This window comes from Eutrigla gurnardus (genome assembly GCF_963514095.1).
Source record: "Eutrigla gurnardus genome assembly, chromosome: 15".
Classification (NCBI taxonomy): Eukaryota; Metazoa; Chordata; class Actinopteri; order Perciformes; family Triglidae; genus Eutrigla; species Eutrigla gurnardus.
Genome location: NC_139938.1, coordinates 12774514 through 12835461, shown reverse-complemented (window position 1 = coordinate 12835461; position 60948 = coordinate 12774514). Strand labels below are relative to the sequence as shown.

General features: G+C 42.4%; 4 protein-coding genes and 1 long non-coding RNA gene across 7 annotated transcripts; 2 read left to right on the top strand and 3 right to left on the bottom strand.

Annotated features, from left to right (window-relative positions):
• Window positions 1–6104: 6104 nt before the first annotated feature.
• Window positions 6105–9581, bottom strand: LOC311026097. Of its 2 annotated transcripts, XR_014598445.1 has the most exons (10): window positions 9338–9581; window positions 8940–9045; window positions 8730–8769; window positions 8438–8528; window positions 8150–8240; window positions 7874–7952; window positions 7582–7672; window positions 7298–7382; window positions 6849–6902; window positions 6105–6225 (listed from the first exon to the last, which is right to left on the bottom strand). It is a non-coding gene; the product is annotated as an uncharacterized lncRNA (long non-coding RNA). The 2 variants fall into 2 exon arrangements; XR_014598444.1 differs by having other exon boundaries at window positions 8730–9045.
• A 932-nt stretch (window positions 9582–10513) lies between these two features.
• Window positions 10514–15113, top strand: rab34b (RAB34, member RAS oncogene family b). The gene is made up of 11 exons (XM_084028923.1): window positions 10514–10648; window positions 10950–11088; window positions 11465–11556; window positions 12013–12078; window positions 12325–12426; window positions 12551–12615; window positions 12699–12750; window positions 12825–12906; window positions 12994–13084; window positions 13209–13316; window positions 13718–15113. The coding sequence occupies exons 2-11, from the start codon at window positions 11041–11043 to the stop codon at window positions 13777–13779; spliced, it is 768 nt and encodes a 255-aa protein (XP_083885049.1). The 5' UTR covers window positions 10514–10648; window positions 10950–11040; the 3' UTR covers window positions 13780–15113.
• Window positions 15114–15251: 138 nt separating this feature from the next.
• On the bottom strand, window positions 15252–30205 carry supt6h (SPT6 homolog, histone chaperone and transcription elongation factor). The gene is made up of 37 exons (XM_084028922.1): window positions 30044–30205; window positions 28658–28768; window positions 28409–28573; window positions 27875–27948; window positions 27569–27749; window positions 27338–27419; window positions 26964–27219; window positions 26676–26777; window positions 26392–26505; window positions 26140–26229; window positions 25815–25957; window positions 25492–25637; window positions 25243–25353; window positions 24842–25122; window positions 24591–24745; window positions 23982–24177; window positions 23301–23440; window positions 22995–23112; window positions 22822–22898; window positions 22573–22708; window positions 22305–22442; window positions 21642–21809; window positions 21410–21537; window positions 21058–21265; window positions 20666–20813; window positions 20386–20528; window positions 20152–20292; window positions 19776–19971; window positions 19435–19580; window positions 19265–19357; window positions 19040–19153; window positions 18820–18944; window positions 18365–18477; window positions 18194–18271; window positions 17930–18108; window positions 16866–17158; window positions 15252–16509 (listed from the first exon to the last, which is right to left on the bottom strand). Exons 2-37 carry the CDS (start codon window positions 28755–28757, stop codon window positions 16317–16319), a joined length of 5271 nt encoding a protein of 1756 aa, XP_083885048.1. The 5' UTR covers window positions 28758–28768; window positions 30044–30205; the 3' UTR covers window positions 15252–16316.
• A 264-nt stretch (window positions 30206–30469) lies between these two features.
• Window positions 30470–33900, top strand: sdf2 (stromal cell-derived factor 2). Its single transcript, XM_084028548.1, has 3 exons — window positions 30470–30694; window positions 31579–31775; window positions 32706–33900. The coding sequence occupies exons 1-3, from the start codon at window positions 30511–30513 to the stop codon at window positions 33003–33005; spliced, it is 681 nt and encodes a 226-aa protein (XP_083884674.1). The 5' UTR covers window positions 30470–30510; the 3' UTR covers window positions 33006–33900.
• A 3272-nt stretch (window positions 33901–37172) lies between these two features.
• caln2 (calneuron 2) lies at window positions 37173–59175 on the bottom strand. Of its 2 annotated transcripts, none has more exons than XM_084028741.1 (6): window positions 57768–57900; window positions 54106–54230; window positions 49479–49622; window positions 47499–47611; window positions 40065–40218; window positions 37173–38273 (listed from the first exon to the last, which is right to left on the bottom strand). In XM_084028741.1, the coding sequence occupies exons 1-6, from the start codon at window positions 57836–57838 to the stop codon at window positions 38146–38148; spliced, it is 735 nt and encodes a 244-aa protein (XP_083884867.1). In that variant the 5' UTR covers window positions 57839–57900; the 3' UTR covers window positions 37173–38145. The 2 variants fall into 2 exon arrangements, with proteins under 2 accessions (XP_083884867.1, XP_083884868.1); XM_084028742.1 differs by lacking the exon at window positions 57768–57900 and adding an exon at window positions 58905–59175 and having other exon boundaries at window positions 37174–38273.
• Window positions 59176–60948: the final 1773 nt, after the last annotated feature.

Genomic DNA, 60948 nt, shown 5'->3' with positions numbered 1-60948 from the left:
CTCTATTGTGCTCATCTTTTTTGATGGCATACATGCACCCAGTTTCTGTAGAGGGAACGTCTATCCTTGCAATTCTATGCTGCAGTGGGACATTGCACATGTCTTCTATTCTTGGCCAGTAGAAACTCTTGGCAGGGCCATGTGGGTGCATGAACTGAACCAGTACATCTTCATCTGAAACATCTCTGATACTTCCTATCCACCATTTCTGATCATACACACAACTCACATATTGTCTCATAGTGAGCACAGAGACAAACTGTTGTCAATATCAAACTTTGGAGACTTTTCTACTGTAATGTAAAATCGTTATGCTCAAATTAAGATTATTATTTGATTTGGTTGTGTAATTTATATACTTAAAGTATGACAAAATGTACAGTCTTCAATTCATTTGTTCATGGTTTAAGACATTAAAAGCTGCTTTCAGCATGTTCAACTCACATCCAAGGACTTATTGCCTCTATAACTACAACTGTGCTACAATTTAATGTTTTCATAAGGCAAAATTTATCAGTAGTATTTAGTCACATATAAGTCTTTGGTAAATGGTAAAAAAAAACACAATTGAAATGCCCTGCTGTGATGTTTACTTGTAGGATATTAAGACATGCAGTACCAAAAACGGCCACAAAAACCCCACCAATATCAGGATTTTAAAAAATCACTGCGACAAATTGAGGCAAAACACCCTCCTGATTTTTTAATATGATTTTAACAAGAATATGATCTTTAAAAAAAAGTACGTTTGGACCTGATACGTGTTGTCAGTTTTTTGGAATATGACTCTGAAGTTGGGCAAAGATGTGTTAACTTCCATTTTTGAGCCTTAATATCTGTGAAACTAATCATCTGAGAGAAACCATATTTTGTAGAATGTTTAAGCTAACACCAGAGATAGAGGCAGAAGTGATAGAAGTCTTTTATCTGCAAAAATGGGAGCTCAGTCACTCTTCAAATGTACTACTTTATTTCAACAAGCCACATTTTAAGTACCTACCATACTAGGTTATCATTGAGCTACACCCCTGATATTCGATGTCTGGAGGCTATCAGTAACAGATATACACTGTAGAAATTTTGAAGGCCACAGGTGAGATAGTTTTCCAGATATTGCTGTTTAAAAATGGCTTTTCAGAGCATGATGCCAAAAACCGTCTAAACTACCCTTCATTCAATGATGTTTCATGAGAAAACTATTGAGAGTAGAGACTTAATATTTTGGATTTTTCCTAGTAACAAGTGTATCTTTGTACTCAAATTTTTTCAGGACATTGTGAGATGGTCAGGTGGGAAGATTTTCAGAAATTTGATGAAATGACACGGAATGACCCTCCTTCGAGCCAGGACCTCCAGCATGTCCTGGGGCGGTTTGCAGCCGAGTGTGAAGCAGCCGGGATGAGGATTAGCACCTCCAAATCTGAGGCCATGGTTCTCGACCGGAAAAAGGTGGCTTGCTCCCTCCAGGTTGGGGGGGAGTTCCTGCCTCATGTGGAGGAGTTTAAGTATCTTGGGGTCTTGTTCACGAGTGCAGCGGCTGCAGTAATGCGGTCGTTGTATCGGTCCGTCGTGGTGAAGAGAGAGCTGAGCCGAAAGGCGAAGCTCTCAATTTACCGGTCAATCTACGTTCCTACCCTCACCTATGGTCATGAACTTTGGGTCATGACCGAAAGAATAAGATCCCGGATACAAGCGGCTGAAATGAGCTTCCTCCGCAGGGTGGCGGGGCGCTCCCTTAGAGATAGGGTGAGGAGCTCCGTCACACGGGAGGAGCTCGGAGTAGAGGCGCTGCTCCTCCACAGAGGAGCCAGTTGAGGTGGCTCGGGCATCTGTATCGGATGCCCCCTGGACCAGGGTGCGAGTTACGGGGGAGCAGGGGGAGCCATGGCTCCCCTGGTGGCCACCTGAGCTCCCCTGGAAACATGATTTGTGAAATTTGGGGGGAGCTCTAAAATATTGATATGATTGCCAAATTAATTATATTTTGGCCATGGTTTTCCCTCAAAGGTGTAAAATAAGAGAAATAAAATTGTATTTTTAGTTCGTGATTCATGAAAAAAGTGTTGCCTGCTTGCACGTCGAAGGCGCTTGAAGCGTGGGGGCGCTGCCTGCAGCTGATGTGATGATGATCGATCGGGGTGTTTCATGTAAATATTGTACATAGACCTATGGTGTGCGTGCAACGGATTTTCTCTTTATAATAGGCATATGCTGTTGCTATTAATGACAGGATCAGCATTTAAACTTTGCCCCCCTCCAAAAAAAAAAAAAAAAAAAATGATCGCCCAGCCCCGGCTCCCCCGGACACCGTGGTATAACTCGCACACTGCCCTGGACGCCTCCCTCGGGAGGTGTTCCAGGCATGCCCCACCGGGAGGAGACCCCGAGGAAGACCCAGGACACGCTGGAGTGACTATGTCACCCGGCTGGCCTGGGAACGCCTTGGGGTCCTCCCGGAGGAGCTGGGGGAAGTGTCCGGGGAGAGGGAAGTCTGGGCGTCCCTGCTCAGGCAGCTGCCCCCGCGACCCGGTACTGGATAAGCGGAAGAAAATGGATGGATGGATGGATGGATGGACAAATTTGAAGTACTTGTATTTGAGTATTTTCCATTCAGCGTGAGCTATTGTACATTTTGTCCCTCGACGTTTGTCTCCTGTCAGCCTGTTGAACTGCAGTCTATTGGCCCTGTAGAATTTAAATCATCCACATCAATAGTTTTTTCTTGCATAGCTGAGCTTTGTTTGTTTTTTTCCATGTAAGGGAAAAAAGGATTCGCTGTCATGTCGTTTTCCCTCAAACTTCTGAATGACCTTTGATGTTAAAACATAGATCAGTGTCTTTGTGCATGACATGCCTCTGCACATCTTATGGAATCTCTCAAATTATCCTGAAACCAAAATAGGCAGAAAAAAAGGCTTGTTGAAAGCGCTGAGCTATGTAAAAAGCCTTTTGCAGGTAGGTCTTCTGCTGTGAGTTAAAGGTGTTGTAAAACCAAAACAGCACAAAGCGTGTTCATGTCATGCACAACAAGATCTCAATGTTCGTGTGACAGATTCATTATCTCTAAAAGAAACAAAGTGTGCTATGTCAGCAAAATCGGATGTATGAAAATCTCAAGATTTTCCTTTTTGTTTGTTGTTTTTCCACCTCGGGTCCCAGGTTTACATTTGCCTTGAGGAAATATCGTGTCCAGACAAGATCCAGTCCTGTATGTATGTGAACGACACCAGCTTCCAGGAGAGTGGCTCATTATTTGCAACATGTCAGCTCTGCTCGACAAACATGCCTTTAGGATATTTCCGTTTGGGTTCCATTGTTAAATAATTGAACTACCACAAACTAGTTCTCACAGTAAACCTGGGGCTTTTTGGAGGTCCACTTTGGGAATATAATTATTATTCCATAACCTTTACCTGCATGCCTATTCTCCAAACTCCACAACCTTATAATCTGCATCCATTGCAATTCTGTTTTAGACATTTTTAAATAATTTTGTTTTTAGCCGCAATGAAAACAGAAGCTTGATTCAAAATGTTTTGGCAAAAGTAAATATCACTTGACCGATGTTCTCGATGTGCTTTCTTATTATTATGGATGTACAATCATGTCAGTTTCAGTGTATATAAATTATCACATACTTTCTTTGGCAGTGAAGCCCAGAGCCTCTAATTCCAGCCGTGGAGGAAACCGACATCTTTATTACATGGTGGCAACTTGTCATGAATTATTCATTATCCAAGAGACAGGAAGCAATTAGTAGACATTTCTATCTCTGAGTTTAGTGCCTGACAAGCAAACATTAGTTCAGCTGGAAGTGAATCATCACAGCTCTGTTTGGAGCTCCAGCACCAAGTTCAATATGCTGAATTTTCTGTTTCTCTCCTAAACACACTGGTGGAGCCTCGATGTCTAACAAGCTGCAGTTGTTGGTGTGTTACAATTGTTTAAATTGAACGACAAAGTGAACTCTGTCCACCGTGAACTTGTGAAAACTGTCCAGTAGTGTGACGCAACAGGCTGTCCATCAGGGCATAATGAGATAGGTGATGCTGATTCAGTGATTTCTGATTCCATCAGCTTCAGGACGTGTTCCTGTACTCGGTCTTAAAGGCCAAGAGCACAGAAAATCTCACTTCACAGAGCTACATACGTGGTGATACACGCTTTCTGCAGCAGGAGTCAGAAGACTCTGATACAGCTCCTGTGTCATGTGTGAGCAACAACTGATGGACAACAACATACACCCAAATCTCAAACAATTAGGTGCCATTATCAAAATTGATTTGTCATTGTCAAAAGGATCTACTGGGTTATCCGGGTTAACGGTCCTATTAAAGACTTGAATCTTTTCTTGACGGGTGGAAGACAACGTACATGTGCTCTCAGCCACTCGGCCTGCTGCAGCTGCTCAGCTGTGAGATCCTTAAGTTTTGGCAGTCAAGGTTTGCTGGGAAAGTTTAATCCTCAAATGTGCTCTCCCCGTTGAGTTTCCTTGAGCTGCTTATCGTCTCGGCCTTGAAATTTCACAAGGTTAGAAAGGCTTCAGAAACACAACAACTGGTCAACGGCTTTGAGGCTAAACAGAATTTTGAAAATGATTCGAAGTAACATGGAAACGCAGCATTTACCTGTAAGGTTAGATTCTGGCGGTTGAAGTATAAACACAGCGTGACTAAAGAAAGAATAATCAGATCAACATGCATTCATCAAGTATTTAGTGGCATAACGCAAATTAAGTCAGCACCCATGACCAGGCACAGCAACAGGAATTAAAGGCATCACAAAATTAGACTGGTGACAAAACTGAGCATGTAGATAAACACGGCTTCATCCTCTTGTTTAAAGGCAAAATGACACACACAACATGACATTGCATTAGGTGAGGGGGTGTTGGACCAAATTCTTCAAAAAGCGATTCCAAACAAGACACAAAGATTGAGGGAGTGAGGTTATAATGTAATTCTGTAACAGATCACAGACATTTACAGGATCTATTGGAGAAAGTAAAAGTAAGTGCATTTTGGTTGGAGTCTGAGCATCTTTGGTGCCAAAACTCAACTTTGTGAGATCAAAAACTGAACAGTGGGCTGTTAATTCTTATAACATGTTAACTTATGTCATCAAACCTGTTTTATTCACTGGACACAGATGGGATAGCAGTGTAAGTTCTGCTGCACACACACACACTTGGTCTACTCACAACATGCTAAATTGAGGACTTTGTGATGGTTAATCTGATTAACCGAGACATGGCCAAACCAGAGTACCAGTTTCATGAGCCCATATGAAATTGATTCAGCCACAAATCTGAATTTGTTTGACTGGCATCTTTTTGAAATGGTTCAATGAAAAGCACCTTACTAGAAAAATGGTGTCACACCAAAGAACAAGCGAGTGAAGAACATAACAGGAAGTCAAACCAACATGACTTTAGGTTTGCATAAAGCAAACGTTTGTTCTAAAGCGTGGAGGTGACTGGGAGCACAACACGCTTGGAGAGGCTCATCCGCGCAAAGTCCTTGAGGGTTTAGAGCTCTCGCCAACAATCGCAAGCTCATTAGGCACACTTTCTGCAAGTCTGCACTTTTCCTGAGGGAATTACCCACAACTCCTAGAGTTGTAATTTGGAAGTTACCCAGAGGCAGGGTTTTTTTTTTTTTTTAAGTAGGGGATGGCATGTAGCTTTTCAGACTGGCATATTAAATTACAAAACATTGATCCAAGGATGAGCACCAAACTCAATCAAGTTGCATTACACACATGGTTTGTCGGCCCGTTTTTAGTTTTGCTTATAAGCCATTTTGACTCAAATAAGTAAATTGCCAATTGCCTCTGGTAAGGCAATCTGACAAGTTCAGATAACAAAGTTGCAGAACATGTCAACTGCTGTCCCATTTACACCATTTCAGCCTCTCACCATTAACCAGCTGACTGACGTCCCTGAGGGTTCAGGGTTTAAAGCGTCAGGGGGCGACATTGGGCCGTTATGAAGGATGGGATCTTACAATGAGAGATTGGTTGTATTATTACTTAAACATGTCACTTGGATTTGCTTTGAAAATGGGCTTCCTTGTGTGTCATAGTGGGGGCTCAAAAAAGGACCATTTATTTCTGTTCTCAGGCTGTTTCACACTTTATTGACATTTAATCAGTCTGCTTTTTACAGTGCGTGACGTTTTTCCCCCAAACATGCGTCTTCAGGGAGGTATCATCAAATCTTGCCATCTGAGGAAGAAAGGGAATCATATTAGTCTTTGAATAATAAAATGTTTAGAAAACCAAGTCACCACTGACCACAATGCTGGTGTATCTAATCTAAATGTTACTAGCATCATTTCAAATCACTTTCACAAACTTGACCACATGAATCATCAATTCTATTTACTTGACAATTTTTCCATCCTTCTATAAATGCATTTTTCTCCAAATTAAACTTTCCTCTCAACCACACCAGAGGACACGAGTGGATTGGAGTCTAAATTCAATCCTTGGGAATATATGGAGGAATAATAATAGTCTTCACATTTATGAACTCATGGGGAAACCAATGCAACCCTTTTAGAAAAGGTGGATCCTATTAAATGTATTGCTGCAAAGAGCCAGTTTCCCCATGTGGGAGTCATCAACAGTTAAAGATTTGAGACTTTCTGAATGACATTTCAGCAGCACAGATATTTGAAAGAAGTTGAAGTCTACAAATTATGCCCCAGCATTGAAGTGATGTTGCCATTTATTGTTCAGAAAACCGAGAGTCACCACTGAACAATCTGCCGGTAATTCCAGCTATTTCAGTTTAGGGTTCATCACTACAACAAACGGCTATTTGTGTACCAAAGACTCGTATCTACCTGTCAAATGGACTGGACTGCAGACTTCAGGGGACAGCAGACAAGCACAGCTGCCTGTAAATGGAAAAAAGTGGAAAAATGAGAATATAAATTTTTTTTGAACCCCGATCTTGATTAGGTGCAGCTTTAAAAGACTCAGAAAAGTGGATCAGAGACAATCGTCAGTTGTCGCATCGGACGGCACTTCCTATTCCAGGTTTTCATCACCGACAAAGCTGCAGGACAGCTCATTTAGCTCTTTATAGGCTTTTCAAATAACTCACCTTTGTACAACAGGAGTCAAATTACTTGCATTTATGATTCAACAGTTTTGGTTAAATTCTAATAAACCATGACCCCAAAGTGTATGCAGGCCAGATGTTCCAATCAACTGTATTGACTGTTTCCATTGTACAAAGGTGAGCATAAAAGCGTAATCTTAAAGATGTGGTAAAGTAAAATCAACTTACAATATCCTTTTCCAAATGTGCTGCAGATGAACCCTGTGAGATCAGTCACTTTGAGAGAAACCATAGCCCACCAAGTCTTGAGAATCTGGAACAAATAAAAACAAAAAAAGGTGAGTACCAGCATAGATAAAGTCTATCCGAGAGGAAATGTTTTAGCCATTTTGTGTTCAGAAAACCGAGAGTCACCACTAACAATCTGCCGGTAATTCCAGCTATTTCAGTTTAGAGTTCATCACTACAGAAGCAGCTCGTTGACATTTTTCCATCCTGCAATGCATATTCACCTGCATGAAATGGCTCTTCTGTCAACCGTTTCGCTCGGCACAAACATGGTGTGGCAGCTGCACATATTTGGCAGCTCACAAGTCTTTTCATCTGCAGAGAGAACCAAGGTTTTATTTTGTTAGTGACATTAATTCAATTAATTCCAACAGTTTACAGAACTGCATCTTCCAATGTTCAGAAAACCGAGCGTCACCACTAACAATCTGCCGGTAATTCCAGCTATTTCAGTTTAGAGTTCATCACTACAGAAGCAGCTCGTTAACATTTTTCCATCCTACAACCCATATTCACCTGCACAGAACGGGTCCTCCGTCAACCGATTTAGTTGGCGTGGCAACGGCATCTCTTATGGCAGCTCAAGCTTTCTTATCTGCAGAGAAAGACAGGGTTTCATTTTGTTAGTGACATTAAGTTGGTTGATTTTGGCAGTTTAAGGAACTGCATCTTCCAATGTTCAGAAAACCGAGAGTCACCACTAACAATCTGCCGGTAATTCCAGCTATTTCAGTTTAGAGTTCATCATTACAGAAGCAGCTCATTGACATTTCTGTCCTACAACATATTCACCTGCATGAAATGGCTCTTCTGTCAACCGATTTAGCTGGGCACAAACGTGGTGTGGCAGCTGCACATCTTTTGGCAGCTCAAGTCTTTTCATCTGCAGAGAGAACCAAGGTTTTATTTTGTTAGTGACATTAATTCAATTTATTCCAACACTTTCCAGAACTGCATCTTCCAATGTTCAGAAAACCGAGAGTCACCACTAACAATCTGCCGGTAATTCCAGCTATTTCAGTTTAGAGTTCATCACTACAGAAGCAGCTCGTTGACATTTTTATGTCCTACAACATTTACCTGCATGAAATGGATCTTCAGTCAACCGGTTTAGTTGGATGCAAACAGTCTGGCAACCTGACATCTTATGGCAGCTCACAAGCCTTTTCACCTACGGAGAGAAACAAGGTTTCAATTTGTTAGTGACATCGAGTCCATTTATTTATGACAGATTGCAGAAATAGCCAATGTTCAGAAAACCGAGAGTCACCACTAAACAGTCTGCCGGTAATTCCAGCTATTTCAGTTTAGAGTTCATCACAACATTTAAAGGCTACAGTACATTTGACAACAACAAAAAACTTTAACCAACCTCAGTTGTCTGTCACGTCGAATGGTTCCATTCAGCCCACCTTAAAAAAAGAAATGAACAGAATATGTCAGTAACTTCCAGGAAGGTTTTGTAAAGATTGATCATCACCAACGAGAATCGACTGAAGTTTGCGGCTCAGAACAGTGAGAATGAAACATCGTCAGTTGTCGCATCAGACGGCACTTCCTATTCACAGTTTTCATCACTGACAGCATTTAGACATGTCTGGTTCTCTTTCACTGTGGCCAACTTGCTGGGACATCAGGACGCTCCTTATATCCACTGTGCCAAAACGTGCTGCAAGACCGAAATCCGCCTGTAGAAACAAGACATTCACGGTTTAAAACAATGTATGCGAAGTTGGATTAGATTCAGAGTCTTAAATTTGGATTACCATCACACAAAAATGCCACGTTTCTCAACATGCTAGTAATATCTCTGCAATGGGAAAAAACGGGCTGAAGTCACGCAATATTGTTCGTTCTACTACCCTTAAAACATTAAATCTTGATCTTTTTAGGAGGAAAATAGTGGAGGCAATGGTAATGTTCTCTAAAGTTTGACCGGCATCCCCTTTAAAAGTGGTACTGAAAGAAAGAAACACTCACTTGTTCCGTCATTTCGTCCATCATCGTTCTCCACGTGGCTCCTCGAGGCCCGCTGGTGCGATGCTAACACTACTTCAGCTAGCAGGTTTCACGTTTTAACGAATCGCAAACTACAGCTCAACTAAAGGGTAGTTAAAGCAGTCAGTGCTGTGGCATTAAAAAGCATTTACCGACCACGTTTAACAAGTTTAACGCACGTCACCGGGAAGAGAAAGACGTGCTACACTATCGGACGCTGTGAAAAAAGGACCGATAAGGCGCACTGGCGAACTATTTATACCTTAAAGTCGCAGGAATAAAACGTCACTACCTGTCTTCGCCTGGCGCGCTGTCGACCGATTAAAAATGCGCCTCGTCGCCGCCTGCTGTATCGGAGTGTGAACATCACGACATATTTTGTTTTTGCATTCATTTACTCTGTGTGGGAAAAAAATATATATAAATGAAAAAAATATGTAATTATTAAATAATTATGACTCGAATATATTTGAGGGATAGGGTTATAATTTAATATGTTTTACTTCATTACAACAGTTGTCATTATGTTGTGTTTCTAGTCGTGTGTCCCAAATACACCTAAATATATCTCCCCTCTCCTGACGGATCACCTACTCACTTCCTGTTCAACAGCAACATCTTGTTACATGCACGCAGCTAATTTCAATTAGAATCACATGTGGCCACACGGAGGCGCTGTTTCGCCGATTATTACACGCACACACACGCACACGCACACACACACACACACACACACACACACACACACACACACACACACACACACACACACGCACACACACGCACAAACAAAGGCAACATGTGGAAATAAATGAATGATACGTACAGGAAGACATTTTTTTCAGTATATTTGTATTATCATTCTAAGATTTTATTAACCAGACCTCACATCGTATAAATAGGCCTACAGCAGAATGCACAGCACTTTAGATCAAGCCATGACATCAAAGTGACCAAAATAAAAAGGCAAATCATTTCACCACAATGTTTTTTTGTTTGTTTATGTTTTGTTTTATTATTATTATTTTTTTATTTCACCACAAGGTGGCCGCCGACCTGAAGTCTCCGCCTCCTGCTGCTCCGCCTGCTCTCGTCTACTTTCCAGGCGAGGCGCAGTTCATCTCGAAGAGCCTATTAATTGCGTCCCCGTCTTGCTGGAGACTCGGTTCGTTGCTGTGAGCGTCATTTAGTTCTGGATGTATTTTCTCGACAGACTTTAAATATCACATCACATCTCCAGGCTCAGATTTTTCTCACACAACTCACTCTGTTTTTACCGTCCAGCAGTTTCAGGTAAAGTTGCTTAACTTTCTTCAACTTGTTTTTTTTTTTATTGATTTATTTTAATTTGATTTTATGTTACTTTTGCTCCGTATTTTATCTGAGAACACAGTTATACCGTTATACCACTGTTTGGGTTGCAGTGTTGCCACACAAGTTGACTTTGATGCAATCTCAATCATGGTTTCAGGATGTTCATTAGGGGCATTATGATGCTGTTAGTTTACTGCTAATTGTGGAAGTGGTGTTGGGAAAAAACGACATAAAAGAAAGTGTGAATGTGTTTGTGTGTCCTCTTGAACTGAATGAAAAGTGTGTGTTTGCTGTCAGTGAGAGTGGCAGCTTGAAGGTGTGTGTGTGTGTGTGTGCCAGTGTGTGTCTGTGTGTTGATTCACTGCAGCAGGATGTTGCCACCTGTGAGGAAGGACCGGGTCATTACTCAGCTCCCAAATGTAAGTAACTAACACACACACACACACACACACACACACACACACACACACACACACGCACAATTTAATGCAATTACAGATGTTGGTGATGATGCTATTTAGATTCTTAAATGCAGCTCTTTGTTTCTCTGAAAGTGGAAATTTGGAAAATGTTGTTGTCCTCATGGAACCCTGCTCCAATACAAGGTTTTCTTCTACAATGTGGGTTTTTCCCCACAGTTTCTTTTCGTTTTCTGTGGAACGCAACAACTCAGTATTTAATAAGCCAGAGCAAGGAAGGCGAGACAGCTGCTTTCCTCTTCTTGTATCTGCTCAGATACCCTCTCCACTTCTTTTCCTTCTCCCTCCTAATTCCTGACTCCCCTCCTCTCGACAGTGTTTCAGTCCAAACGCAGCCCTGCACACCAAAGATGGCTTCCTCCCACAGGTGAAGGCTGCCTGCCAGGTGCACAAGACGGGCACAGTGAGGTGAGACCACAGAAGGGTTAATAAGACAACACTCCACAAACTGTGACGTGTGTTTGAATGAAATGAGTTAGTTCAGGCAGCGCTGTCCGAGTCATGCTATGTCTGCCGTGTCAGCTGACCTCCTCCATCACGTCTGACGCTCTATTTAGAGGAGAAGGCCGGCGACACATACAAATGTCAAGAAGACTATCTCTCAATGCTTCCCTACTCTGTCTGTGGCGCTCGTCAATTATGACAAACTGATCACAAATATATAGTTTTGTATTTAAAAATAAAGCCTTAGTATATTCTGTGCTTGGCAATGTAGTTTTATTTTTGCCAACATTACTCAAACAAGACTGGACCATTTTTGTAAAACATTTTGTGTAAAAACAGACATAATTTCTCATTGTTATTGCTGTTTCATGCTGTTGTTGGATGCAGTCATGAATCACTTCCCTGGGTTTCTGTTGGCAGCTTTAATATCGCCAAGGTCATCGTAGTGGGAGATGTTGCGGTTGGTAAAACGTGTCTGATCAGCAGGTAAGAAGCAATCATGAATAATTACACCAATCAGAGGATGGTTCCTCTGCAGTTGCATGTAGCGGAGCGTTTGGGCATCATTCATAAAGTTGAGCTTGCAAATGTAAAATGCATTTTTGATCAAAGCATTATAAAGTACAATATGATTGAGTCTTGTGCGGAAGATGGCGAGTGACGAGAGATGAATTGATAATGAAATATCGTCGTGGTTGTGAGTTGCAGCTCTAAAAGTCTCTCTCCTCGAAGGTTCCGTAAGGGTGCGTTTGATAAGAACTACAAAGCAACCATCGGGGTGGATTTTGAGATGGAGCGCTTCGAGGTGCTCGGAGTTCCCTTCAGTTTACAGCTGTGAGTACGTTGCAATATTCAGTTCATAGACGTCATCCGGAGGCCTTAAAGGCCGTCTCTCCCCCTGCTGCCTTCATCTCCACCAAATATCCAAACGATAAAAACTGCATCTCATCTGTTTCAGGTGGGACACGGCAGGTCAGGAGCGCTTCAAGTGCATCGCTTCAACATATTACAGAGGAGCACAAGGTGAGCCACCGTCTGGATCACACATCTCCACCTCTGACTGAAGCACATTAACCTCCTCTGGTTTCTGCTGTCTGTCCCTCCAGCCATCATCGTGGTGTTTGACTTAAGCAGCGCCAGCTCTTTAGAACATGCCAGGTAAGGAACACCTCGTTCTGCTGGAATAAGTGTACCATCGAGGCGTCGTTTAAGGCTGTGTGTCTTCTACGTAGGCAGTGGCTGGAGGACGCCATGAAGGAAAACGACCCATCCAGCGTTCTACTGTTCCTTGTTGGTACCAAGAAAGACCTCAGCGTGGGTGAAATCAATCAAATATCAGTCAGATCATTGATAAGTTGATCAACAGACTTCCCATCGGCTCCTCTCTGTGTTTCTCCTCAGTCTCCTGATCAGCTGGCTCAGATTGAGGAGGAAGCCATCAGACTCTCTGAGGAAATCAAAGCAGAGTACTGGGCTGTGTCCGCAAAGTCAGGTGGGGAGTCAATCACGTATTTACACCAACAAATCCCCGTCGCTCATCACCCCTACATGCTCTTCATGATCTGTTCATCGTGTCTCACTGAAATCTTTCTTCATTATTATGATTATTGCTGCAGGAGACGGCGTCAGGGATTTCTTCTTCCGCGTGGCGTCTCTGACGTTTGAGGCCAACGTTCTGTTGGAGCTCGAGAAAAGTGGCTCGAGGCACACCGGTGACATCATCAGTGAGTCAGCATCCTGCTTTAAAAGACATTATTTGATTCATTCTCTAATTGAAACAATTTTTCTAGATAAGGTGTTTTATTGTTTGTTCTTATTATCAACACATCTATGATAAAAACTAAATCAATGCCTTACTTCATAAAGTGGAATCATTTTGCTCCTCCATGTTTGGAACTCTGATCTAATATATATGACATCTCACATGTTCATGCATGTTTATGGCAGTGAAGGAACCGTGTGGTTCATTTGATTTTCTTAAATCAATTTCTTCTGCGATGAGATTTGCCAACTGTAAGAAATGCAATATTTCACAGTCATCATCCAGAAGCGTCTTACCGTCTGAAATGATGTGAACGCCCCAAAAAAAGGAAAACAGCGTTTTATTTGCATTTGCTTCACACAGGGCTCACAGACAGCACAGAAGCCGATCACAAGCCCACCAAGAGGAAAGCCAACTGCTGCTGATGAGAGGACGGCCTGCCCCGGATACACTTTACTGACGACACAGCACAACACAAGACGATGGAGGGGGGGAATTAAACTGAAGTGTGGGCTCAGCATGCTCAGTGGTGGATGTCATGAATAGACCCCGTTAAAAAAAAGAAAAAAGCAATGTTATGGCCTGAGAGGAAGTTGTACATAATGAATTCTAAATCAAGCTGTAAACAACAAGAAGGCCTCTTAGGAATGTTTGTGCTGCTGGTCGGGGTTAGAAGAAATAAAGCTTTGTGAGATGCTCGTTACCACTAATCAAAGAAGGAAGATTCATCTCCGCTGATTTTATTAAACTGCACTTGCTTACATGAACACAGTCTTCTCACACACTGGAGAAAGCATCGGCATGCATACTTCTGGTTTCCCGACTCGTCCTCCCGTCATGTGTCTGCGCTGCTAATGGGACGCATACGCCGGCTCCCATGACCGCAGTCATACCCACAGTGCATCTCTCTCTCCTCTTGACACAAGGGTTCTCATGATCTCCAAAATGGAGGGATTGTTCGCGTGGACCAAAACAAAACAGGAAGTTGCGTCCGAGACTAATTGGTTTCCTCACAAACTCAAGACAGGAGGAGTCTTCAGAAGTCTGCATAGGTTCCCTCGTCACTTATCAAGCAGACATACTTTAATTATTGCTCATAAATAATTGATTTCTGAGCTGGATGCCGTAAATAAATCACAGGGGAGAAAAATTCTTCACATTCTGTTCCCAGCTTGTCATATTTCTACCATGAAGAAACACACTTGTATGTAAATCACGTGTCCTGGCTGCCCGTTTGTACCCGAATTAGCACGAACGAGACTCAGGGTTTAATATGAACACTTTATTAAAGGGATCACAGGTAGAAAATGTCATCAGCAGTGCCAGAGATATCCTTTCTCCTCTATCACAAACTACCGTCGCGAACCAATCACAGCCTTTGCTGAGAAAGATGCAATATCTCAACCTGGCAAGAGACGTAAAACCAAGTAAGTTTACTCAAAAAAAACCATCATTATTTAAAACGATAAGCCTATTGTGGGACCATGATGCTTTGCACACTGCAAAATGAAGCACACCATTGAATACGAGCGCTGCTTGTTTGTACTGTGGCATCGAGGCACAGCTAAAAAAAACAAAACAAAAAAAAAAACTGGATGCAAGTCAAGAGGGATGCAGAGTGGCTTAAAACCGCCACACGACGACCACAAACGAGATCTGATGTGTCTTTAACAATATATTCACTCTACTGAAACATCCGCGTGCACTTCAGAATATCATACAGAGATATGGATATAAACGCAGTGAGAATTCAATAGTGTTAGAGAAATCTGAAACTTTACTGTGGATACTCAGGAGTATCGCATCCTACGAGGTGGCAAACATCACACCCCAGTGTCCAACGTGAAATACTTACTCAACATTTAAGACAAGAGATCCAAAGTTCAGTTAGCTTTAAAAACAAAAATGACCCTCCGACACCGACATGACGAGATTCTTCCACTTATCTTTACTAAAATCAACGTTTAAAAATGTGGACCAGATGCTTCCGCACCGCCTCGCATGAATAGTTCAAGTCATTGCAAAGGACCACTGTTAACGTCTAACGTGGCACATTGTGAGCACCCACAGTATTCTCTGAAAGGTCAAGTAAGAGTCAACAATACAATAGAGGCTATCTACAGGAGCCAAAATACAGTCAGCTGATCATAATACAGAGCGTGGTGGAGACAGACAACTAGCAGTAGCTCAGGTTGGAGAGAAAACATCTCCTTGAATTAATGGGGATTTCGGTTCCTGGCCTCAACCCTCACACTAAGCCGTGTCTTTCTGTGTGTGTGTTCGTTTTGACAGATGTGAAGATCGGAGGCTTAAAGTTCAAACTGGAAAAAAACAAACAGGCTTTATTCATTCTGACGCATTGCATACAAAAATTATATTTCCTGATTGGCTTGGCGAGGCGATCTTTTGGCAACTGCTTGCAAAACTCCACCAACCGTAGAGGAGGAACGGCAACAGTGCCCCCCCCCCATCGAAACCAGTCACGGATCAAACTAAAACCAGTCGCAAAAAATAAGGAACGACAGCTTGTCTGACATTGTCTGTGTAGGTCCATATCCTATATTAAACTGCTGTCTGATATTTCAAGTTTCTTTTTTTTTTTTTGTTGCCATTGTACTGACATTCTGCACGACACATACAGCGTTATTCTGACTGCACACAATACTGTGCGGTCAGAGGAGTTGGCTGGAGGTCAAACATCTGGGATGAGATGGGGAAACACGAAGACAAGAGGAAGGAGATAAGATGAACCATGACATCAGACTGATAAACTACTATCAGTGGGGGAGGGGGGGGGGGGGGGGGGGGTATGAATGGACAGTCAGCTGGATGGACTCCAACTGAATGAAAGGGCTGATGGGATGTGCGGGAGACAAAAGGTGAGGGGTCATCCAGATGAAGAAGCAGTACAAAGGATGGAGTTGGGTGGGGGGTGGATGTAGCGACCCCCCCCCTCCATGTCCTATCGATCCATTTCGTCCAGCAGGGGCGTGGCGTCTCCAGCTATAGACATGGGTGTGCTCTCGATCATGGGGCTGGGCGATGGCCGAGGCGTCATCCTCTGGGCTTTCTTCCGCCCTTCCGCTTCTTTCTCCTTCAGCCACTGCTCCGCCATCTTGCCCCAGTCCACTGCAGAGGCGTTGCTGCCGCTGGCCCTGCAAAGAGGAGGGAGGACGGACGGGGGGGAGGTGTTTGAGTCAGAGACAGTGACAGCTTGAACGGTGTGTGCTGCTTTTGCCTTAAACTGATGCAGATTGTGGGTTGAGCACCATCTACTGGCAGGAAAACGCATCATTGATTTCATTCAACAAATCGGTTGATTTGAATTGCATCCAAATATAAAGCAAGGGGACTTGCTCTTCTTGCTAAGATCAGTGTACTCGAGTACAAAAATAATCACTTTGACTATCTAACTATTGACTAACTATTTGATTATACAAACGAGGATGTTATTCCAGTAAACACATTGTTGGTGTATATCCGGTCGTCCACACATTCCCCCGGTACTTACTTTGGTGGCGTCTGCTGCGGCGGCTGCTGTTGCTGCTGCGGCGTCCGTCCCCTGGATGAGGTAGAGGACGACGGCGTGCTGGACGACTGGCCGTGGTGACTGCTGTGATGGCCGTGATGGCTGTGGTGTGACACATGGCTTCCGTGTGGGGGAGCGTGTGTGTGAGAGTGCGAGGACTGCGGGGTGGTGCCGGAGTATTGCGGCGTGCCCAGGGCCTGCTGGCTCGGTGTGGTGTAAGAGTAGCTGGGCGTCATCATGGGCGTCGCCATGGGCTGTTGAGGCGTGGCAAATACCTGCAAGAGGAGGGCGTTCTGTTCATTGATGTGCCACGATTTACTGGAGAAAAGTCGATATGTATTCTACTCTTATATTAAGGACTCATGAAATGGTTGAACTGAAATTCATTTTTCAATTGAATTGCATCAGGTTAGTAAGATAAATGGTTTTACATAGAACTGACTATGAATGAGCACAAGCATAACCAAATTCTATAATGTAATGGTACGGTTAGAATTTAACTTTACATAAAAAACAATATTGTTGTTAAGAACACATACATTTACCAGCAAAAAGACGAACTAACTATCATCAAGAAGAGTGACTGAGCAGCTTTAACTCTTGTCTTACCTAATGTTGGAATTTTGCTCATAATTTGATCATAATTTCTAGAAAACGGATAATATTCAGCTCATGTAGTATGTAATTAGGATAACAAATGTCACATAAAAGACACAACAGACTATAAACAAACCAGCAAATTAAAAAAAGACTAATCAACCAAAGAATTGCCATTCAGCATTGTAAGACAGAATGATATACTGAATCTAATAACCATCATGAATTGCTGAGAGAAACATCGCTTAAATTAATTCTTGGAGTTTGGTTCTGTTTTGACACGCAAATATAATGTTTAAAAGATTGTCTTCTAGGGTGAAAGAAATGTATTTTTCCACAAAGCCTCCTATTTACCATAATCACAAGATCGGATGAATCTGTATTTTGTTTTATAAAAGGTAAGTCTGTTAGGTAAGTCCACCAAAACAACAACTCAAATCTGAACTCACATGATAAGCAGAGGAGCTCCCTCCTCCTCCTCCCGTGCTGCCACCGTAGCCGTACTGGCTGGAGCCCCACTGTGCGGGGGTGGTGTTGGGGTTCTGGCCCTGGCCTGTGACTGCGGCGATGGCACTGAACATCTGAGAGGTCATGTTACGTGGGAGGGCGTTGACAGCTCGTGTCAAGTCTAGGGAGGAAGGAATACATTAGGAAACAGTGACATGTACTACTAAATGTAGAGTTTTGCGTGTGTGGAATAGAGCGGGACTAACCTGCGATGTTGATGTTGGCTGGGGTGGCGTTCAGGGACGCGGGTGTCCTTGTTCGACTGCTGTTGCTGGGAGTGATGCCTTTGACAGAGGAGAAAATGATCCATAATAACCCACAATATCCTTCAACTGGCATAATATACGCAGTAAACATAAGGTATAGCGGTTCCATACCTGGCACAGGCTCTTGGTAATGGTCCTTAAACCAGCGGAATAATCCATTCACTGTAGGAAATATCTGTGAGCGGTAACGGAAGCCATCTGGGGTGATGGTCACATACTCAACCCTGGAGAAAACAGAGGAGATGGCCACGACATGTATGACTGAGTGGGTCACCATATGTTAGATGCTGTGGCTCGAAACCTTTTGTAATTTAAGGCCCACTTTGGATTGTTAAAACATTAACTTGGAACACCTTCCCAAATAAATGGGGGAAAAACATTATGCAACAAAACGGGAGAAAAAAAAAGCTGGGCTGTAATTGCTTGTTAGTTGTAATCCCCACTGTCACTTCCAAATACGTTTTAAAATCAGCTTCCACTGAAGTTAGTCCAACGTGTTCATTCAGCATTTTCTATCCATTGCATCATCACAGCGAAGACAACGAGACAAACACATTTCTGCTCACCGTGGTTTTCCGCGAGGCTGGTAGCCCAGTATGAATTTCCCTGGCATCTCTTTACATGCTGAAAGAAAGTAAGGAATGAAAGTAGGCTTCTCCCTCTTTGTCTTGACCAATAACTCCTCCATTTTCTGTTAGAGAGGGAACAAGAGGTGCAGCTCGTGTCAAAAGTTGTCGACTTATGTTTCCCGCATAAAGAACGACGTCAAAGTAAATGTGTATTTACTTCCTTGCTCCCCCAGAGGCCATCCTGGAAGTATTTATGCCCCAGTAGATCCCGAGCAAATGAGGCCATTGGCTGAATGTACCGAGCAGTGATTTCATCCAAATCTTCAAACTCCTGCAGAGAATGCAAGGGACTCTTTAAGAACATGCAGCAACAACACTGATGATTCATAATACTGCAAGTATGAAGCACGAGACGATGCTAAACAAAGAGAGGACAGCTTACTTCGCTATTGATCCAGAGAGTGTGTCCCAAGCTGAACGCGTTCTCTTTGCCTTCTTCCCTTACATCCACATGCTGGTAGATGCCGTCAGCCACCTAAAGACACCACACAGAGTTAGAGCAGAATATGTTGTGTTACTGCCATGTCTTGTACGCCTCTATGGGTTTCTTACTTTCCAGGTGACCGTGAGGTGGTTCTCTCCCTTGCTGCTGGGTCTTATGATCAAGTCTCCCTGGTCCAGGCTCTCCATCATTTTTTCAGCCTGGTTGAAACTGATATTGTGGAAGTTGGGGTGAGCGATCACACGCTTTATATATGCTGAAGAGATGGAGGGAAAGCCAAGAACAGACAGAGTATAAGGACTGCGATGTGGAAGTAAATGTTGTTGGATAAACAGTGTTATCAGGAAACAATTCTTAAAAGTAAGGCAGTGTATTGTTCATCATTTCGATTCAAACAACTTTCATCAATGTTATTTTCTCCGCTTCTTCTTAATCCTGCTATTATACTCACGTGTTCGCTGTTGTTTCTTTTTGAGCTCCTCCTCCTGTTTTTGGTCTTCGGACTCCGTGTCAAAGTCATAGTAGCTGTCCTTGGGAAGCTTCCACTCATTGGCTTTGTCCATCAAATCTGAGGTGCGGCATGTGAGGTCGACGCTGAATTTCTCAATGTCGATTTTCATGATGCGGCAGTGAACCGTCATGCCCACCTGAAGGAGGAGGAATGATCTAATGTTACACAGGTGCCACAATAGAAGGAAGCAAGACAGAAAGTACATATATACCACAATTAAACAAAGATCTGTCAGGATTGAGAAGTCTTATTGGTTTCAACTGCAAACTCATCCACAAAACAAAATAAATAATGACAGCAACAAACAAAGCCTCACCTTGACCCTCTCCTCAGGGTGTTTGACCACTTTGTCACTGAGAAACTTAGTGGGAATGAATCCCTGGACACCATTATCTAATCTGGACCGCACCCCAATGGCCTGACCTGGACACGAACCGCTGTCAAAGTGATTCCACACCTAAAGCAGGGAAACAAAACAAAAAAGATGATGTTAAGACTGAGCGATGCTCAACCAGAATGACCAAAAGAAGAAAACTCCGGTGTGTGATACCTCGCTGAGTTCAGGGAAGTTGTCCTGCTGACAGAAAGGACACTGCCACAGCCCTGTAGAATCATTACGGATGGCCTGGTCGTAGCTCTCTCCCTGAGGTCGCCGGTGAGCAATACCAGTTACTATACTGGTGATCAGCTTACCTGAAGGAAAACGAGGAAAATGCATCAACTAACCAGCCAAGATTGCTGCATATCCACTGTGACTGGTTTACTATTTATCTTTGGTGAAAAATGTATTCAAGGGATAAATATGTGTACTTCAGTGTGGTGTATATTACCAATATAAAAGGTCTCTGGAGTCTCCTTGGTGAGCAGGTTGAAGACCTCCTCAGTGTTGGGGACTCTGTAGACAACTCTTAGATCTTTATACCTGCAGCTCAGCTCGGCACGGATATCATACAGAGTTATCCCCTTGTTGCCGTAACCCTACATGGACAAAGCAAAGAAGAAGACAAGATTGTTGATTTGATGTGAAACATAATTGAATGTTTTGGCTTGACAGATTCCTGAAACACACTGTGGCGTCCGACATGTCTCTTTGTCTGGTCTGAGTATAATTGGTATTCTGCACTAGGGCTGTCAAAACTGGCCAATAATGATGTTATATCATTATTATATATTACACAGCAATATCTGATTTAAAAATATCAGAATCACAACACACACTGACCTGTCTCTCAAGCTCTTCAGCAAAGGCATCCAGGTCCAGATCTTTGAGTCTTTCTGGATTTTCCAAGATCTCCTCCAGAGCTCCAGCTGGGTTGGCATCTTCTGCCGACTCATCATACTCAAGAGCGTCTACAGCCATCTTGCGAGCCCACTCGTACGTCTCAGGGTGGACACGAGATCCGTCCAGAACCTCGATGTAGGAGTCGGTACTGTGTGGATGGATTGAAAAGAACAAAAAACAATGTGGATTCAGGCTGAAGTAGATCATAGGCCTGTCTGACAATGGTAGAATTAGCAGTATTGGACATCTCAATGCTCCGAGCATGTAACAGAGCCCTATACAAGGTACCAACCTGTCCCCAAGTGATGCGGTGTCGATCTTGATGAAACCGGCACAGTTGATAAAAACCTTGGGTCCCATGTGACACATTGTGACCAGCTGGGTTCTGTTTTCCAGACGTGTGTTGTTCTGCTTGAGAATCTGCACAAAGACGAGGATCGTGATGATTATCAGGTCAGCAGAAAAGGCGCTTTACTTTTATATATATGACAAAAAATGACAGACAGTGCCACTAAAAAACATACCTTGAGCAGATGGGAGCCCTTTCTTGGTCCCAGACCACAGACAAACTGGACCAAGCTCTGAGTGTGAGGATGAGCAATGGACCTGTTCACATCCACTCCAACCTCATTGACGCGGTTGATGAATTCACAGTAAAGAGCGCTGAGCAAATCTTCCTTCACCACATGTTCCTGAGAAGGGATGAGGTGAGCAGAAAAAAAAAAAGTCAACAGATTCACATGATTGTAGCTGTGGAATCACACTTTGTTTTAAGTCCACGCCATCGAGCTCTAATAGCCGTTACTGACGTTATCATCTTAATATTGGTCAAATGATTGGTTGACATGCAATGTATCTGACCAGGCTGCAAAGATTCATAAGCGGTTGTTCTACACTTGGGTCTGTGTGATGCATCACAAAGCAGGAGGTGTTATCACCTGTTACCAAACATCCAAAAAGCAAATAAACATCAAAAAAGTATAAAATCAACAACCCTGAAAAAACAAAAGTTCAAATAGGTGACTATTATATTAAGAATATTGAATTTTTCTAAAATAATTCAATCAATCGTCTATGAATCTGTCCGTAGTACTTCTTAAATAAACAATGCCTGCAACAATATACAGCAATACACATAAAAATGGAGATAAAAGCAACACAAAGCTACAATTCTTTCAATGTCTCACCTGTAGCGGGTGTAGTTTGAGGCAGAGAATATCATCATCACTACTGCAAACCTGAGCATACTCCATCAGTGGATCCTGGATCTTCCTGGCTATCGACACAGCCTGTCGCAGCAAGGGAGGGTAATCCCTAAAATCAACCTGCACAGAGAGAAAGCAGAGAAAATGAGTCTCAAAGGTCACATCTTGGACCCAACAGTTACTAAACGTGCCATGGTCACTGATGTTTATGTGCCTGTTCATGATGAAGATAGCACAGTGAGGCATTTACCTCAGACTTCTTGCTGTTCATGTACAGTGTGGCCAACTCATTGTCAACCAGTTCCACGCCAACAGCAGGCAGAGAGGACTCTTGCTCAAGCTCGCTGACAGTCCTCTTGATGTCCTCCATGATCATTTGAGCGTCTCTGCATACATGGCATGCAATTTACATTTCAACCTCATTTCCTTTATAACTTATGTTGTTCACAATCTTCAGATGGATCTTCGCAGCACATACAGTAATAATTAAATGATTTACCGGCTTTCTCCAGCGACCGCTACCACGTGAGGTTTCTTTCCAGACAGAAATTTCTTGAGACTTTCAATGTCGAAGGCCTGAAGATGACCCCAAGAAATTAGTGATCATCCCAAAGATTCATTACGGAAGAAAAACATCTGTTGACTGGACATATCCGTGTTCTCGGCTTGTACCTTCTTCTCTCTCTCATCCTCCCGAAAGGCATTCCTCCTCTTCATGAAGTAGGGCAGACGCAAGAAGTCAACCACCTCCCCTTCCCCGTTGATCAGAGCACAAAAGACTGGAGTATCTCTGTTAGATTGAAAGTAAGAAACTATATTAGTCGTCACATAAGTGTGTCCGTTATGCAGCAAACAAAGTTGGTCTCATATGGGTGCAATGAAAACACGCACATTTTCTCCTACATTTAAAAGTGAGCACTCTATGGTTTATACCAAAAATTGTAGATACTGAAATGTAAAATACCATGGGGCACATACCTGCTCGGTGCATAGGCTACACCTAGAACCCGAATGCCTTTGCCCTGACTTTCATCCATCAGATCATCGTCTTCCTCGACTTGTTGATCTGGTCTGTAAGGAGCCACCTTCAGCCAGTTATACAACCGACGACAGCAGGACTACAGAGAAATGGGGAACAACATTGTATTCATGAGTTCTTAGGTTACAACACTGCTTTTTAATTTTACAGACATGATGCATGTATTAAGGTGTTTTCGCCTCACGTTACTTGCATGGGTTTGAGCCCAGGATCATTAGGATTTATTTTCAATGTTGATATCGACAGTGTTTCATCAATCATGCCTGAAATACCCAAGGCTTTGTGGAAGTCAAAGATACGGCGGGTAATCAAACGCCATCCTGTCTGAGTTCATAACATCATGCAGGTGCTTTTGTTGTTATTTAATTGCAATAAATGGATAAAAAGGATACTGAAATAACTAGATAATGACGACAATTTGTAAAAAAAAGCCATGGTTTGTTAGCAAGGCATGACACCCGGTGCAAATCTGCTTCTGCATTGACTTTATAGAACGCTGCCCCCCAAAAATGTGCTTTGTCTTTAGAAGTTTGCTGTGTTAGCTATCTGTGCATGACACATATACAATTATGTAAAAATAATAATAAGAAGAAATGGAGCCAGATATTGTAAGAAATTACCCTGACAATGCTCTCTTTGGCCTCAGTGATCAGTTTGCTCTTGAGCTCCTTGGCCATCTGAGGGTAGAGGAACTGAGTGAGAGCTCGCTCTATGGCTAGAGTTCGCTGCCTGTTCCACTCCTGCACTTGGTGACTGAACTCATCCCTGTAGTAGAACTGTTTGATCTCATCAAAGTACGTCTGGTCCCCAGCATACCTGAGGACAAGCGGAGGGAAGACACAGAGTGAAGACAAAGCAGACAGAGAGAGGCTTAATGTCATCACAGTCATAATTCAAAAGCCCCACGCTCTCCTGACAAGGATGCGGATAAAATCATAAGCCGTGGCTTAAAAAATAAATTAAACTCGGGGGGCCTATCCTACTTAGCAACCCTCCTTTTCTGCAACATCCAAGTGGCACAACACATCAGATCGTGTGCTTGGTAACAGTACGTTATGTACATGAACAGAACTGACAAGAACTATGTGACCTCGGGATGTTTATACATTAATGATTTCCAGCCTCTGGTTGATTAAAACTGACTTAATGTAAGGAGCCAGCTGCATTCATCATTGAACAGATCCTTCCTCTATTTTAGTTTGTTGCTGTTATATTGTGACTGTGCTTACCCTTTGACCCCGATAAGGTCTATACAGATGTCAATAGAAAGCAGCCCCTCCTCCTCTGCTAGGCACATCTTCAGGAACTGATCCCCATTCAGCTCTTTCACAGCCTTGTTTTTAAGATACTTGAAGGAGTAGGCAAAATGAGCTTCGTCCACCTCCTACAGGAAGTAAGCAAATGGCAATGCAGGTTTAGAGGACACCTCTCATTAGGATCATATGTGTCTTTGTCTAAATATATTAAATGTGTCCCATACCTTTTTGCCCTTCTTTGTAGGCTTGATATTAATCTTGGCCCTCTCTTGAAAGGTCTGTCGGAGAACATGTCTGACCAGGGGTTCCCGAGCAATCTGCATAGCCACCATGTACCTGGTTCCTTCCAGCACTGCCTCAGGAGTGCTGAACTGACTACAGACATAATCTTTGGCCAGCTCCACAGGTTCAGCCGGAAACTGTTCCGTCTCGTGACGCTGGTAACTGTCTCTCAGATTTTCTCCAAACTGCTCAGGAGTTAACCCAAACTTTTTAGCCAAGCCATCTGCAGCAAGGAAGAAACAGAAATAGAAGTTAAAGCACCATCCCGTGACTGTGTGTGTGTTGGGATTATATATATACACATATAGGTGTGTGTGTGTGTGTAATGTAAAGGTAGACTAACCAAGTCCTACGCTCTGACAAATGCTGTACATGTCTCTACGAGACGCCAGCTTGAGGTCAGGTCCTTTCTGTTCTTCTTCTTCTTCTTCTATTTCCAATTCCTCTTCTTCACCTAAAGAGACAACACATCAAATCAGTTATGTAGAAATATCTAACTGAAAATAATATTTTTTAATTAGAAGTGAACAATTCTGCAGTATCCATCCAGCATCATCTAATGAAATAGTTAATTCAGACGCATCGACCGTACCATCCTCTGTCACTTCTTTGATCTTCTTCAGCCTCTTCTTACTACTTTTGGCGGTATTCTGCATCTTGGGGATATCTCGGCCATAGTAGAGCAAAAAGTGGTTGTACACGTCACCTAGCTCTTCAAGAGTCTGCACATCTTTCAGCCTATAGAAAATGATAAGAAAGGTTTCAATGGGCTAGAAAAGGGAGCTGTTTATGTTCGATCATGTGCATTTTATCACTTTAATTTCCTGCAATTATTCCTTGCTCAGAGCAGTCACGACCAAATACAGTACATATAATAACAGATCATCTATTTCAGCCTCAATCCTGGAGATGTACCTCTCCATGTCAGCGGTGTCCAAGGGACGGATGCCATCTGCCAAAGGTTTGTCAGGGTCGGCCGAGATCTGCTCAAACTGGTAGGACTGCATCTTCCGAAACAGACGAGTGAGGTTCTGCTTCCGGGTTTTCAGTTGAGTCCACTGGTGGATGAAAATGTTGAAGTATAAAGAACAGAAGGGCATACGTACCAAGTTGATGGAATCAAATGACTGATAATAGCTTAAAACAATGTTTTCATTAATCTTACAAGTGATTTTCATACCGACCCCCCAAAATGGATTTTCCATTCAATCTTTCAGCAAAAAAGCAATACCGACTATACCTTTTCATCCCACTGCCACACCTTCCACAGGTCATTGATGTTTAGCTCTGGCTCCACATATTCTTTCCTGTAGAACGCTATGAATGGGACCTGGGGGAAAAAACACAATAAAATTGTTTTTTTTTTTGACAATATGACATTAAGCATCCATTCTTTAAAGATATGTTATTGTTTTTTTTTTTTAGAGAAAATTAACTTCAACAAAAACAGATGCAGCAAAATCTTCACATGGGTATGGTGAGCTCACTGTACCTCAAATTGCTGATTCCTCATGAAGTTGAGCGCCTCTTTGATCTTTGCAATTGTGCTGGGGCCTTTCCTGCTGAAGTTTGTGGTTGTCCCCCTGTCTAGATAATCTGTGCTCTCCTGTTTCGGGAACAAACAAAAAAAGCATCATCTATTTGATCTAGATAAAGGAAAATCCAATGAATTGTCACACGAAAGAGGGAATCTAAAAAGATGTCTGAAAATTCAAGAAAGCTTTGCATTCTTTGTGCACGTGCATTTTTGCTGAGTGTGTATGACAAAGGTTATACCTGCATGGAGATCGTAAGTGTGGAGAAGCCATGTCTGAAGATCCACTCTGCTTCCTCTTCCAGCTCATCATCCTCAGCAGGTTTAACTGGGATGGATCGTAACTATAGATGGAGAATAGAATCAGGAAAACAAGCACTCAAAAAGACAACATTAGACAAAGAATAAATAAGATGCTATGGCTTAACTATTCATTAATCTGAGAAAGAATCACATATATGGTCTGTGTACGAATATAAAAACAGTGCATTAACATGGTTGGCATCAAAAACAATGACTAACACACACACCTGGAACCTCTCGGGCATGTCAGTAGAGCGGATCTCATTGTCTTGATCAGTCATGTGACTGCTTTCCAGCTCACTGGGCTCATAGATCTCAAAGATGCTCTTCCTCCCTTGCCTCCTCTTAGTCTGCTTCTTGGGTCGGTCCCAACCCTCTTCGTCCTGGTCCTCTTCCTCCTCCTCACCCTGGTCGTATGCGTCTGCATCAAAGTCAGCAAAGTCGAAGTCTCCACCAAAAATCTCCTGGGCCTCCTGAAGGGCTCTGTGGGAGGATGGAGGAGAAGGAGCAGTGATTATATGCGTGCGGAGTATATATATACATACAAAACAAGATATATGAATATGATTAATCTTTTGAAGGATAAATTTGCCACACTTACGCATCTGTGTATCCTGAGAACTTCTTGCCCCTCTTTTTGGTGATGGGTTGGCCATCATCATCCACAATGAAATCATCTATATCTTTGGGACAAAAGCACAGAACAAATCAATTGTATACCACATAATTTACAAATCATATGTGGGAAGTTTTGATTACATTTTTTCTCCATAATTCCTCAACTTTTTAGATAACCCAAGACAGATCTACATATCCGTTACTCCTGTCCTACCTGACTCTTCGTCCTCTCCTTCTTCGTCGTCATCTGCATGGTGGAGAGGTTCATCAACAGCCTCGCCTTCCTCCAGCTCCCCCTCTGCATCACCATGAAATATCTCATCTGCGATCAAGTCCTTCTCGTCATCATCCTCTTCATCATCATCGAGGGTTTTTACACGGTCGTATTTTTTCTTCTGCATGACAAGAAGGGTACAGAATTAGCAGTGGTAGCTTAAAACTAAAAGTGTACAAAATTGTGAGAGGCTAAAGGTAAAATTGTCCAGTTACTACAGGGAAAGTAGTGAGAAATTATTCTTACTCGTCTTTTCACTTTTACACCTAAGTTCTCTTCAATTAGGTCCAGATCGTCATCATCCAGATAGTCGTCATAATCTGCAAAGACGAAAGGTTTCAGTCAAAGGATATTACTTCTGCCACTGTAAAGACAGTGTGTTTGTCCTTATGTGGGATACAAGTGTGAGATAAAGGCATATTTAGATAGTACATAATTTTTAGAAATATAAATAAAATTAACATTCGGCACCAAAAACTATGACAGAGAATCCATATTTGCAGTCTGCATAGCTGCTGCAGCAATGATCCATTTACTGGGTTCAACGCAGGTAAATGAGGCTGACAGAAACGCATTCACATTCTTTGATGATGAGAAAGCAAAAATAAAAAGAAAGATTGTGAGGTTAATGCAACCAATATGTGGATGCATGGATGGTGGCTTCACAACATATGGCGCCGAAAGCACAAGGATAAAGTTAGAAAAAAGTCACGTAGGGGATAATAGGAACGACACGCTGTATGATGGCTGTAACCCTTTAAAAACATCTGATGCACTTACTGCGCTTTTTGCGCCGATGCCTCACTTCTTCTTCAGAGTCACTCCCCGCTCCACTTGCACTTCTTGGACGGTCTTCCTCCCCTTCCTCCTCATCTCCATCATCAATGAGTCCACGTAAATTTCCTCGTTCATCTTGGTCTTCTGTGTTCTCTTCTTCCTCTTCGTCTGTTGAGAAATGAGATGCGTGGTTCAAACGTCATGCAACCTCACCTCTGAAACACATTCCTAGAACTGAACAACTCATCTTACCATCTTCCTCCATAAACCTCTGGGTCTTTTTAGGCTTTAGGTCTTTCTCTTGGAACTCCTCTTCTGACTCCTCAGCCTCACTCTCAATAAAGTCTGACATGACTGCTGTTCCTGAGAAGAAGTGCAAGAGGCTGTGAACATTTTCAACATCGTCCAAGCTTTACGTTGTTCTTCCGGGCCAGACTCAAATATAAAAGTTAAACACATAACAACTGATACAATATGCTCTATCAATATGGTGTATATTCTTCATCAATTTGTTCCAGCTCTTCCTAAATATGGAAATATATTGAAATGCAGGACACGTCTTTTAAGGCTGCACCATATCACCAATGGAAGCATTCTTATCAGAATTTGTTTACGTGTTTGACCAAAGTTCAGTCTAACATTAGGTAATTTAGTAGACTTTAAGATCTCCTCCAGGATTTTAAATACAATGTTGATATTGAACAATTTTGTATTGCAATTTGTTTTTTACAAGACTGAAGATTATTAAACCATTCACGTCAGTTTTATAAATACACCGAGTATTTAATATGTCCTTGAATATAAAGATATACGATTCATTTTATTCAACAACTATTCCATGATAATATTTTAGAGGTAAACGAATGGGAAAAGGCCGGAATTACATGGAGGTAACGCTAATTCGTTTGGACACATTCACAAAATCTTTGAGATGTAGTGTTGTTGACAAATCATGTTAAACTGATGTAATAGTAATTAATAAATAATGTAGGGTTATATTCGCATTTGGCGATTGTTTTCACACCACAAAACTAGATTTCGCCCGCGTGCTTACAAAATACTAACGTTAGACATCTTAAGATGTCGCATTGCGCACTCACAACACCGACGGATAACTAACAAAACATATCTGCGACTTGCTTTCAACCGTGGCTAACGTTATCTATATGATATCTTAAAGTCACCTAATGGTCGTTCAGGTTAACTAACAGTATGTTAACGCTAATGTTACATAGGTTATTACGGTCACAAACGTTAGGTATAAGTCCTGTGAACTAGCAACCAAGGACAGACGTTCGGCTATTACCTATGCTAGCGCTGCATGTTGGCTAGCGAGCAGCCGTTTACCACGTTACGTTAGCTGTCATTTAACGTAGTTTTCAAGTTACTCGTCTATGTTGTAAGTTACAATACATTAGCTGACAATAAAACAACAATCGGACCTATTTCCCTTTTGTTGAAGTAGACAAAGGCCTCCGAGCCAACTTCGCAGTCTAGCGTTTAAGATATCACTATGTTAGCCTAGCATTAGCTGGGACGAAAACAACAGCCAACTACATTTGCGTTAGCTAGTTAACGGCTGTTCAAGAAGCAGTGCAGTGTTACGGTCGCAAATGACCACAGCGAAAATGCACTTACGCGTATCACTGCGGCGGTATACTCCTTGAATATTTACAATAATAACGGGATTGTGTTGTGTTTTGTGTTTCGAGGAGCTTGTACTTGTAAAAATGGCCGACAACGGGCGGCGTGATGGCAATTCCGGCACCCAGTGAGGCAACTTCCATCCCTTTCAGCCGCAAAGTGACGCCCCCTGCTGGCGTACCTTGATTTGACACAAAACGAAACAACGATATACGACTGCACAATATAACCAGTGGTAATATGTAGTAAGGATATTATCACAAATACAAAAATACATCACAGTGACGCCAAATCGACACAAAATAAACCAAAAACCCACAAACGAGTAAGGTATATGCACTGACCTTTCCGAGTCGCTAGGGGCGCTGCTACACGAGCGTCACCTTGGCATACGGCACCTCTTTAATGACGTAGCGAAAAATACGACAACTCTTTTAGAGGCTTCGGCGGATTTAGTAGTGATGGGTAATTTAGACGCTGCTGTTCTTACACACTCTCTACCAAGCCTCTTATTATTGGTGTCCTGTGTATTTGGACTGTCAGTCGGTACCGAACTGGGTTTTGTGACGTGCGGATCTGTCCTCAAACTGTTAAACGTAAAGCACAATGTGAGACTACACTCGCACGACGTACGCTACGGCTCCGGTGAGTCTCTCTCTCAGTACAAGATCATTAAGAATGAATAAACGGCAAACTTACAACGTTAACTTTTGTTAACCGTTGCCTACGCCTGAAATTAAAAATCGTATTGTTGAAAGAACATCGAAATTGACTGATTTCCAAGTACAAAAGGTTAACGGTGTCAATTTGACATCATATTATATGCAACGTCACAGTCTAACAGACATGTAACACCGGATCGGTGATGTTTACAGATGTTTACTGATGTGATGGACGTTATACAAACAAATAGGATATTGTAGGCTACAAGAGATATTTGCATTTTCCTTAAAAAAAGCACATTATTTTTCTTTCAACCACCAGATTTACTAAATGTGTTTACCTCACATTCGCGAAGGAAATTCTAATTGCATCAAATCTAATTTCTGCAAATATCGAATGTTTGCCAACTTGATACAGCAAACACAAAATCAAAGTCAGTAAGAGATTTTACAGAGCTTCACAACATGAACAAATTAACTTAAAAAACCCTACTTTTTTGTTGCCAAACTCTAAGGACAACCTAGTTTAGCTGTCCACTTTCCCCAGGTTTTGTTCAAGAGTCTGTCTGAAATAGCTGGATCGGGTATCGGCCATTATTTTATCACAACCATTATTTTTACTAAATAACATTACAGTACCTTTAGAGCCATCCATGTATTTGTTGCATATTGTATTGCAAAAACAATGATCCCAGTCACACAGTGATGTATACAGCTTATTAATTAAACAGTGGCATCTTATTTGGTACTCTCAAAGCCCTGCTATCGGTCTTGGGACTGAAAAAGTCTGATGTGTGCAACTCTTTTTTTTTTTAGTTTCATCTGTAACAGTCTTCTGCTCGATGTGCTTGTGTGTGTGTGAGACAGGTAGCGGGCAGCAGTCTGTAACGGGGGTGACTTCAGTGGAAGACAGTAACAGCTACTGGAGTGTCCGCGGTACAATTGATACCTCATGCCATCGTGGCTCTCCGATCAAATGTGGGCAGGCTATCCGCCTCACCCATGTCAACACAGGCCGTAACCTGCACAGCCACTACTTCGCATCCCCTCTGTCCTCCAACCAGGTGGGTGGGGTGAGAGGTACATGGGGGGGTCTCATAGTCTATATAACTCACAGAGATTAGGGAATGACATTTCAAGCCTAATTTAAAAAAAGTTGATCAGTAGGATGTTATTATAACTCATTAATACTCTGTAAGTAAGTAAGTAAAGCAGCTGACAAATCTTTTAACTTTAAGAATATGCAGTCAGAGGTGTAAAATACCAAGAGGTTGATGCTCACATTAAATGAAAGCCACACCAACATTGTAAGTGCGACCTGAGTGGACAGCATCTTTAACACTTCAGGAAATGCACCAAGCTCTCTGGAGAAACAGCCTCGGGTCAACAGAAACCTTTCCAATATGGAGTGTGAAAACGCTGTCTAGACGAAGTGTAACTGGGTTGGAAGATGTGCACCATGCAATTATAGATATCTGTCAACTGTCAAGACATTTGGGTGTACTGATTATGCCAAAGTGGTTATTTCTCCATCATCCCTGGGTGTATTGGATGATTATGGGCAATGTCCACAATGAGCCTGTGCATCCTATTACATCAGCTATAAAATCTCTTCTTGAAATATTAAAGCTGACTTTTATTCCATCACAAATCATTTTCTATGTTTTAATGGGTTTTATTTTATTTTATTTTTTTTTGTTTTTTTTCTTGCTGTGAAGCACTTTGTAGCGTTATTAGGAAAAGTGCTTCAGTGAATGTCACTGTACTTCAGGGGAAAGCAACAATATGCCAGACAGAGTTTCAGATGTCTTAATGGAATATGTTGGGATATCTAGGAAAGTTGTTCCTATTGTACAAAAATTGCTAAAAAAGCTGAGCTGATTGCTCCAGTTTAACAGCAGGGAAAATGTAAAGGACAGAAGCAAGGTTCAAGATTAAAAACAACCTCCTCCTCTCTGTTACTTTCTCCTGAACTCATTCTCACCTGACCACAGGAGGTGAGTGCATTTGGCGACGAAGGGGAAGGGGACCACCTGGACGAGTGGACGGTTCAGTGTGGGGGATCGATCTGGAAGCGCGAGGAGGCTATCCGCTTCCGCCACAAGGCCACCGATGCGCTGCTGTCGGTGACGGGGGAGCAGTACGGCCGGCCAATCCACGGTCAGAGGGAAGTTCACGCCATGGCGGGCCCCAGCCAGCACAGCCTGTGGAAGGCCATGGAGGGCGTCTTTATGAAGCCCAGCGAGAACCCAGCGGGCGGCCGAGACTACAGTCACCAACACACAGAGTTCTGAAACTTCAGTCCTTGCTTCTGTCACTTCCTCTCTGTCTACCGTCGTGTTCCTCCTAGCTCGTGTCTCATTCTCCTAACCCATCACCTTTTTCTCTGTCATCTTTTGAGGAGACTGTGCCAAAGTCTGTTATGGATCAGGCTACGATGACTTACAATCCATACCGGCCTCTCACATGTATTGAGATTTCTAAAACACTACTTGAATCCTCAAAAATCCAGCAGCTACACTCAGAGTGCTAACGGCATTTGACTAGCGTTATAGTTTGCCTTAACATGTACAAGACGACATAAAGGCATTGGAAATACAGTTTTACTGTACCAAGACTCAACTTTATTACACTTTTCACATTTTTTATTAATTTATTGGTAAAAAAAATGCCATCAGCAGTTACAACACAAGACAGCACAGGTTTTACAGATCAGTATTATGTCATCAAGTGAGTCTTGTGTTTTCTTGGATTAAAAAAAGAATTGTACACTTGTGCCTTTATCCTTTTTAAAACGTAGTTGGCTGGGTGTTTATGTTGTGGGGCCTTTTAAACATCTGGAACCATTTTCTTGTGTTTTTATGATATTTGTAAGCCATATTCTACTTGAACAACAGATAAAACAGTATTACATTTGTGAATGACCCTTTTCCCTTTAATTCAAATTCAGTATTTCATATAAATGATCCAACATTAGCTAACATGAGAGAATAAGCCGTTTTGTCAGTGGAGGTATTTTATATGTTTATATGTCCATCATTGAACCTGGTGCTGTTTATTGTCATCATCTGATCAGTTTCCAGTTGCTGGAAGAGGCAGTCTATGCATGCATGTGTTAGATCAGCTGTTGAGGAGGTTCCTATGAGCAACACACATGCAGTGAATACCTCATTAAATTAGATTTTTATGCATACCTGTGTCAGCGTGACTTTATTGGATTTTCTTCTTGTTCATTTGGTTGCTGTGGTGGAATTACCTCTTAACAGAATATGAAACATTAATTAACAGCATCTGTCTTCATATTTGCAAATGTGGGCCGTTGAGAGATAGTGAATTAAGTTGAAATAAAGATACTTGTACATATTTTCATTTCTTATACACACCAAATTGGCCAAATTGTAGACAATTGACACAGTTGATGATCCTGTCAGACATGGTACAGCATGAGTAAACGTTGCACTTACCGGTCGTAGTTCTTTTGGCCAAATTGTTGAAATGTTCCTCTGAAAGACAGGCATTCTGGGAATTCATGTTAATGATGGAAACATTACTTTCTTTAGAATCTAACCCCTTAATTTTATTTTTGTAGCCTAAATGTTTTGCAAGTAATGCAAGCTGTTAATGTCTGCCCGGGCCATTGCACTGAGTATAATGCCTTGTTTGTCCACTTAATGGCATGTTTAGGTTCATTATCTGGTGGTTAATGGGGTTTGAGTGCATCCGCTAAGCGACTATTCTCACTTGGGTTTGACCTTTGCTCCCTAATTATCATGATGTAGAACGACGGCTCATGCCGGCGCCGCTCCACAGGACGCCCCTCTCCGACACGTGTTGACAAGCGTCCAGATTCACCTCTACACATCACATATTGCATGCAGCTGAACAGAGTCTTAAGACGAGGATCTCCGTGACCTTTTCTGTGCACGTCTGTCACACCAGCCCGGGTTGGTCCACTCAGAGGACGCCGTGCTACATGACCTGCGTGGATTGTGTGAAGGTGATGTCAGAGCAGTTAGCTTCCTGCACTTGAAGAGGCTGATTTTCTGACTCACAGCTCCTTTGTGTACATGCTCTGTTACCTGCGTGGGGGGAACTGCAGTAAAGGGCGCTCAGTGAAAACAACATTGTGTTATGCTATTTTTAGGGTTGGTACTTTAAATGACACGGCGAGTATGATAGCAAGTGACAAGTAGAGCAAATAACCTACTTTATACTGAGCACATCTTTGACAAGTAAACACAGATGCTTTATATTTCTATCAAAACAAGGTTTTATTGCATAAACATATATGTATATATATATTTTTTAGATTAAACAGATAAAACTTGTTATTTGCATTTTTAAATATCCATTCAGTTGGCGACTATTGCTGTTTTTCTTTCTCCTTTTCTAAGCAGCATGCCGAGATTGTATTACATATCCGTGTTTAGTTTTTATCTCTATACAATCCACAAGGTAAAAACATGTTTTGGTAAAAACAAATCTCAAAAGCAACTTTCAAAAAAAACATAAAAATCATGAACTGATTCCGTCCTGTTACAGATGTACAGTATCATAATGTAAACTTCAAAAATGTTGATAAAAGGTCTTTGAAACAAGATTCCCTTACAGAGCCATGCAAGGATGTCCAAATGGCACGATTATTAGAGAATTGTAACGATGACGTGGTCTATGCTGGTTTCAAAAGGACCATGACGCTAGACAAAGGTGGAGACATGGTCCATTGGTCAAATGCCAATGTGCTGAGAATATCAAAGACATAAACTGACTCACGAGGATAAGTGAAGCATACATTGTACAGCAGTGAGAACATCCAATAGGAACCTAATGTGACTAAAACACACAATATATATATTCAATGTCGTTATAAGCGTCCACGGTGAGGCCTTGAGCCTCCATCCTGGATGATGTGAAACAGATGACGATAATGATGTGACCTTGTATTTGCATATTTATGAAAATGCCCTCTCCTGCACTCTGATTTGATTAATAGCTGGTAGAAATTAGAAAAAATGGCTATTACATTATAAACTGGAAAGTCAAATATGTGACAGTAGAACATACATACCTACATTTAAACCAAGGCTGTGCCAACACAAAGAAAGATTAAATGGATTTTTGCTGTCTTCAAAGACTTGAAAATTTAAACAACCACATGCATACTGTTTTACAGTATAATACATTTTTGCTGATGACAAAGCTATTTTTTTTTTTTAATTTAAGAGAAAGCCCTCTCCCCTTTATATTTCATCTAACACAGACAGTGTATAAACTCATATGGCTGCACATTAGTTTGACTGACGTATCTCGTTTTGTTTTTCCATCGGACAAAAGAACAAATTAATCGCTCCAAGGTTGTAACGAGAACAAACCAATCTCTGGTCCAATCATGTCCAAGGAGGGCACAGTGCAATTTCATCCACATATGTTGCTATTATGGCACATCATGTTGCAATCAGTAGTAATGAACATGAACAAAGATGGCATCAACATGGGGCCGGGCAATTTGGTCGGGAAAAATTGTCACAGTATTCATGAGAATAGGGGTTACGATATCTATTAATGTTGCAAAATAATCACATATGAAATACTAGAAATGATGTCCACTGTAATAAATCATATTCCACTGATCCGAGTGTGTGATACAAATCTAATCTCAGGCAGAAGTTTCGAATGACGATTGGTTCAAAGTCTTGTTTGGACAACAGAATTTCAGAAAATGTGTATGAACATACAGTTACGATACTAATACAACAATAGATGACGTTTCTTTATCACCCAGCTCTACACACATAAAAAAAAAAAACATCCTCAAATTGAATCTGAGGTGTGTGTGTGGTGTGTGTGTATGGTGTGGCTCCAGTATAAAAGAAAAGGAGCATGATTGTAAACTCCAAAGTCTTTTCCAAACGTTTTCACCACAGTGCGCTTTAGAAAATTGTAGTGCTATCAGGGCTGAACCATAAAACATACCGACGACCCCCCACAGGTACCATCAGTCACCTTCAGTCCCTCATCCAATCCTGAGCTGGACACTGACAACAAAATCTGTGTTTCAGGGGAGAAAATCTTCTCCATTTTTTTTGCCATGAAAATAAAGTGGATGTTCACCAATACAGATCAAACTGCCCCAGGGACACCGACACGACGCGCATCGAAGCTTGACTTTAGTCGTGTCGCTCTTCACTGCACACCTGCACGCCTTGTATATGTGGTCGTTCAAGCCCTGCAGATCTCAGTTTAACCACTAGACTGCAACCTAAGCATGTCGAAGCTTTCCTGTATATCCCTGAATTATCTCACTAGTTTCTACCCTTAATACATTCTGCTGTTGAGACGATATACATTCCACAAGATACGTAGTTCTCTCTCTCTAAATATTCTGTATATATATATATATATATATATATATATATATATATATATATATATATATATATATATAGTGATGAAATCCATGGAAATAATGTTTCATATGGCAGTACATATACTGGCATGCTTTCTTGTGCGATCTATATCTACCACAGTTGGTCAGGATTACAATGAGATGTTGAGGTGAAATATTCTCTACCAACACATAACTAAAAAATATCAGAATATATTTCTGGTCCTTCTAATAACTAAAAACTATAGATTCACTGATTTAATGGATCTTCACCTCTCGGACAGCCTGAGCTTACATTATGTGCTGTCTTCTACACACCCACACAAATCAATCAATCAATCAATCGATCAATTAATCAATCAATGCTAATATTTAAAAGTGGATACAGCGGGAAACTTGTTACCTGGCCCTGGGTATTGAGTTGTGCTCCTTGTGTATCGAACACATGAAGACTTCATGTGTTCCAAGATTAGAGGAACAAGTAGAGGATGTCGATGTTTAAAGTGTGATTATTATCAGATGTGAGGGATTTACTATGCATTTAAATACTGTGCCTAACATTCAGTGCCCACATTCACTCACATTCAACACCGCCTCTCTGGGGCAAATATGCAGTTCTCCATAACAACCGCTGTTTGTTATTTATTTTTTTTAAATAAGGAATGGCTCAAAGCACCTTATAGACATTTTCAGTAATTTAAAAAATCAAGTTTAAAGGGCGTTCTTGGTCTTGAAAACAGCAAAATAATACCCTCTATTTATTCTCACGGTTTATACAAAAACATAACTCTTCCAGTTTTCCAGGTTTCTTGTGACCAGTAAGTCCTGGTTACTCTACATGGTGACATCTTCAACGCGAAACAAATACATCCCTCCTCATTTCACTCACATCGTCTGCGTCTATACGGTACGTTCAAATGAAACTCAAAAAACTCAACTGATTGTTTAGAGAAGTGCCCGGGTTGTGGCTGGTCCTGCTTTGGCTGCAAAGACAAGAATGTGAGGTCATGGCTGTTCTGTCCACTCCTCAATGCTCACAGTGCAATTGGTTACTCCATGCCGTTCCGCAGCATCTGATTGGCCGCGATGAGCATGACACTGATGATGAAAGCCATAGCGAAGGCGCAGATCAGGCTTTTCCTGACACACGTCTGCCGATTCTTCTTCTTGGGATGGACTGAGGAGAGGGAAAGAGAAGAAAAAGTAAATAAAAGAGGAGTATAGTAGAAATTCTGGGGATTAACCCCAGTTTGTGCCTCTCTTGATTCGTTTATTCACTTCAATATGACCCTGCAAAAGAAATATAAGATAAAACTTTGGGGAAATACACTTTTTTGTTGTGAAAAGCAACATATCAAAGACCATCCATTAACAATGCCAGGGATTATTTCCCACTCCTGAGCCACTGCAACATACAGTCCAAAGCTTTGCAAGAGATGGTGATAGTAAACACTGATAGTGAATACATATTAACCTCTTTCTCAAGGGGCAACTTCATGATTTGACCCAAACAAGTATGGATGAAATAGCAGCTAATATTTTTACATTTTGAAATGTATCTGTGACAGCAAGAGCACGAACCAAATTTTTCCTCCCTGTCAGCCCCCTTGTGTCAGTTTGATAAAATCACACGCTGCATCAATAAATCAACTCAGAGCTGTGAAAGGTGTTGAACACCCGACGGACAGGAAGAAGATGGGAAGGAAGCATGCATGAAATAGGGAAGTGGACGACGAGTTGAATGTGGGGCGTTATACAGATGTCGTGTTGTTACGAGGCAGGCTCTTTACCTCTTCTTTATTCTCCCCCAGTGCTCCTCTTTCTACTGATACCTCTCCCTTACTCCGTTTCCTCAAACAGAAACTTTGTGAAAGAGAGTGCCAAGCCAGCAGTTCCCTGATCCCTTCTTTAGCCTCTTATCTCCCCCTTAGCTGTCCCTTCTTTGCTGCTTCTCCATTTCCACCCAGCTGTCTCCTTTTAGGTCTCCCCTAGACTGTAGGCCAGCACCCAATGGATTCATTAAGACTTTTCTGCTCTTCTAGCGTGTTTGATCTGTCTTTACTTTTGAACTGACTTGTGGATGTTTGACAGCAAAAATGAAATTTCTAGCTGCGCACCATAATTAACGCAGGGTCAGATTTAGGTTTTCCCCTCCAGAAAAGGTATTTTGTCTCAAGAAAAAGACCTTCTGTCAACCGTCCAGTTGGCTTTAAAACTCAACAAAACCAATGCATTACCATGAGATAACATAATATATATTATCATTAAAGCTGTGCTTTTCAATATGCCTCATCATTCTTGCCTACGCTCAGGATCACCCCGATATAGATAAGACCTCTGTGATGGATATTCATGTCTGAAGAATTTCCCCTTTCCACTTTATTCTAACTGAACAAAAATGAAATAATTTGCTTCTTCAGTCGCTATGCGATCTCACTTTTCGTTATCTATCTTCTTGCTTAATTCACACTCCTCTACTTGTCTTAACAATTTCTCCCTTCCTCTCACGTCTCCTCTTTTAAAATGTGATTTATTGTTCCAGCAGTGTATAATACAGAAGACTTCATTCACAATGAAATGTGTTACAGCTGGAAGTCATAAGAGATTTATGCATTAGTCTGTTTTGTCTAAAATTTAGCCTTAAAGGGGTAGTTTGACATATAGGGAAATATGATCTTTTTTTTTTGTCTTGCCGAGAGTTAGATGAGTGATTCGATACCAGGAGGGAGGAATATAACTTTCAAACTCCCAAAAAGACAAACATGTATACTTCCCAAAATGTCAAACATTTCCTTACAGTTTCATTAATGTATTTCGATTAACAGACAAATGGTTTCATAATGGATACTTTTACTGAGCTCTGTGTCAAATTGCTGTGAAAAATATGTGAATTACAATCCAAACGTCCTTTTTTTAATCAGTAAAGGTGTTTATAACACCAGAGTTTCCACAAGAACAGCTTCCTCACCTCCCTCATACTCAGGGCAGTTCCCTGAGGCTTCGTTGAGGCTCTCTTCCTCGGTGATGATGATGTTCTCTATGTCCTTCATTGTCAGGTGGTCCCGGAAGGCGTGGAACAGCACCTGCTTCAGCTCATCCAGAGACAGCTGCTGCATGTCAAACTGCAGGGGCACAAGTCGATCAAGAGACACAGTCACCCCAAAACTTGGCTTTACGAGGGCTGATAAATATAGAGGATGAGAACGAGGTGTGAAATGTACAAGCTGCACAAAACGATGGCATGCATGAATGTGTGCTTTATTGCCTGAATGTGTTATTTACAGGTACATTATGAAAGGAGGAAAGGTGTCAGTTGTAATGTATCATTGGTGCTATTCCTGGGGAACTGAATCAGTATGCAAACATACGTACGTGTGTGTGTGTGTGTGTGTGTGTGTGTATGCATTGATAAAGGGGGATGAATGTATGCAGGCACAGTTGATTTAATGAATGTATCAGTCGCAATGGAAATATGGGCATGTCTACGTCCCTGTAGGTGGTCCTATTCTCTGTTGTGTGTCCATGTTTGTGTTTAAAATGATTTATGGAGCCTGGCCCATCACTGATTCAAAGTCTGAATCTTGGCGTCTGTCCTATTCCCTGTCTGCCCTTCCAAAACTTCACGTCTTTCCTGCCCCCCCCCCCCCCCCCCCCAGCAGAAACACATGCACACACACCGTCCTCAAACCCGCTATAGCATCAGATTATTCACCTCACCGACGGCATCGAATACAATCAGTTGCTTGGTTTAACACAACAGATGGACATACTGAGGCAGGCGAGGCAAAGAGGAATAAAATAGGGTGTATATAGAGAGAAAGAGATGCGCAACGTGAGATGAAAATAACAAAGTATGTTGAGGTCAGAGAGAATGAGATGAGGGAAGTAGTGGGGGGGCACAGATGGAGAAAACAGAACTGGCAGACAATTGTGGTCGAAATGTAAAAGAGGTGTGATGGTGATGAGGAGATGCTCATTTCAACAAGGCCTTCTGAGAAGCCGTCATTATTTGGAAAAGGGTTGGCCTCTTGTCGAAGTCAGTCAGGAGAATTATTTTATTTAGGTTGTTTCATGCTTGATGAAAGTTTTCCTACAGTGGCCCGAATACGCCATCGTAGATGTCATTAAACATTTGAAAATATTTGATTTAATTGTTAATAAGGTCTTGAAAAAATCTTATTCAGCAAGTCAGAGATGTGATCTCATCTAGAATGGATGAACGTGACAAGGAACACACGCTCTCGCAAACATTTCATGTATGCATTAATCCTGGAATATTCAGTGCGTTTTTTTTCTGTGTATTTTTTTCTGTGCAGCCATAATGTTCTGCAAATGTGTATTGATGGCACAAAAAAAAAATTTCATACTGCCTTTTCAGTGTGATTTACGCTGCAATTACGGAAACATGCCTGTGGATGCAAACACACAGAGAACATTAATAGCAAACCTGGGAGGTTGCTGTAAATAGAATGATTTCACTTGTTCAGAGACATAGGCTACACACTCATTAAATCACTCCGTCTCTGGTGTTTTCACCGCCGCACGCAGTTACACAATTTGGTAGCCTTTTTAAAAGAGAACAACCTAAAAGGTCGGGAATCAATATTATTTGTATGCACCTTTGCCACAGTATAAAAAATAAAAAAAAAACTTAATCTAAGATGAATCTAGACTACATTTGAAGTTTTTCTACTACTTATGTGATAATACTTGAACTATATATGGTCAACCAAAGACAGAGATTTGACGTTTAACTGCTCTGACTCATGCAACCTTGTGTGGCCCTCGAGGGCAGAGAAACAGGGAGTGGCAGCTGCAGTTGGAGGGCCTGAGCTGCCTGGTTTGCTCTCCTCCGTGCCAAAGCTGTCGCTATTTTGAACGGATGCTGGGAAAAGGAGGAACAACTCTTTGGACTGCAGCCGCAGGACAGACATGACAGCTCAGAGCAGGAGCGCAGAGTATGTGCAATGTTCCTGTCTGCCTGTCTGGGGGAAGAAAAGCCATGGAGCTGCTACCTGTTACCAAATAACAGAGTGATTTCTCCTCCTGTCTGGTCTCCACAGGACATGCACATCCACAGCGAGAAATCAAGTTTGTAGAGTTTGGCTTGCAGCCAAACCCCCAGAACGCTAGCTGTTGTCCCTGAGGTTTGTCTTTGAGCTGGTAGACTAACTGGAGATCCTGGATAACCAGTATGTTGACGTTACATTCACAAGCCAAATGAGCCGAAACCTGAATGTAAACCAATTAAGTGGCATCATTAAACAACAATGAAAAGTGAAGCGATGTAATCACATAACTAGAAAATGAGAAGAACCTTTAGAAAAACTAGAAATCATTTCCAAATATCGATATGACACACACATTTTCTCTCTCTCTCTTACTCAATAATAAACTCACCCGCCCCCCCTCCCAAACTCTGAATGAGGATATTGCCCTTGGTATACTGGAGGAGCCAGGACACATCAATCAGAAGAACAGGTGCTTAGACTCCGTCCCTCCCATCCAATCCTGCCTGCCCTCTTACAGAACAAGCTTGTCATCCACCTGCTGTGTCTTCTGACCCTTCTCTAAAAACTCTCCAAGAGTGGCAACCTGCAAGAGTTTATATCATTCTGTCTTCCTTTTCTCCTGTTTACATGGCGGTCGTAACTTAAGTGTTCAATTTCAAGTGAAATTTCTGCCTCACTTTGTACTAAAGTGCTGTAGCCAAAAGAAAAATGCAAGATACACACATCCACACTGAATGCAATCTGGAGCAGACTGTATTTACACAACGCAAAGCACACACAGAGGACTGATGTTAGCTTAACGTTGCAGGTAAGGTAAGTTAACCTTAGAAGCTACAATCAACCACAAACGTTGAATTAGATCCACAGAAACAGAAGCCTCGTCATATTTGAATGTGACTTCAATGTTAAAGTGTCGTCGTCACGTTTTAGATACTGCAAACACACAGTGATTTGCAGAAGCTGCAAAGACTCAAGGTTGCCTGTCTACCGAATTAAGTTATGTGATGATAATAATAATAATAATAATAATAATACAAATGTATTTGTAGAGCACCTCTGTACCTGCTGAAGTGCAGCTGCATCAAAAGGCCTCCTCCACTCCCTTCTGCTCTTTTCTGTCTAAGTGGTGGAGATGTTCGGATGAAAAGTCAGAAAGTATTTCGCCTCAAGTGCACTCTCAAATCTCCAATCGGCACCTAGGTGTCTGATGCTATAAATAAACACAACAGAACCTACTTTTCCTGACGGACACAGACTCACCACTTGTCTTGATTACATTGAAATAAGCATTTTTTTTTTTAGTTACCTCAGAACGCCGTCCCTCTGGTGTAACCTCGCCGTGGGTTTTTATCTTTGTCACCCTCTCTGTGGTGTTAATGAACACTGCACTCCTATAGAGTGGTGCAGGGAGAGCACATTTTTGTAGGCCAGCCGAGGAAATTAGCATCGCACTGGTTCCCTTGATGACAAGACAGTGGGATTTTTTCCTTTGGATTATTGCAGAAAAGACGCTCTTTAGGGAACAAAAGTTTATCATACTTACATGTTTTTGTTCCTCACAAAGGAACACAACTTTTTGGGATTTTTGAAGCTTAATGCAATTATGATAATATAACTACTTCTACTGCTAATAATAATAACAACAACAACAATAATAATAAGCTAGTGTTAGGCTATAAAAACTACACCACATAAGCAGGAGTTTACACAATGAATCTGCGAAGGCAGACTACTCAGCTTGATGACTTTTTGTAGACTCATTCGTTAGCAACCGCCTTTTTCAAGATGCATAAAGGCTTTAAAATTCACAAGAGGGGTTATGTACTGGCTCAATTTTATAAAGTAGAACGAAACATTAAAATATCTTCAGAACATCAGCTTCTTAGAGGTCCAGCCAAAACACTGACTTCAAGGAAGTGCAAACATGCAAACTCATTCGCGTGTCGGTCCTTGCACCTCAAATCTAAAGGGCAAACACTGAACTGACGGTCACCTCCTCCGATTTACTCCCCACAACTAGAAAATAATACATTTTACAAAAAGTAGAAATAGTTTCCACATACTGATACGACACCCACTTCACTAACTCGCCATGAGGAAACCACCCTCGGTGATCAGTGACATACTGAAGGAGTCAGGACACATCAATCAGAGGAACCTGCCTCCCATCCACCTGCCCTCTTACAGAACAAGCTTGTTTCCCCAGTCGTCCACCTGCTTTGTCCTCTGACCCTTCTCTAAAAGGTCTCCAAGTGACGACCTGCATTGTTTCTTTGATTCTGTTCTCCTTTTACTCCTGTATGTCTAACAGCGTGCCTTCAGGGTTCAAGTCCAAGTGAAATGTCTGTCTGTCATTGTATGTGATGAAATGCAATCTGAAGCAAAATATCCCACAGTCAAGCTGCTAAAACCCAAGAGGCCCTGTCCCAGTCCCTTTTTATACACCAGTCTTGAAGAAATTGCTCTCACGGCGCTACACTTTGGATGAAACCGTCCACCAAATGGCACTTATTATGTAATGCCGTTACTCTACATTTGGCATCGCTGGTCATCGGTATGAACAGACTGTTTCAACAGATGAGGCGGCTATTTCGTTCCGCTTCCTCCATCCTTATTTTCAGCCTCCTTGTTTTCATTAATACTAACAGGTGGCTGACTGAAACAAAACTACAAGTTAATGGTGAAAAAAAGAAGAAGTGAAATTTCATATAACTCCCCATTTGGAACGTGACTTTTGACATAAATGATTGCAGATTGGATGTTCACAATTTAAGAGTCTGCCATTTAATTTTCTCACGGTGGGAATAAATCGCATTGGCTGCCTGGAGGGAATGTCCTCATCCAAAATACATTACAGCGCAGGTTTTTCAAGTGCTTGAGATGACTTATGTTAGCTTATGTTTTTCTGACAAGCGACCTCTCTCAGTCGTAAAGAAAATGACTGTTCCGTCTTATTCACGGTTAGAAGCAGAGTGATGGTGTTATTGCATAATACGGCAAAACATCTTGGGGGATGTCAAGGTCAATGGTTTGGTCTGAAGCACGTTACTTTGACACCTGGAGACCTAACATTAAAGGAGTAGTTAGACATGTTTTGGAAATGTTTGATGAGAGCATTAATACACTCTAATGTTCAACATTGAAGGGTTTTTTCAGCATGGACCCTATTTTTTTTTGTCTAAGTCAGATAAGGGGACTATTATTACATGGCGAACCTGCGTGATTGGAGTTAACCGGCTGCTTTGTACTAGTCGCTTTATATTTATCATATACGTGTGAATTCTATAAATCTTGTTTATAAGTATATGTCCCAAAAGAGTTATTCCTCCTCTCTCTCTCTCAGTGCAAAAGTATCTCTTATAGATATAGATAAATAATAGATTAACTTTGTTCTGCTATCGACCCAAAAGATGTTGTTTTCTGTCTTTAGGCTCTGCAGATTAATTTGTAATGGAAGGCAGGGTGCTTCCTTTTTTGTTTACTGTCAGCAGGAATTAGTCTTGTTTTCAAAAGCAGATAGCTAAATCTCCTGAGTTTGTGCTTCAGTGGAAACTAAACAGAAAAACAGAAATGGTTTTCAGATATTTCACCTGTAAATCAAACAAATCAGGACGCAATCACGCGGATGCACAAAACGTATTCAACACACAGAAACGCACACGAAATGTAATTTCACCCGAAGCAACCCGGGTCTCCTGGAGGAAGCCATCATTATACATCTTACTGTGCAGGGATATTATCTGAACAGTGAACTGAGTCATTGTGGCCCACCATGATGTGCCTCCTTCTCTTCCATCTCTCTCTTCTCAATACAATGGCTCTCCCTCTCGTCCTGTCTCCCTCTGAGGACTGTGAAATGCAAACACACACACACACACACACACACACACAAACACACACACACACAGCACTGTCCCCAGAGACACACTTCCTCCCACCATTCCCCCCCTCCTCTCCTTCGCATTTCTCTTTCTATATTATTTCGCTCTCTGCTTTAATTCCCTGCTCCCTCCCTCTCTCTCTCGTCTCCTGCTTCTTCCTCTTCCGTCTCTAATTTTTTCTTCCTGTTTTTCTTTCCGTCTGTCTTTTCTCGTCGTGGGAGGTGAACATTTTGAATCAAGCCGGAGACGAATACTGTCTGTGACCTTCATGAATCAAAGGCTGTTGTACCTCTTCTTTCAATTTCTCCTACTCTCCCCCTTTGTGGTTTTCCTTTTATATTCCTGTATCTTTATGTGGGGCAACCCCCCCCCCCCCCCCCCTCCCCACCCCCACCCCCACCATCACCACCACCCTTCCCATCCCCACATATTTCCCAGCTTGCCTCTCTATTCTCTCCCCTCTTCAGTCAGACTTTGCGGGGTGCTCCATTTCACACCATTTAGAAAGAAATTATGTTTCAGCGTGGCAGAGGTAGTTGTTCTTTTTCCTTTTAATGATATTTTCTGAAGTGACTGCACAATAAAAATCGAGGATAAAGAACGTGCATGTAAATGTGGCTTAGTGTGCGTTTGTAACCTGAAACACACACACACCTCTTCGTTTTAGTGAGTCACCCTCTTAATGTTTCTCCTCTCATTTGACTCAAGGAAAGCTCCGAGAACAGCTTCCGGAGAGCTGTCTGCTCAACCAGCTTCACACTTAAGCACCCCACACACACACACACACACACACACACACACACACACACACACACACACACACACACACACACACTCTCTCTCTCTCTCTCTAACCCTGCACTTTTCATTATTGTCGCATGTCTTACCTAAGAGGCAAAAAGAAAAGTCGGAGAGGAGCAAATTTTCTGTCCAAAACAATTTTCAAAAACAAAGCAAGCATTTTCAAACGCATCCAGTTGAACGGCATGCCTTAATCACCGCTGAGCCCAGTTTGGACAACTTAAAGCACACAAGCTCGGACTTCCTTCACACTGGGGCAAATCCCCTAAATCTTTATTATGGTAATACCCTCTGCAACACGATGAATGAAAAACCCATAACCGGCCATAAACACATCCTCACATAAAGAAACACACTTAATTCTCAGCAGGTATCTTTTCCCTTCAAGGCCCTGAGTCGTAAGACAAAAAATAATCTCTTGTTATCAGACAGCAATAGAAACAGGTGGGGGGCCTGAGAATGTCTGTGGGTGGATATTTTTTTTTAAATATGATTTATTTATTGATGTGTGTGGATATTTTTGCACCAGGTGTGTGTGCCTTTGCACAGTTCCTGCAGACACCAGAGTTTGTGCTTGGGGATTTGACCCAAGTGCTGAAATACACAGTGAGAGGTGAAGCAGAGTTTTTATGGAGGCGGTGAATGTCGCAACTCATAAGTGACGAGGACTGCGAGTGACGAGAAACAGATTCCAACATTGTCGTTCACCTGCCAGAAGATGTTGTCGATGGTGTTGCCGAGGAATCCTTCTCTGTTGTCAGATGACAGCAGTTTGGGCCCCAGTATCGTCATAAACTCCTCAAAGTCCACCTGGCCGTCCCCTGCAGGCACACACACAGGCACAGAGGGGCAGAGAGACAGGTCAGGATAAGAGATAATCAGCAGACGGGAAGGCTGGCACACAGGAGCTAAATAATGCATTTTATGCTGAGGTTTATTTGCTCACCGAAAGAAAGAAGAGCGCTGAGATAGATCAACAGATGGACGTTCCCTCATCTGTGACAAACACCCCATGCATCATCAGGGGCAATTCACCTTTCAAATCAGGTGTGTGCACCTGTGCGGATGCTTGCCAGTGTCTGTCTGTACACAAGCGATTTGGGAGATTGTTTTTTACGTTTAAAGTGACAATTCTGGGGGAACATTTCGCAATTTGAAATTCAAGGGATGGGGCGTGTTGTTTAGAGATAGCAATCAGCAGCCGGCGTCCCGTGGAATTGATACTCAGTGAACATCCCCACAACAGCATGTCTATGTCTTAGAACGGAGTTGCTGCATAAACAAAGTATGTTTAATTTCGCCAACGTTGATATTACCCCTGTTTTACAACGTTATCTAATGCTGTGTTTATTGTTTGCAAGAGTAAGTGGCTTATCGGAAGGATTCTCTGCACTCTGCACACGTCTCAGTGCTGCTGTGTTAGTGTTGGTGGTAGGATAGCACTTCATTTTATGGGTCTGTCATTTCTGAATAATTCCCAAGAAGTTCCCCAGAATGAACTCGGTAATTTGGTGCTAATTACAGAGAAAATATAGACAACATTCAATTGGTACTCGTGCAGTGAATAAGAATGAATTGGTGTCTTTTAGTGAGTGCAAAACTGAACATACAAAAATGTTAAATTTGACGTCAGGCAAGCATGCAATTCAACATGTAGGAGATACATTTACTTGGGTTTAAATAGAGTAGTCCTTTCAAGGAAATCCCTACAATTAGTGTCAAACTACACAGTTCTCTTCAGGAAATCTCTTGGAAATGACCGAGATATGACAATGGATAGCAGACCCGTAAAAAAAGAACCTTTCCTTTTTAATCCAGTATATTATTATTACAAACAGCATCAGTTCTCTGTTCCGAAACCTGACTGCAGTTTCACAAAAAGGCAGCTTTAAATAAGCATGGCTTCTAACCTGAGGAAAGAATGAGAATGTAATGCCAGACATCAGAGGATTAAGATTTCCGAAGAAGGGCTTTAACGATGTAAAATTAATCATCTGCAGGAACAAGGCAGTTGTCCAAAACCTGATAATAATTGACATTTTTAAACTAATTGAGCGTGCGACCGCTGTCAGTGCTTTATTAGCGCTGACACCGAGATGATAGAAGTCAGAGGTGGAGGATTTTAAAAGAGATACCGTCTCCCCTCAGAACAAATGGCAGTGCTGCTCTCAGGCTACTCATGGAGGCAAACGCAAAAAAGCTTTTAGCTTTGACCTTTGATATTTACCGCGAGCTGCGGAATCAAGAGCTGGGAGATAAGAACCCGTTGAAAGATTGACTAGCTTGTTTGTGATTCAGGGACTGCTTAGGCGTAATTGTGATCCTCTGCAAATTGAAATGCACAGCTGGAGTTTAAGGAGCAGGAGCAAACAGGTTCTCTTCTTTATTATCTCAGGGGGAATCTATTTTTGACCGACCACCTACTACTCTTCCACAGTTTTGCAGGAACATTTTGAAAAAAAAAAAAAAGGTACTTTGCCTCAAACAAGTATAAGAAACATTGCGTTATGTATTTTTGGCAGTGTTCATTTACAGCACATTCTAATTCAACACAGTCATACATTATTATAGTTTAAATCTGACACAAAAAAATGGTGTTCTATGAAAAGATTCATTCTGTGTGTGTGTGTGTGTGTGTGAGTGTGTGTGCATATGCACCCAAGTGTGTGTCCTTATGGAGTTGCTCACCATCCATGTCCAGTCTCTGCATGATGATGGCCAGCTCCACTTCGCTGGGCATGTAACCCAGGGAGCGCATGGCCATGCCCAGCTCCTGTTTGGAGATGAAACCATTCCCATCACGATCCAAAACACGAAACGCCTCACGGATCTCTGCACGACAAACAGACAACATATCACTGTACATTACTGTCTGTCTGCCTTCCTCTCTTTCCTTTTGGGGAAATGAGACACGTACATATTTTACTGTTAAATCCTTCTGGTGTGTACTCACTCCTTATAAGGTCAAGGGTTCATCACAGTAGATATCAATATCTGTTCATGTTCATTTATTGCCTTTAAGACACTAAAAGCTAAAACACGCACTGATCAATTTTATAATTTTAGGTTAATTTGCTTCCATAAAATATCTTCTTCCAAAAGGGTGGATAGTAAACATCTAAAATACACCTTCCACATTTACTTCACTCCACTTTTTCTATTTGAATAATTAAATGTAACATTTCAGAAACGCTGTAATACAAAATTAATTGTCTTATTGTATTACATTAAAAAAAAAAAACGTTTCACCTGTGGTGTCTTGCAAATATGGAATTTCTTCAATACGTTTTAAAGCCGTTTTCTCAAAATGTGTTTTTTCTCATATCGCTGAGCCAGAAATCTTACATACACCAAACATCCCAGTTTATTTTCTATCTATATTAATGAGGTTTAAGCAAACATAGATGGCAAACAGATTTTTTTCTGATTTGGATGGAGTTAGAGCTTCCCTGTTGGCTTAAATCTGTTCTGGAAATGTATGCAAATATTTAATAAGACAATGCCTCATTTGCATATTCAATCCATTATCTGCAACTGCTTATCCTGTTTGGGGGGGAGTAGACGATAGACAGGACGCCAGTCTATCACAGGGCTGACACATAGACAGACAATCATGCTCATATTCACACCTACAGGCAATTTAGAGTCATGAATGAACCCATCCTGCATGTGTGTGGACTGAGGGAGGAAGCCGGAGAACATGGAGAGAACCCACGCTGATGCAAGGAGAACATCTCGCTGTGCTGCCCCTCATTTGCATATTTAAACAGAACATTTCTGAACATTTGTAATAGAAAAAGTATTTGTGTTATTTGTAAGGAATCAAGTTTGTGGATCATGGTGATATAAATTAGTTAAATGTTCATAAATTTGACATTCATATGACATATGTTATCTTTAAGATTCCCTAGCAAGTTCTTCTCACGAAGGCACAAATAGTGTGACGTTGTCATAGCAACGGCAAACCTCGCAAGGAGGAAGTTGGGGTGGTTTGGCCATCAAACTGTGTAACTTGGGCACCCGATACCACCATTTGCATCCTCTCTCCTACCTCTGATCAGCATTGCTTTCTTGTAATCATTACAACTCTAGAGGTTAAGATCTATATCCTCATAGCAACAATGGATTAAAGGACTTCTTGCACGTTAAAGGGGTCACTAATAGTGAGAATTTTCCCCCGACTGTGCAGTTACCCTCAGCTTTTGTTTTCCAAGTGAGTGTTGGATGATGCGTCAGAAGGCCAAACAAACAAATGCATCCTGACCAGACCTTACCCATAATGATGAATCATGACAACGGTGTCTGAAGCACTGCACCAGGAAAGGCTTCTGCGTTTCGACGACCTACTTGCTGTTCGAGGACTTGTTGAGTTCGACAAGTTGTAACCATAAAAATAGTTTAAAGACGTACGCATTATAACAGTGGGCCATGAGACGGTGTGAAGGATATGAATGATTAATAGATTTTAGCAGGTCTGTGGAGGGTGCTGAAATGTGCTTCCCTGGTGCCGATAACAGGCTCCCCCATTAACGGGAAGTGCTGCAGCCTTTCTCTCAGGCAAGTCAAGGTGAGGGTGATCTCTTGCTCTCCCTCTCCCTCCCTCCCTCCCTCTCTCCTTCCTTGCCTCACTTACATCTTTATATACTTATTGTATTTGACAAACCCCAGAGGAGTCCGTATCAATCCCTCCACACAGCACAATCTCTACCAGCCGTGCCAAGAGCATTTCCGATTCTCTCCTCCCACATAAAAGGCTTCCGTCTAACTTGAAATTGTCAATAAACACACAGAGCTCACGAGGCATCTATCTGACCGTGCACCGGAATTACTCAACACTCGAAGGACTTTCTTATAAAATACCCTGGTCAACCACTGGCTAATTACCTGCCAATCAATTGACGCCGTCTAAGCGGAGGTGGAGCTTTGGATGCGGCGGAGGAGGTCGAATTTATCGACTTGATAAAGACACCAGAGACTGTTCAGGGGCAGGAGAGGTTGTCATTTGAGTTCGGCATTTTGTGCAGCGATTTACATGAGAAACGCAATTAAGAAGCCTGCTTCACGAAGGAATTTAAAATCAAAATGTCTAACCGAGACAATGAATTTTATATGAACTTCTGTCTCTCTCAGTCTAAGTGTCATTAATATTCTCATCCTGACATGCTCCCCTTCCTCCCTCCCTCCCTCCGTGTAATAAGACTGTTTCAGATCTGCCTCCCATGACTATCTTTGCTCTGTCAGCTGTGTGAGAACCAAAGTTCGGTTGCAGCCCCTACATAAGCCAGTAAATATCCCCAATGGCTGATAACTAGACTCAAGCACAGAGCCTCTCTCTCTCCCTCTCTCTGTCTCTCTCCCTCTCTCTCTCTCTCTCTCTCTCTAAATAAGTGAGAATCAGAGGCGAGGGATTGGGAATGCGGGCGAGCGTGCAGCCTCCCAAAACAAAGTGAGATGCATTTGTATGCAGCTCAACAGTGAAGAGTACATTTTCAATAGGGTGCGAAACGAGCTGGTCCTTGATGTATTACTGTGCAATGCTTGTGCGTGTGTGTGTGTGTGTGTGTGTGTGTGTGTGTGTATGGAGCATGGAGCCCTGACTGTGTGGCTGTGTATATGAATCCAACCCCCCAGGACTGTATGTTCTCACTGTGATTGATGAAAAGCCTCAAAACCTAGAGAAAAGGATAGCGTCGATCCAACACAGGGGTGATTAGCTGGCCTTCTATCTTCACTAACAGATGATCATAGAAGAACCTTCGGCATCTCTCTGAAATAGGATTAAGAGTTTTCAAATTCTGGCAGCAAACCGATATTTTGCCCACATCAAATCTATCCCATTGGTTGCATTGGATCGGTGGCTGACAGGGCTCAGATAATGCCTCATCACAATGTCTGGAGTCTAAGTGTCCAAATTTAATTTATATAATAGCCCGACGCAGGTTCAGACCATTTTTTTCCTTCTTGCTTGCCCTTGACAAACAAAACCCAGCCAGAGGCCATCCGGGGGTAATGATGATGGTGAGAAGTTTCAAAGCAGCAGCTCTGCATTCAGCACACAAAAGCAACTGTTTTAGTGAACTGGGTTGAGTCGAGTTGTGCACGAGGGACATTGGATTAAAGATTTATTCTACAAAGTACTTCATACCAAAGCTCATTCGAGCAAACTACAAAAGACCACATGTATAAACACAATCAAGCCGCCTCAGTCAGAAAACCAACTCCAATGCTCTCCGTCCTCGCTCGTGTGAGGATTTGCTTTTCCAAAAGCACGTACGTTACAGTGTAAAAAGTCTTTGTTTTGTGCAAAAAGTACGTGTGAGGTCATGATACTCACTGAAAACATGCTGCATGAAAGTAAAACTCCTCTGTGTCAATTTGAGCCAATTTGACTTAAACCCTTTTCTTTACTCTGGTGATTGATTATGATTAATTTGTACTCACCCAAACTCAAGGAAAGATGCTTTAAATTTGTCCAACAGTGCAAAAAGTACAAGCTGTCAGACAGTAGAGGGTGAAAACCAGAATAGATACAATTTAATTTGGAGGCGATGCTATAAGTGAGTGCTTCTGTAATGATGCTAAACATCTGTAATGCACAAGAAAAAACTGTGAGTGTGCACAAACAGCAAGTGCTGTATTTCAAACCTGGGAGTGTTTATGCACAGGGATGCTTGTTTAAATGATTAATTCACTGTCTGTCTTTGTTTTCTCATCCTAATAGTTTTTACTAATCTTGTTTACAACTTATGTGAGCCAATTAAAATACAAAATTCCCATATTTCCAGAACTTTGGTGAGTACAGTGTTCTCATAGCTGATATAACCAATTACCAGAGCTAAGGAAATAATGTAATAAACTATAGTTTTGAAGTGACCATATTTAGACATTTTGGTAAACTCATTAGCCTGGAGAATACAAAAAATATATTTTAAAATCGAGCTGCTTTAGCTGTCAAAGTGCAGTTTTATTATCATTGATCTATCTACCAAACTGGCCTTTATGAGCACTGATGGTATCAACTTTCATGCACAATGGATTGAAAACTTGAATGAGGAAACCAATACATTGGTGTTCTACTTCAATCCTAGTCATATATATTTTATTTCTGCCAGTCTGAGTCCTATGACTGAGTTTTAATTCATGAGCACCATAATTGGAAACCATTGCATCCAGTCAAGCTCTGACAAAATGGCTAAATGAAAAAAGAAATTCCCCGGGAGAGTTGAGGCATTGTAGCTGCATTGTCTCAGTAGTGAAACATTAATTGCTAGTATTCTTCTCTCTCTTTCCTTCTCTCTCTCTCTCACACACTCACCTCCCAGCTCCTCTGTGGAGATGCTGGTGAGCTGGAAGGCTTCGCTGCCCTCCGTCAGAGAGCTGCTCAGGTAGTTGTCTGGATAGAGCAGGCCCGCCCGCACATGGTGGAATGGCATCTTCTCCCTGCAGAGTAAACACACACTCAGCATAAATACACATTGCATGTGTGTGTATGTGTGTGTGTGTCTGTTTGAGAATGAGAGAAAGAGAGGGAGAGAGAAAGAGAGAGAGCAAGAAAACTACAGGTATAAGAGGGATCGGAGTCTGAGTTTATGCATTCAAAATGTGTATGCGCACCCTGAGAGCACGCTCATGAGCCCTTTTTAGAAACACAAGCTTCCGTGAAGAACATTGTTCCTTCCACTCTGCTAAAGCTCATTCCTGGGAGAAACCGCTGTCTCCTCGTGGCAGAATCACAGTGACAAATTATGTAATCACATCATAATTCAATGGTGTCACAAAAATATTCCACTGTTGTTCATTGTTCTGATAAATACCATCAGAGCACAATCAGGGTCTTTGTATTATCTAGCGACCATTCCCTCGCTGTCTCTCTCCCGCTCGTTCTTTGTTCAGGAAAAGCACTTAAGTCCTCCTGTCACCCGCTATCGTTTCCTCTAACAACACCTACGCCCCCACCCGACTGCCACCTAACACCTCACCAAGAGACCTCGAGGCCTGACAGGGCATCAATCAACCATGTATGATCAGACAGATGCGCTGCTTTGATTCATGAGAGTTGCCCCTCTGAGGACTTTCCCAGTGTAATATTTTGACACTGGCGATATGCTTCATTTAATATTCCTGCCAATAGTACATGCTGAACTGTCGCGGTGAGGGAGAGAAAGGAACATAGGGAGGGAGGAAGACATAGACATCCCGGGAGTATTCTGTGAGTGTGTCGCTGCCGGACAGGAAGGATAGAGATAGAAGTGGGGAGATCTCTGCCGGAGGAAAGTATAAACATTCACTCGCCTCACTGTTATTTTAGACTTAAATCCTGGGTGGATCGCCAAAGCCAAGGGATGAGCAGGACGCATACTGAGGGTAAACACAAAGACAGTGTAAAAGGTTAAGAGGAGGAAGAGGTGCGAGTCTGCTCTGGTGATCGGTAGAGGACACCAGGTGTGAACAAGCTGTGTGCATGAGAAGGAGATGGAGAGCATACTGTGCAGGAAGGTGTGCAGGTGCACTAGTGGTGGGAATCGTCACCTCACGAGGGCCACAATTCGATTATTAAACGATTCTCGATGCATCGCTTCTTTTTGATTCGAACAGAATGAGAATTTTTCTTCAAATCTTTCAAAAAGAATTCCTTTCGTAAGATACGGTTGAAATGCACAATTAATTAATTCATTAATAATCCATTATAGACTCCTGCATCAATGCAGAATTGTTCAACAAAGCATCGCGATGCATCATAGAATAGTTTATTTCTCCCACCTCTAATGTGCACATAGTTTGTGAGCTCTGATGAAATGTAGTCTTAAGTCCATACGGTCCTGGTTCGGCTATTGGACCACCTCCACATTAAAGGGTACATATGATGCTCATTGCCGTGGTCATATTTAGATTTTGGATTGCTACTAGAACATGTTTACATGCTTTAATGTTCAAGAAACACATTCTTTTTTTCATACTCTCTGTTTGAACATACCTGTATTATCCCACTGTCTGAAATGCCCCGTTTCAGTGCCTCCCTTCCCCCAAAAAGCCCAGTCTTTGAAGTTTTAAGATTTAATGAAAGTACTAAATATGATCATCACTGTGGATATTGGCAGCCCCTCTATTGCATTATATCTCCAGTGGCATCAGGTTTGTTTTGCAAGACTCAACAGCACCAGAAGCTTTTATCTAAAAATAAATAAATAATATTAATCACTTCACATGCACATTTTTGCCTGCATTTCGGCAGAAAATGTTAATTTCTAAATACATGTATATGTTTACATTCTTAAGGGTGCATTAGTGCATGCATGTCTGTAAAACAAGTTGACACCTGTGGATGTTTGGAAGATGCACGTACGAGATGTATCGTTGTACCATTGTTATTTCCTCCCCTTTAGGTGGCGAAGAGAATGGATTGGGATGCACGAAGTTGGTCAATATGTATTTTAACTGGGATCTTTGGTGCATTTACAAGTGGATATAGTCGTGGAAATTAATTCTTTAATTGCAAGCTTTAAAAAGTTCAAATTAAAAATGTTTTAACATTTAATGGTTCTTCAATAAACCGCAGGCAGTGGAAATCCATAAATTCTCCAACTCCTCAAATTAAACAGGACCCTGCAATTATTGAATCAGTGGACAAATTAATAAGACATATGATATGAAATGAATATGAGAATGTATTTCAACAGTCCATCTGCTCTCACAATTGTTCCACTGACAGAAACACCCACTCACTCATGGCAAAACCAGTGGAGACGGATACACATACATCAAACTCAGTCACATACTGATTCTCACTCTTTTTTTTCCCCGACCTCTCTCTCACTCACTCCATATTTTTCTCCCATATATTTTTGGATGGAGATTTTTTTTTTTCCTACTTGTGAAAACACAGACTGTTGTCAGAGATGGGCATGAAAGCTGACAAGGACAAGCTTTAGCAGAAAACCTCCATCTGATAAGTCTCATTGCCTGGCTGAGAGTGGGAAGAGGAGTGACAGCAAGACAGACAGACCGGTTAGAAAGAGAGAGGGGGGGTGGGGGGGTGCAAAGGGGATGAAAGGAGCAAATGAAAGCGGGACGGCTGACAGTGTTTGAACCACGGGGTCATCTGCACCCCAGGGAGTCGGGTTTCAAGTCAGCGCCGGGGTGCTCAGAAAAATATCAAGCGCAAACTGGAGCCTGAGATTTGAAAGGAAAAGGAGCAATTGAGACTAAAACCAAAAACTGTGAATATGAAGAAAGGAGAATCATGTTTTTACCTCACCTTCCTCTGTCTCCATAGACAGGAATGCATTAGCAGAATGACAGAAAAGAGATGAGAGGTGACCTCATGGTGTGTTGCCCCCCCCCCCCCCCCACCCAACATCACATGCACAGCACTGCCATCACAAGCAGACAGTCAAGACAACAACAGATTCAAGCATTATTCATCAGATCAAAAGAAACAGGTTGTTACCACCGTGGCCGCCGCAGATTAACCATCAAAACCTGCAAAACTCTGTGATTTAACATCATCCGAGGACCGTCTGATATGGAATATGTTAGCTGGGCTTCAAGATAAATCAACAAATGATACTCTTTTAACTTCAAGCCACTGAAACGTCAGTTTTAGCTCCCTGTTTCTGCTTCCGTTTTGGAGAAAAAGGCCCACTTTGCCTGCCAAATATAATGAGAATCGTCATTGATCAGTTGAAGCACCAGATAAAAGCATAAACTGCAACTCTGTGATTTGCCAAATATACCACAAAGGCAAACAAAATGGACAGCAGGCATATTTTGAAAATCAAAAAATGTAATCTCATCAGGCAACCAACAATAAAAAAATGCTTCTTATTAGATTTGCAGATACATAATCAAAACAATGAATGGACATCAAATAAGCAGCTGTCTTTGCCTTCTCTGCTCAAAGTCACGTTGCCAGCAGTCACCTTGGGCAAAGACAGGCGCCTCTACACAGCTGTGATCTCTTGTCCCCTCCTGTCTTACCCATCAAGGTAGCCGTCTGAAATCATTTCCTCAACAGAGGCGCTGATTGGGTTGCCCATCTTGTCGCCCATAGCCTTCTCTCCCGGAGGTCAACCTGGGTCATCCAACACGCTCTATCTGACCCCCCCAGCAGCAGCTGCGCCAGTAGAATAGCTCTGGTGCTTCAACGCCAGCATAGACAGAGGTTGGTCGCTTGAGCTTCAGTTGTGCTGGGTGTTAAAAGTCCTAAACGACAGCAAGTCCGAGAGTTGGACACCCACGATGCGCCGCCACGCAGAGCGCAACTGAAGCGGAGGGAGCGCAGCTGGACTCACACCGCCTGGTGCTCAAAGTCGCTGCTACATGTCACCATCGAGAATGGGGTGTCTGAGAATAAAAATGTATTAAAAAAAAAAACACTCATGCGCGCTACCCTCCGAAATGCTCGCACCCACACACGCACGTATACACTCCAAAAACGTACACAACATCCCTCCATCCGTTGCCATCCACAGGTCTCCCCGGGGCATCGGATGATAAATGTGAGGCAGGTGACAGATCACGCTTTATGGCTGTGGAGTTTTAGAGCATCTGGCAATGACAATGAATACAAGTGGGCTTTCGACTGCAGCCAGTCCCCGCTGATCGGGACCAGTATGTGAGCTGCTACAGGCGCGATGTATAGTGATGGAGCGCTTTACGTCCCACTGCATGTGGGGACAATTATACTGCAATTACATTTATAGCGCGCGCGTGGTGGACCTATAATCACCTAATCACACCGATCAAACCCACACAGCGCGTACTCACGCGCGCAGCGGGCGCGCAAACAGCTGGAGATAGATTTTCAGGAGCAGTTGGAAAATCGCCTCGTCGGATCCCGAACGCAAATAGACACAGACACCATGACGCCGTCAGCCATTAAGGCAGCTCATCTAGACATGTCAACACATACATCGAGGTCTGTTTAGAAAACGCTCGCGCGCAAGCCACGCTCCGCACATTTACGCCGATTACAACAGGTGCAGCCGCCCGCGCCGCTCTGCGGCCATCAGCGGGGCCGACGCATGGGCGGCCGGTGGCGCTAATCACCTTGATCACCTTTAACACAGCACCTTAGAGGTGGCACACTTGTGAGCCGTCGGGGTGTAAGCCTACCTGCCTGTGAAACGACGGGTCCCCCCGGTGTGAGCTTCACCCCGCTCGGTTAGAACACCGTTGGTGGAGATGCTGAGGGTCTTATGAATTGCCAAGATGTGTTTAGTCTGTTTGCATCCGTCCTGTGCTCTTGAGGAGTCCGTCCGACAGCCAAAGATGGACTCATTCAGTCTGTGTGTGGGACCTGCCTCGGGGATTCACCAATGTGTCATGTGCTCCACACTTTTTAGATAGTTATTTAAAAAAAAAAAAATATCCACTGGTTTGATGAGGATGAGGATGGTGGTGCTGGGATATTTTGTCCGTTTTAGCTGAAGCCCAGACCCTCACGAATGGCCTCTCATCCGTTTTCCTACATCTCACTTCTTATCGCCATATCTTGAGAATTTTTGGACGAAGCAGTAGCGTGCCAAATCTTCGTGCTATCAGCTCGCCCAGACGGACGCCACCCAGCCGCCCACGGGTCTGGGTCTAACGAGCGGAGCTGGTGCTGCTGCTGCTGTTGCCTGTCGACTCTTCTAAAATCAGAAACCACGATTTAAAAACAGTGTAGTCTCTCGATTCAACGCCGCGGACGAAAGCTTTGAGCGCAGATCGGTGAAGCAGCGGAGGGACGAGTGTAGGGAATCTCCCAACGCTCCCGGTGCATTTATCTCGGCTACTCCCGGTGACAGACTTAACCCATTTATCGGTCCAGTCCGGTAAGGGAGGGGCCACACGGGGCCACGGCAGCAGAGGTGCGACTGTGTAGGCTATAGGTGAGCGGGGAATATGCGACGCCGTGGTTGCTCACAGGTGTGTGTGTGTGTGTGTGTGTGTGTGTGTGTGTGTGTGTGTGTGTGTGTGTGTGTGTGTGTGCGCGTGAGAGAGAGAGAGAGAGAGAGAGAGAGAGAGAGGGGGGGGGGGTGGGGGGGTGGAGTGAGGTCCGAACAATTAAGGTTTCAACGGATCAGTGAAGCTACACCATCTCCCCTGGGGAAGAGAGAGAGAGAGAGAGAGAGAGAGAGAGAGAGTGTGTGTGTGTGTGTGTGTGTGTGTGTGTGTGTGTGTGTGTGTGTGTGTGTGTGTTTCATTTAGCAATTCTTAACAGCTTTAAGAGTCATTGATGACCAATTATGGTGCTTAGGAAATGACATCAGCCGCAGTAGGTTACTTAAAGGATGTGGCGTGTGTCTAATCCCCCCCCCCCCCCCCTCTCTCCGTCCCACCACCCATCCTAAATTTTCATTTTCTTTGTGGGCCACGCGTCAGGATACAAGGCACCTCCCTGCACCCAATCCTTTTATTATTGGTCACGGCTGTCTCCCCTCCCCGTCTTCCCTTCGTCCGACTGTCTGTGTGTTTCGCTCCCTGCCTCCGATTACAACACCCCGCGATCATTTACATCCCCTATACTAATTATGTAATAGCCTGTGACGCCTCCGTTTCCCCCCCGCCAGTGGGACCGCAGCAGCTCAGTTGCAGTCTTGGCCTTGAGGTTGAAACCGTGTCTCCGACGCTCCTCCGCTGTTAATTAAAAGTGGTTACAGCAACTTATTTAACCAGCCATTCTATCTCCCTCCCGCTGATTGCAATGACTGGAGGCAATAAGTGATCGCCTCGTGGATTTAACAGCATGAAGAGAAAGTAAAGATAACTCAGATGATTCTGGACTGTTTCACCCCGGTGCTACAACCGCACCGTGGCCACATCTAATGGACCTATAAGGTTCCGAATAGAGGATTAGGTTCGTGTGGCCAATCACCCAATTACCCTTTCATTCACATATAAATCACGTTAAAGAGGTGGAAGTTCTTTGAACACGCGCGTATCAGTGGTGCTGATTTGTTGGCGCTGTCCATGGTGCTGAAGGCCTCACTATAGCAGGGGAAGGACCAGCCGAGGTGAAGTGATGCTCTTATAGTTAACATTTACAGCCAATTCTTAACTGCATGACTGCAATCTAATTTTTCATACATCACCACTGATATAATTGACCCAAAAATGTCATTTCAAATGTTGCGTCAAAATATTGATAAACCTTGATTTACATTTTAATTAGCCT

Excerpts from the sequence above, each read along its gene's own strand:
- rab34b (XM_084028923.1), top strand. The coding sequence starts at position 11,041 with ATGTTGCCACCTGTGAGGAAGGACCGGGTCATTACTCAGCTCCCAAAT. Across the intron at positions 11,089-11,464 it reads TCATTACTCAGCTCCCAAAT|TGTTTCAGTCCAAACGCAGC; the intron begins GTAAGTAACTAA and ends TCCTCTCGACAG. Across the intron at positions 12,751-12,824 it reads AGCTCTTTAGAACATGCCAG|GCAGTGGCTGGAGGACGCCA; the intron begins GTAAGGAACACC and ends TCTTCTACGTAG.
- supt6h (XM_084028922.1), bottom strand. The coding sequence starts at position 28,757 with ATGTCAGACTTTATTGAGAGTGAGGCTGAGGAGTCAGAAGAGGAGTTC. Across the intron at positions 27,949-28,408 it reads GCATCGGCGCAAAAAGCGCA|ATTATGACGACTATCTGGAT; the intron begins GTAAGTGCATCA and ends TCGTCTTTGCAG. Across the intron at positions 17,159-17,929 it reads GGAGCTCCTCTGCTTATCAT|GTATTTGCCACGCCTCAACA; the intron begins GTGAGTTCAGAT and ends CTCCTCTTGCAG.
- sdf2 (XM_084028548.1), top strand. The coding sequence starts at position 30,511 with ATGGGTAATTTAGACGCTGCTGTTCTTACACACTCTCTACCAAGCCTC. Across the intron at positions 30,695-31,578 it reads CGACGTACGCTACGGCTCCG|GTAGCGGGCAGCAGTCTGTA; the intron begins GTGAGTCTCTCT and ends TGTGTGAGACAG. Across the intron at positions 31,776-32,705 it reads CCCCTCTGTCCTCCAACCAG|GAGGTGAGTGCATTTGGCGA; the intron begins GTGGGTGGGGTG and ends ACCTGACCACAG.
- caln2 (XM_084028741.1), bottom strand. The coding sequence starts at position 57,838 with ATGGGCGACAAGATGGGCAACCCAATCAGCGCCTCTGTTGAGGAAATG. Across the intron at positions 40,219-47,498 it reads TCGACAACATCTTCTGGCAG|TTTGACATGCAGCAGCTGTC; the intron begins GTGAACGACAAT and ends GTGCCCCTGCAG. Across the intron at positions 38,274-40,064 it reads CTGCCCTGAGTATGAGGGAG|TCCATCCCAAGAAGAAGAAT; the intron begins GTGAGGAAGCTG and ends CCCTCTCCTCAG.